The 64,288-nt window shown below is 44.5% G+C and overlaps 1 protein-coding gene across 2 annotated transcripts; it reads left to right on the plus strand.

Annotated features, from left to right (window-relative positions):
* The first annotated feature begins 11,541 nt into the window (after positions 1-11,541).
* Positions 11,542-59,374, plus strand: LOC110535851 (neurogenic locus notch homolog protein 1). 2 transcript variants are annotated; one of them, XM_021621178.2, is made up of 34 exons: positions 11,542-11,806; positions 16,130-16,211; positions 30,278-30,540; positions 30,775-31,113; positions 37,631-37,753; positions 38,082-38,315; positions 38,588-38,743; positions 39,425-39,610; positions 39,826-39,939; positions 41,794-41,907; positions 42,030-42,263; positions 42,419-42,529; positions 43,263-43,455; positions 43,636-43,781; positions 43,926-44,039; positions 44,888-45,007; positions 45,167-45,319; positions 45,595-45,823; positions 46,119-46,320; positions 46,586-46,739; positions 46,921-47,105; positions 47,535-47,667; positions 48,194-48,451; positions 49,017-49,129; positions 49,295-49,866; positions 50,122-50,553; positions 50,837-50,985; positions 52,048-52,261; positions 52,638-52,728; positions 53,153-53,318; positions 54,635-54,933; positions 55,073-55,220; positions 55,493-55,590; positions 56,444-59,374. In XM_021621178.2, the coding sequence occupies exons 1-34, from the start codon at positions 11,749-11,751 to the stop codon at positions 57,827-57,829; spliced, it is 7,569 nt and encodes a 2,522-aa protein (XP_021476853.2). In that variant the 5' UTR covers positions 11,542-11,748; the 3' UTR covers positions 57,830-59,374. The 2 variants fall into 2 exon arrangements, with proteins under 2 accessions (XP_021476853.2, XP_021476854.2); XM_021621179.2 differs by having other exon boundaries at positions 53,156-53,318.
* Positions 59,375-64,288: the final 4,914 nt, after the last annotated feature.

The raw sequence follows: 64,288 nt of genomic DNA on the forward strand, positions 1-64,288 counted from the left end.
GAACATGTCGGGAGTCGGGATGAAACAGACAGGCAGGTAGTGTTTATCAACTGGCATCATTTTTATGGATATGTACAAAGAAATGTCAATTGAAAAAAGGTAAAACTAAACGAAGTGCAGCTTGAATGCAGTCTTTCCTGCTTCAGTTTGAAGTGATTGTGTTAGCTGTGTTGTTGGCTAGCTCCTTTGAACAACAGTGTCCTAATGAGAGAGCACATTTTCTATGCAAGGCGAAATCGCGCCTCATTAGTTCATTGTTACGGATGTAACCAGATTTATGTCACTAGAAAACAGCTTAAACAAATGCAAATGCCACTACTGTTGTTATTCTGGCTGCACTGTTTGATGTGACTGTAAATTAGCTGTAGTTGGCTAACTAGCAACCAAGGGATAAAAACATTGCCAGCCAATACGGAAATGGAACATTTAGAATGAACAACTGAGTTGTGTCCACAGATTCAGCACAAAAAGACTGAACGTCTGGGTCGCGTCTCTGGCAACCGAACGGATAGAATGACCAGCCGGCTTGGGGAAGCAACCCTAGACTTGTGCCGGGACTATATCTTGTGGAAGGATGAAATAGTGTAAATAAATTAATCAAAATAACTTTTTAATGACAATTATTTGAATATGTTGGTAACCCATTCTATTTTATTGGTAACCCATTGTATAAAAGTGATAATATCCTCGAAGCCGGTGTTTGGATGATATATTGGCACAGTTTGCTGGCCTTCGACTTCGTCTCGGACCTAACAACACCCGTGCCAATATATCCTCCAAACACTGGCTTCTCGAGCATTATCACTTAATTGAGGTAACAAAGGGAATGGTGCTCTCACTTCCTGGGAACCATGGTCAGTGGGAGAGGCACTCTTCTGCTTATTAGTGTCCTTACTCTGACACATTTCTCGGATGAAAGAGAAATCAGCTTTCTCACTTAGCAGTGACTCCCTTTGATACCACACTCTACATGTTCATATTGTTCATGATGAAACAACCATATAGCAACATTAACCTCAACCTCAACCAAGCTTGTATTTCAGACATGAGCAACTGAATATATAAATTCATTAGCGTTGACATGGAGAAGTGCTGGGACCAAGAATGCAGTGTGAAGGGAGAGGAGTCTTATGAGAGCTTGGGGAGAGGGACAGAGGGTGACGATGGCTAGAAAAATGCAGGGGCATAATATGGGGCAGCAGGCATGGTGTGACAGGACAGCATCCAGGAGCCACAAAGGTTGATACAATCTTCCAGTAAACAAAAGAAGGAAGCTGTCCCATGTGACTGGCTCCCACTAACTTCCTTTATGTGATTGCGCAGCCCAAAACAGAACCAGAGCAGCTATAGGAGTCTGAACTCCCACGGTGCCACAGCACTGAGGTAGGTACTACTATTAACCCTTGGTGAGCCTGTTCATACAATACTGGGAAGTGGCTGCAGTGGCCAACATAAAAGTGATAAATGTGTGTTTACGCATCTCATGACCCGATATTAACCTAATTAGTTGTGATTAGGTGTTGGAGATTTTAGCCACCACTTTAACCACTTTAAGTGTCTTGCTCAGTGTCTGGCAGTCGATCCGGACTGGGTTGGCTAAATATAAATTGTTTAGAAATACTGGCTAGTCACCAGACAGCTCAAAAGGCTTTAGATGGATCATGGTGCCAAACACGTTTGTGAACCATTGCCTAATATCAGCAGTTGGTATACTCAATCAGTTGGTATATTCAACCCAAAATCACACTTCTTATTGTCACCCCCTCCCAATGCAATCTCCTCAGGAGAGCAGCAGCCCAGGCCAGCATTTCCTCCCATTTGACAGTATAACCTGTAATCCAACAATACTGTTTGTAAACCATATCCTGCAGCCATTCATAAGAACAATACTAGAGGGGTAGGATACATTAATCTATGGTTGATACACAAATAATGAGACTGCAATACAATGGTGTATTTTTTCCTGTTTTCAGGTAGGTTAAATATCCCCAGTTGAAGACTGCTTGTAGTATTGTCTCGGTGTGGGAGGTATTAGATGGGATGGACACTTTAAAAAATATCTATATATTTTATTTAACCTTTATTTAACCAGGTAAGCTAGTTGAGAGCAAGTTCTCATTTACAACTGCGACCTGGCCAAGATAAAGCAAAGCAGTGCGACACAAACAACAACACAGAGTTACACATGGAATAAACAATCGTACAGTCAATAACACAATAGAAAAAATATAGAATTATAAAAAAATTATAAAAAGAATGTCTCTGCCCTAACAATGGGATTTGTTGTACACAGTTGGGATAATGTATACTGTGCTAATGGAGATATTTTTTTAAAAAGGTAACAAAGAGCAATGTACAATACAGTTATATAACTTAGCAAACAAGGCATTTGTTTTATGCACATGGAGGACGCCCTTTTTATGTACCTTCGCTAATATAAAAAACCTCCAGGGGACCATGACACATCTTCCTGTGTTTTAAAAGTCATTCGACACATTAATGTTCTTGCAATGCCACATGAAACGTGTCTAGAACACTAAAATGGGCTATTCTGAGAACATGGTAACCACGTTCTGGGTTCGTTCTGTTTGACACTGAAGGAATGTTCTCCTGACTCGAACGCCAAAACCTGCTAACTAGGTTCTCAGGAGGTTTTTGCTGACATACATGTTCCTATAACTAAAGGAAAACTGGACACTCAAACATCAGGGGAACATTACGGGTAAAATCACAAAAACGTTTTCTCTCCCAAGAATTGTTTACTGGGAAGGTGCATTTTGGATTATCCCAGTGTTAGGGGTTGGGCATTTAACCTGTTCAGGTTGTTCATTCCAGGAGAGCTTAGGCAGGAGTGACATATTGTCCCAGGGCTCTCTTAACCTCAGCTGTGTGATGAATTATTGACACTGTCAAAGTTATTGGCGCTCTGCTTAGTTTGAAGGCAATCTGCCTTAGAAGCAGCTAGGTTCAGTGAATTGGCCACTTAGATTATTGTTTATTATTTTGAATGTTCATGTTCGTGTTCGTCCACTTCTTATATTCGATAGTTCCATATTCCAAAGTTTCAGCTTACCTTCTGCACCTGTAAATACCACAATTTATCACCTGATTCCATGTGACTTTTGATGCTTCACACCCCTTGACAAGACCACGTAGGGTCCACTATCCTATATGTGCTGATATAACTCCCAAATAAATCAATGTGATAGTAATCATGTTGATTATCTCCCTTATTCTCATTTCACTGTCCATGGCCTGTAACTCCCTGTTTTATTCTGATTTCACTGTCCATAGCCTGTAACTCCCTGTTTTATTATAAGCAAGATGATCAGATTTTCTCAGGTTGGATGATTTAGAAGCTCAGGTCCCTGGAGGTGGTATAAAAGTCATGTCATATGTTACATTGATTAGAATCCACAGATGACGCAATCTCAATCGCAATCCACACTGCCCTAGGCAACAACACATCTGCCACGCTGCTCCTTAACACTGGGGCCCCTCAGGGGTGTGAACTTACTCCCCTCCTGTATTCCCTGTTCACCCACGACTGCGTGGTCAAACACAACTCCAAAACCATCATTAAGTTTGCTGATGACATGACAGTGGTAGGCCTGATCACTGACAAAGATGAGGCGGCCTATAGGGAGGAGGTCAGAGAACTGGCAGTATGGTGCCAGGACAACAACCTCTCCCTCAATGTGAGACAAAGGAGCTGATCGTGGACTACAGGAAAAAGCGGTCCGAACCGGCCCCCATTAACATCGGGCTGTAGAGAAGCGGGTTGAGAGTTTCAAGTTTCTTGGTGTCCACATCACCAACAAACTATCATGTTCCAAACATATCAAGACAGTCGTGAAGATGCACGACAAAACCTTTTCCCCCTCAGGAGACTGAAAAGATTTGGCATGGGTCCCCAGATCCTCAAAAGGTTCTACAGCTGCACCATCGAGAGCATGGTATGGCAACTACTCGGCATCTGACCATAAGGCGCTACAGAGGGTAGTGCGAACGGCCCAGTACATCACTGGGGTCAAGCTTCCTGCCATCCAGGACCTATACAATAGGCGGTGTCAGAGCAAAGCCCATAAAATTGTCAAAGACTGCAGTCACCAAGTTATGGACTGTTTTCTCTGCTACCGCACAGCAAGCGGTGCCGGAGCGCCAAGTCTAGGATTAAAAGGCTCCTCAACAGCTTCTTACCCCCAAGCCTTAATACAGCTGAACAATTAATAAAATCGCCACCGGACAATTTACATTCACCGTTATTATCTATGCATAGTCATTTCACCCCCACCCACATACACAAATTACCTCAACTAACCTGTACCCCTGCACACTGACTCGGCACCAGTGCCTCCTGTATATAGCCTCGTTATTGTTATTCTTGTTGTGTTACTTCTTATTACTACTTTTTATTTTAGCCTACTTGGTAAATATTTTCTTCTTCTTGAACTGTGCTGTTGGTTAAGGGCTTGTAAGTAAGCATTTCACAGGTAAAGTCTACACTTGATGTATTCGGAGCATGTGATAAAAAAGTTTGATTTGATTTGATTAGATCCTATAGCCTTTTACAGGAGGTTGGTGTGCACTCAACATGGTAATTGCCAGGCTTGTCCCCAAGACAAAAGCAGGACAAAAAGTTGGTAGGGCTGTCATTAGGTGGGAACCGCCAAACCAAACAACTCCTGAAACAGCCTCATTGGATCCCTTGGAGCCCTTTGAGGTGTTCTGTGGGGAGTTGGGTGTTTGGGTTGGAAGGTTTTGCACTTTGTGTGGTGTAACCGAGGTGACAGAGTCTCCTGGCCCTCCCTGCCCCCACAGCCTAAATGTTTCCTCTTGGTGTGATAGGGCAGCTCAGTGACAAACAGGTGAGAGAAGTTGACACAACATGACTGGTGTGGATATCAGCGCCCATGGTCCCAAGAGGAAACTGATCAGTTGATCGTTCAAAGGATTCGATAGATCAGTTTCCTTTTAGAGTCATTTTACTGTCAATGGGAAATGTGACACATCACATCAAATCAAACTGTATTGGTTGTATGAACATATTTAGAAGATGTTACTGCGGGTGTAGCGAAATGCTTGTGTTCCATGCACAAGCATTGCTACACAGAAGGTGTTTCAACAAATAGTGTAAAATTAATACTCACACCTGTGTGTGTGTGTGTGTGTGTGTGTGTGTGTGTGTGTGTGTGTGTGTGTGTGTGTGTGTGTGTGTGTGTGTGTGTGTGTGTGTGTGTGTGTGTGCGTGCGTGTGTGTGTGTGTGTGTGTGATGGACGAAGATGAGGAGAGGAGAGTAGCAGGAGAGAAAGTTGTTTGTTTTTCACACTTCGGCAAACTTTGCTAGTTGCTCTGTTGTTCACACTTCACCACATTGCTATATAATCCAGTGGAGGGCCATGAGTCCACACTGGAACCAATGACATGTTCAGTAAATCACACGGGTAAATGCATTTGATTTCAGTCACGTTTTGACAGCAACCCTAATGATTTGAACAAAACCTTTGTTAATTGTAGAAATTCTCCGAAAATTACTTTTTGGACCTGCATGCCAAAACATTCAAGAGATACAGGTTCTCAAAGTTGACCCATATTGCATACCCCACTATACAACAATATATTTTTTTGTTTTGTTTATTGGTCATGTACACAGTTATATAGATGTTATCACAGGTGAAGTGAAATGCTTATGTTTCTAGCTCCAACGGTGCGGCAATATCTCGCAATACAACAACAATATACACATTAACCGACATTTTAAAAAATAACAAGAAATTAAGACATGAGACGTCCATGTCTTCATCACTGGAAAATATAATGGGTTGAGATGTATCATTTAAAAGCTTACAAACAGGGTTGTCAAACTATTTGATCATTCATGGGGATAAAGTTTTTTTTTAAACCTTTTTGTCGTCAATTATCTTAAAACTCCAATTTGTTTCATATTCGTATATGCTATAGCATAGATTCTATTTTACGTCCTCTAAGGTTTTAGTATTGGATAAGACACAGCATGTTCTTGAATTCAGGGTGGGTGTCATGTTCTGGCTGATAAATGTTCTAAAATGGGAATTACATTTAAATAAGCTAGAAGTGTTATGAAAAATCTTATTGAAGCGTTCAGTGAAAGTTTTAGGGGAGTCATTAAAAAACCTTCAAATAACCTACATTTTCCGTTCTCAGAACGTCAATATAACCTCCCAGGAGAGCATTCAGGGAACCATATTAAAACGTTCTCAGAACCTCACTGCAAACAAAAATGGTACGTTCCTTAAACAGGCAAAATTTTCACTTCCAATCTCAGAATGTTTAAAGTCAGGAAAATGGCTTCATTCACAGAACCAAATACAGGTACTGTTCTTCCAAGGAACCAAATGTGCCAGCTGGGGTAGGTCCATTCTATGAATTCTATTTTTATGATTGAAATTCCAGAGCATGTTGTGTCTCAACAGATTGTGGGCACAATACAAAATGACGTGTGAAATTGACACAACATATGTGAATATGAGTTTTTCGATCATCGACGTTAAAGGTTCTTTTTAGATTTTTTTTCATTTTTTTTTCAATAAATAATCAAATAGTTTGAAAACACTTTGTAACCTTTTAGATGATATCAAACCGTTTATATTTTCCAGTGATGAAGACATGGGTGTCTCATGGTATGGTGGGTTATGCAAAAAGGGGTCAACTTTAAGCACCTTTATCTCCTGAATGTTTTGGCATTCAGGCCCCAAAACTCACTTCTGACCACTTCTTCCATGGGCATGTGGAGGGGTGAGGAGAGATGGTTTTGGTTTTCAATAGGCAGAAACAATCACTGTATGTTTCTCTGCAGCTCAAAGTGCCGTATGGTCTGGGTGGGTTGGACGTACTGCACACTTCATCTCAACGACAGTAGATCTAGAGACATGGATCATATTGGACCAGTTTAGGATTGTTGAATTGGGATGGATGGCACTCTGGTTTTAGGAAAAGACACATTCATCTAAGTAACACGTAATGAGAGAGAGGGAGAAAGACTTGAAGCTTTTATAATGGAGGAATTCAAATAATAAAAAAATACAAACATTTATTTGATCTTTTATAAGAAAAGAATGCATGGATTATTGAGTCATTATTAGTTTTACACTTAAGACAAGACTGCAATTGTGCTGTAGACTTTGTGAACTTCGTCTCTTGTATAATAAATTCTAAACATTAGTTTACAGTACACTGGAGTAAGCGTACATTTGAGTTATTTTAAGTCTCGGTTCCAACAGTTTCTTTTTTCGAAGAGATTGTCAGTTGGATAGGCACTCTGCACGGTTTTGAATATCTTCGCTATCATACGAACATCTTTTTGTAAAAATAATGGCTCCTGTCTGGATTTGAGCTCATAAAGCTTGAAGTCAATCTAAAAACAACCCTGGTGGGATATACAATGGAATCAATGTGTATTTTTTACCATGTAAGTTACAGTACTATTCAACATTTAAAAATGGCCTTCTTGGTCCATGTGCTGAGATAAATGGGAAAATGGTGTATTCTTATTGATCTGTTGTTAATACAGTAGATGGCAACATAGGTCTCTCCAAACCAGCTCCTCTTTAAACGTTCAATTTCAAAAACAAATGAATTAATGTGTTATTTCATAGTTTTGATGTCTTCACTATTATTCTACAATGTAGAATATAGTAAAAATGTAGAAAAACCCTTGAAGGAGTAGATGTGTCCAAACTTTTGACTGGTATTGTACATCGGACATACACTACATGTCTAAAAGTATGTGGACACCTGCTCGTCGAACATCTCATTCCAATGGCAGTGAGCTTTACACCACACCAGCCGTCACTTGGCACTGTGTATGGTGATATTAGGCTTGTGTGCGGCTGCTCGGCCATGGAAACCCATTCCATGAAGCTCCCGACGAAGAGTTCTTGTGCTGATGTTGCTTCAAGTTGCAGTTTGGAACTCGATAGTGAGTGTTGCAACCTCAGACAGAGGTGCTTCAGCACTCGGTGGTACCATTCCTTAATTCCATTGAAGGGAAATCTTAACGCTACAGCGTACAATGACATTCTAAACAATTCTGTGCTTTGTGGCAACAGTTTGGGGAATGACAATGCCCCTGTGCACATGTATTTTTTATTTAACCAGGTAAGTCAGTATTGTCGGCCTACCCCGGCCAAACCCTCCCCTAACGACGCTAGGTCAATTGTGCATTGCCCTATGGGACTACCAACCCTGTTGGTTGTGATACAGCCCAGGATTGAACCTGAGTCTTTAGTGATGCCTATAGCACTGCGATGCAGTGCTTTAGACCGCTGCACCACTCATGATCCCAAAGCACAAAGCGAGGTCCATACAGAAATGGTTTGTTGAGATCGGAGGCTGTTATAGCAGCAAAGGGGGAATAAACCCCAAATTAATGATGTTCGACAAGTTGGTGTCCACCTTTGGTCATGTAGTGTATTTCTCAGCACCTCCAGGATGTATGATACCTACTAATGATTTAGTTACTTTTGACAGAAACAAGAGTAAGGAGATTGGTCGGTGAGGATGGGTGGGTGTAATACAGATGGGTGGTGTAATCCATGATTGTCAGGCAATCCAAAGTTTGCATGTTCGAGTCAGGTCGGGTGACAACTGTAACATTTTAGCTAACACTTCCCCTTATTCTAAACATAACCCAATTCACCTAACCTGCTACGTGAATTCACCTGCCCTTTGTCGTTTTACTTCTTCTAACTTTCTATGTAAATTATCCGCCAACGTAAATTCTCCCCATAATTCTCCTTTGTTATTATGGTGCAACAAGCAATCTGGTCTCAGAGAAATTTGTAGAATAATATACGTCCTCCAAGATGTTACCCAGCAGATCCGACACCTTAGGCTTGCTTAAAGCTGTACTACTGGGTCGGAGAGGATGTTTGCTTAAAGTAAGACACCACAGAGCCGCCGCGAGATAAGGCTCTGAAAACATACCTCAATCCAGGGATGAGAAGTGCTTTGTACTCCGAATTGTCCCCTTATCCCAACTGTTACACTGAGAAGATTGAATGACTGCTAAGCAAGACACTAAGCCTAAAGTGTTGTTTCTGCTGGCTACCAAGACGTATGATACATTTCATCATCCAATTCATATGCTATTGTACGACCGGGTAAAACGTACGATACTATACATTCTATAGTTTGGATAATATTCTATGTATGACCGCTTCCATTCATAATGTAACCTAGTGCCACAGATTTAATTACAGAATAAACTATTTGCCCTGAGACCACGTTGTTTAGATAAACCATGTCAATGTTTAGTCAAGCAGTGATTGCTCTGAGATTAACTCAGAAATAGTCAATCTCAACCTAAAACAAACTGAAACTAGTGTCTCTCCAAACAGTGATAAACTCAACTTGGAGTGCTAACATAGCCAACTTTTATATATATTTTTAATTGAACCTTTATTTAACGAGGCAAGTCAAGACAGGACAGGCACAAACAGGTAGAAAAACACAATTCATTTACAGGGAGTGATCATAATAGTGAGATTCTACACTGTACTGTACAGTAGCCTGTTTTCAGTGGCTTGAGTTGATAGTTGGCAAGAGAGTGGCTCTAGAAAGCTCAAGGTAGTGGTTTCAATCCCTGTAGGGATCACATATACTTCCAGATGGAATCCATACTTGGTGTAAATGCCACGTCTGTTTGAGATATTATAACAACAAAGAAGCTACTTCAAACAACAAACAGTGTTTCGTTCCCCCCTCGGACATCATTACACATGCGATAGAAAAGCAGAATATGGACTGCGATTTGTTTGGTTTTTTATGCTGCCGGTCACTCCTCTCCTCGGTTTCATCAACAAAACAAACCGTGGCACTGTTTCCCCATTTACGTATTTCAACTTTAAATAAAAAAATATGTGTACTCGCTGAACTGTAAATTGCTTTGGATAAAACCATTTTCTAAGTGGAATATTATGGTCCTGCATCTGTAATAGCCACTGGACTGGAGGCCATTGAAATGGCCCAGGTCAACACAATGAGAAGGAAGGCAACACAAATTCTGTTAAAACTCAGCCGTGGAATGTGACAGATTGGAGATAAAGCCATAACCGATTATATAATTTCCATTGCTTTTATCTATGTTTTCCTGTAAAAGTTAGAAAAACAGGTTGGTAATTGCTGTTTTTTTGTCACCATCGCCACCTCCTCAACCACTTTACCTTCTCTCCATCATATTCTCCCACAACCCTTCACTCCTTTACCATTCTCTCCTCTTCCAACCCTTCTCTCCATTCTCAGGCCCCAGGGCCGCAAAGTTGGCTTCAGTCTTCCTCATGCCACACTCCAGGTTGATGTTCTACCTGGAGGTCCTGTTGCGAATGCAGCTCCTTTAAACGTCATACAGAAATATGGATTCCCCACTGAACAAATTAAGCCCTGCAGGCATAAAAAAACACCAGTTGCAAATATTTCCCCTTCTTTTTGGTTATGATTAGTTCCAAATGAATTATTGCAACATTTTGAAATGAATGAATGTTGTTTGGGAATGGAAGTTTTTTGTACTGACGATCTGATTGTGATCTGACCCATTTAGGATACACATACAAGCCTATGAAACCAAAGTCACCAGAAAAAGACTAAAACATTCTCATTAAGGGCCTTCTTGATTTTTACCCATGATATTTAGGCATTGCAAAGCCCATATCCGTAACAAAGGATTTAAAAAAATATATATATATAATACTTTGCGTCAACGTGCCATTGGATGGAATACATTTGAAATCTGACCTGCTCTGTGTTTGCTGATTAAGCACAACCAAAATGTATTTATCTGTTTCAGGCCTACTGTCAGCGTTTACTTACCAGATATGGAGGATTAGATCTGTTATCATGGCTCACATGCTAGATAACATTTTAATCATGCATACCTCTGTGAAAAACAAACACATTTCCCACAACTTTGAGAGCAAAACAGAATGATTTTGTCTGTATGTTGAGTGTGTGAAAATGATAGTAACCAGAGAACACCTTCACTTGGGCTGCTGAAAGATAAGATCGCTTCTACATTTGTGTTTTAGTGATGTGAAAGTCACACTGTAAAATGAGCAATCAATCAAAGTGTGGGCCACCAACAAAAATATAAACAATGTAGGAATATGTCCTTAATTTGGTTATAAATTGGTTATGACATAAGACATACATAACACAAACTACATATTCTTCCAAACTAAGGGTTAACTGTTTAACCTGGTTTAATTGAGGATTCAATTCATAGATTTACTGGGAATTCTACATACTGTCGCTTTAAAGTATCTGTTTTGTCAGTGATTGCTAAATCTACCAACAGGAAACGCCTGGGACATATATATATATATATTTATTTTTTTTAATTAATTTTATTTTTTTATTTTTAAAAGGTGCTACTTTTATAGCTTTACAGGGTGTGCGTATTTTCCCACTGCTCCTCAGAACATTTATAGATTAAATAAAATAATGAATAGCTGTCGTGGGCGAAGTAGACCTAGTGGCGCGGAACCATAACGCCCCTATATGTGGTTACGGGAATTGAGTCATTTACAACTCCGAAGCTGGAGTGAAAACATCGCATGTACGAAGTTTAGAGACACGCCGCAAACGTTTACTTTTTTTGGGATCTATGAAATGATGAATTGGACGTTTTTTTAAACTGTCGAAGAGGAAAATTAACAGGATCTATGATAACTCCAATTGGAATTATACATCCATTTTAAATCAGAAAAGAAGGAATGCATCATTTCTTTGTGAAACTAACTTTCCTGTTGTCGCTTATTGCTCTAACACGAGGTAAGTGCAATAACAATAGTCAACCGTGTTTTGTTCGATAGTGAAATTGTACATTTATTACGTAGATGTTTTCCATGAGTTCACTCATAAAATCGTATTAGTGCACAGTAAATACTGATGTGCAGGGAAGAACAAATGGGAAGAAGTGACATTGATTGTAGAACGATGTCAGAATGTTGCACTTGTTGCATTCGAACTTCAAAGGCATCTTATTTTTGAGGGCAATACTTAAAATTGCGTTTTAAAATGTGACAGTTAAGAATATATTCCAGCATCAGTTTTCTTTCTTTGCAATATGCTCATGAGACCTGATTATTTATATATATATCAGCATTTACTGTGCACTAATTTATATATATATACACATATATATATATATATATATATATATATATATATATATATATATACACACACATATATATATATATCACAGCTGAAGTCGGAAGTTTACATACACCTTAGCCAAAAAGATTTAAACTCAGTTTTTCACAATTCCTGACATTTAATCCTAGTAAAAATTCCCTGTTTTAGGTCAGTTAGGATCACCACTTAATTTTAAGAATGTGAAATGTCAGAATAATAGTAGAGAAAATGATTACATACACTCAATTTGGATTTGGTAGCATTGACTTTAAATTGTTTAACTTGGGTCAAACGTTTTGGGTAGCCTTCTGCCCACACATTTTCTATAGGATTGAGATCAGGGCTTTGTGATGGCCACTCCAATACCTTGACTTTGTTGTCCTTAAGCCATTTTGCCACAACTTTGGAAGTATGCTTGGGGTCATTGTCCATTTGGAAGACCCCTTTGTGACCAAGCTTTAACATCTTGAGATGTTGCTTCAATATATCCACACAATTTTCCTGCCTCATGAAGCCATCTATTTTGTGAAGTGCACCAGTCCCTCCTGCAGCAAAGCACCCCCACAACATGATGCTCCCACTCCCGTGCTTCACAGTTGGGATGGTGTTCTTTGACTTGCAAACTTCCCCCTTTTTCCTCCAAACATAACGATGATCATTATGGCCAAACAGTTCTATTTTTGTTTCATCAGACCAGAGGACATTTCTCCAAAAAGTACAATCTTTGTCCCCATGTGCAGTTGCAAACTGTAGTCTGGCTTTTTTATGGCGGTTTTGGAGCAGTGGCTTCTTCCTTGCTGAGCAGCCTTTCAGGTTATGTCGATATAGAACTTGTTTTACTGTGGATATAGATACTTTTCTACCTGTTTCCTCCAGCATCTTCACAAGGTCCTTTGCTGTTGTTCTGAGATTGATCTGCACATTTCGCACCAAATTAATTAATCTCTGCACCAAATACATAATCTCTGTTTAAAAGCACAGTCAACTTAGTGTATGTAAACTTCTGACCAACTGGAATTGTGATACAGTGAATTATAAGTGAAATAATCTGTCTGTAAACAATTGTTGGAAAAATGACTTGTGTCATGCACAAAGTAGATGTCCCAACGGACTTGCAAAATCTATAGTTTGTCAAGGGTTTTTCTTCATATTTATTATTTTCTACATTGTAGAATAATAGTGAAGACATCAACACTAAACTATGAAAAAAATACATATGGAATCAAGTAGTAACCAAAAAAGTGTTAAACAAATCAAAATATATTTTATATTTGAGATTCTTCAAAGTAGCCACCCTTTGCCTTGATGACAGCTTTGCACACTCTTGGCCTTCTCTCAACCAGCTTCATGAGGTAGTCACCTGGAATGCGTTTCAATTGACAATTGTGCCTTGTTATAAGTTCATTTGTGGAATTTCTTTCCTTCGTAATGCGTTTGACCCAATCAGTTGTGTTGTGACAAGGTAGGGGTGGTCATATTATGGCAAGAACAGCTTAAATAAGCAAAGAGAAATGACAGTCCGTCATTACTTAGTTTAAGACATGAAGGTCAGTCAATCCTGAACATTTCGAGAACTTTGAAGTTTCTTCAAATGTATTCGCAAAAACCATCAAGTGCTATGATGAAACTGGCTCTCATGTGGACCGCCACAGGAAAAGAAGACCCAGAGTTACCTCTGCTGCAGGGAATACGTTCTTTAGAGTTAACTGCACCTCAGATTGCAGCCCAAATAAATAACAGACACATCTCAACATCAGCTGTTCAGGGACTGCATGAATCAGACCTTCATGGTTTAATTGGTTTAAAAAAAAAAAAACACTACTAAAGGACACCAATAATAAGAAGAGACTTGCTTGGGCTAAGAAACATGAGCAATGGACATTAGACCGGTGGAAATCTGTCCTTTGGTCTGATGAGTCCAAATGTAAGATTTTTGGTTCCAACCGCCATGTCTTTGTGAACGCAGAGTAGGTGAACGGATGATCTCCGCATGTGTGGTTCCCACCGTGAAGCATGGAGGAGGAGGTGTGAGGGTGCTTTTGCTGGTGCCACTGTCAGTGATTTATTTATAATTCAAGGCACACTTAACCAGCATGGCTACCACAGCATTTTGCATTGATTCGCCAACCCATCTGGTTTGTGCTTAGTGGGACTATAATTTGTTTTTCAACAGGACAATGACCCAACACACCTCCAGGTTGTGTAAGAGCTATTTGACCAAGAAGGAGAGTGATGGAGTGCTGCATCAGATGACCTGGCCTCCACAATCACCCGACTTCAACCCAATTGTGATGATTAGGGATGAGTTTGACCGCGGAGTGAAGGAAAAGCAGCCAAGAAGTGCTCAGCATATGTGGGAACTCATTCAAGACAGTTGGAAAAGCATTCCTCATGAAGCTGGTTGAGAGAATACCAAGAGCGTGCAAAGGTGCCATCAAGGCAATGGGCAGCAACTTTGAAGAATCTAAAATATATTTTGATTTGTTTAACACTTTTCTTTGGATACAACATGATTCCCTATGTGTTATTTCATGGTGTTGATGTCTTAATAAAGAAAAACCCATGAATAAGTAGGTGTGTCCAAACTTTTGACTGGTACTGTATATACATGTAAATATTTTTTACATAAAATAAGTGTTTGGGGTGAAGAACGAAAACATGTTACCAAGGTTATTATTATTTTTAAAATGTTGTTTATCAGTTATTTGAAGTGCAAAATTGTCCTCTTTAGTGGTCATTAGGACGTAAATGTGATAACATTTACATTACAGTCAATGGGTACAGTAGGTGAAAAACATAGTTGCAGAGGACATGTCCTGCTCTTATTTGACTATTATTTAACGTGACACAGTCCTGACTGCTCACTGAATTATTCCTGAGATGTTCACTTACTAGAAACAATTTAAATATCAAACTCACAAAAATTATAATTTATAATTACACACACTTTTTACATTTCCATAAAATGTGAAGCAGACATTATTTTTAGAACCAGGAAGATAAAGTTGGCAAGGATGTCCTCTCAAGGGGACAACAGGACTCAATAAAGTGGCTTGTATGGCCTCAGGTACGGACCAAGATCTGATATCCACTGGAGGACAAAAATTATGGATCTCAGGACGATATGTGACTTTGTGGGTGACCCCACCAAATTGACATAGAAATGTGAGTTATAGATCTAAGAAGCAGTAGATCTATGCTTACAGTTCTTAAGTTCCGTTTTTGCGTTTTACTTTCGGTTTTGTACACCAGCTTCAAACAGCTGGAAAAAAAAAATGGTTATTGAAAATATATTTCACAGCGCTTTAGATGGTACAATGATTTTCTACACTATACATTCTTGTCTTGTCACATAAACTGAAATTAGGCAAACAATTAGAATTTTTGCTACCAGGAAATGGTGGAGCGATTTCTGCATATTGCACCTTCACATTTATTTTGTATTTACAGATAGCCAGGCAGGACATTGTATTGTCATCATAGGATCCTGGATAACACTAACTGTTGTGCTCTCGGCTGACAGATGCGGCTTGCGCCATTCGCTCTGCGTTTGCAAGAAAGTTCACTGTTCAGCCTAGGAATATGAATATTCAAGCCTTAACCATTGAGGCAGGTTTGAGTCGAGTTACACAGAATCATTTTGCAGCGCTATGTTACTCCCCAAATATTGTACATTCTTTGGGACAGCTGCAAAGGAAGAATGTGCCTACCAGTGTGTCAAGTCCCATTCACCACAAACTGCACTTCAAGGTGGCAGTAGTCACACCTAGTCCTTACAATCGTCATCATGAAGGATATTTCTGTTGTTTAATACTCAAGCATTTGGATGTTATTTTGTTCACGTCTTGTTGCTTTTCCAAAACCATCCATTGATGACTGTATATCAAAATCTTCTCTTCAATTGTGAAAAGAATTAAGAGGTTGTGTGTGTGTTGTATTGACTCGTTCTGTTTGCAGGCCTAAGATGCTCTATGTCCACCGAGTCGTGTTTGAACCTGGGGAGGTGTGAGGCCACGGCTGACGGAAATGGAGAGTGCAAGTAAGTTTCAAATCCCTTTACACGAGGTAAATATGCACAGCAAACTCCTGCATAAAATACATATTATACATTCCAGAGAGCATTTAGTAAATGACATATCCAAGAACATGAAGTTGTTTAATTTGATCATGTTGAGTTGAGGCCTAGCTTGGGCCTCTGAAGGCATTTTCAGTTGCCTAAGAGAGTAGCACATGCCTATCCTTGGAAGACAATTACAACCTAGGCCTGGGCCAGCGAATGAATGAGATGTGTGGGTTTTGAAGAGGACTGCACCGGGGGGGTCGCTGTGTTTGTGTGTCTCGCAGCCTGCTCAGCCCAGCCCACTGCTACTGAATGCAGGCTCCCTCTCCCCTCTCTCCAGCAGAAGTCTCTGTTGGAGACACTCACTCTTAGTCCTAAATCTTGTTTCTCTTTTCTTTCACGGAGCGACAGCTGGGCTTTGCCAGAAGCTCGGCGGCCATTGTTCTCCAGTCAGATGAATTCTGTGTGACTAATCTGGGTGATGCTTCCCAGTGAGTTCTGGCTGCAGCCCCTGTCCTTCCCCCCGCTCCCCCTGCTCAAGGGTTTTGTCCCCCTGTTGATTGTTGAATGGGCTTTCTCTCTCTTGAGAGATTTTCATCTGAAGGACAGATGGAAGTAGAGGGTAATTAGACTGGATGGTTTCATAATTGTGAACAGATACATAAAGAGACTGTAAATTAGTAAACAAGTTGTAATGCATATCTGAGGTTGTTGTTGTTCTCCATTTTTAAAGTGAAATGAGCAGGTCAATACAAAGCGTTCAGTAGCTCTTCTACATCAACGACATGTAGAACTTCTATTGTCCCCTGACCCCTCTTACCCCTGTTGCACAAAGGCTACCTGAACATTGGCTCTGCTTCCAGCCTGTTATTTGAGTGCCAGTGTTGCCTTACTGAGCTGTAGTGGAGTGGGATGAAACTGGACTAGCGCAGAGGTTCAATCAGGGCAGGTCGGCTCTTGGCTCCTGCAGGCCCAGGCAGCCATTTTGGCTCTGGGCCACATCTTAATTGTGTCTGGCAGTGTTTCGCCCCCCTTGTTGCGCCACAAAGCCATCATTGTGCCTGCCACTGTCCTCAGACTCTCCTAATTAAACATGGAGATTGTGATTAGTGGCCTGCTAGACTGGAGCACCACATTTTTTGGAGAGAGCTGATATTTTTTTTTTTCTACTACGCCTTCCTTTTGTGTGTCTTTTACTATGCCTTCATTTTTTGTATTATCCCACGGTAACGAGAGTTAACAATCCCACAATGTGTCTGGAATGTACAGACAGAGGTCAGAGGTTGTGTTGTGTCTTCTCTAGTGTTCAATGCTGGAAATGTTTGTTTATGGGTATACAGTATGTTTGGACAAACTTTAAACAGTGCTTGTGATGTGAAAAATGATGACTAAAATGGGAACATTCAGCAGAGCAAGCTAAGTGCACCCTATCAGATTAATCCAATTCTAATACCGTGGCTTAATGTCAACAACGCTGCTAGTTTCTTTCCACAATCTTCCACTGAATGTTCATGGGTTTCTCAACAGGTAGGCTAAACTGGCTTGCTTTGTCTTTTCAAAATCAAAGAATTGTGTGGCAGGTCCTACTGAATTGTTGACAACATAAGTTAATGCCTGGAGGACTAACCACATCCAGGTGGGTTAATTGGCATGATCCCTTCAGTCTTTTCAGGTTATAAGTTAGGCCTAATGAAGACCCATGAACCCATAAGATACAGTAGACCCAAGGCCTCATATTGGAGGTTTGATGAGAGAAATACAGACTCAGTGAGCATTGCTACTGAGAGAGGCCGCCGTAGGCAGACCTAACTCTCAAGAGAAGACAGGCTATGTGCACACCGCCACAAAATGAGGTGGAAACTAGAGGTCGACCGATTATGATTTTTCAACGCCGATACCGATTAATCGGCTGATTTTTATTTATTTATTTGTAATAATGACAATTACAACAATACTGAATGAACACTTATTTTAACTTAATATAATACATCAATAAAATCAATTTAGCCTCAAATAAATAATGAAACATGTTCAATTTGGTTTAAATAATGCAAAAACAAAGTGTCGGAGAAGTGCAATATGTGCCATGTAAGAAAGCTAACGTTTAAGTTCCTTGCTCAGAACATGAGAACATATGAAAGCTGGTGGTTCCTTTTAACATGAGTCTTCAATATTCCCAGGTAAGAAGTTTTAGGTTGTAGTTATTATAGGAATTATAGGACTATTTCTCTGTATACGATTTGGATTTCATATACCTTTGACTATTGGATGTTCTTATAGGCACTCTAGTATTGCCAGTGTAACAGTATAGCTTCCGTCCCTCTCCTCGCCGCCACCTGGGCTTGAACCAGGAACACATCAACAATAGCCACCCTCGAAGCAGCGTTACCCATGCAGAGCAAGGGGAACAACTACTCCAAGTCTCAGAGCGAGTGACCTTTGAAACGCTATTAGCGCGCACCCCGCTAAATAGCTAGCCATTTCACATCGGTTACACCAGCCTAAACTTGAGAGTTGATAGGCTTGAAGTCATAAACTGCACAATGCTTGAAGCATTGCGAAGAGCTGCTGGCAAAACGCACGAAAGTGCTGTTTGAATGAATGCTTATAAGCCTGCTGGTGCCTACCATCGCTCAGTCAGACTGCTCTATCAAATCATAGACTTAATTAGAACATAACAACACACAGAAATACGAGCCTTTGGTCATTGATATGGTCGAATACGGAAAACAAAACATGTATTATTTCAGTAAAATAAGGAACCGTTCTGTATTTTATCAAACGGGTGGCATCCATAAGTCTAGATATTCCTGTTACATTGCACAACCTTCAATGTTATGTCATAATTACGTAAAACTCTGGCAAATTAGTTCGCAACGAGCCAGGCGGCCCAAACTGTTGCATATACCCTGACTCTGCGTGCAATGAACGCAAGAGAAGTGACACAATTTCACCTGGTTAATATTGCCTGCTAACCTGGATTTATTTTAGCTAAGTATGCAGGTTTAAAAAGATATACTTGTGTATTGATTTTAAGAAAGGCATTGATGTTTATGGTTAGGTACATGTTGGAGTAACGATAGTCCTTTTTCGCGAATGCGCACCACATCGATTATATGCAACCATGTGTAGTTAACTAGTGATTATGATTGATTGATTGATTTTGTTTTTTATAAGATAAGTTGAATGCTAGCTAGCAACTTTCCTTGGCTTCTTACTGCATTCGCGTAATAGGCAGGCTCCTCGTGGAGTGCACATGTAAGGCAGGTGGTTAGAGAGTTGGACTAGTTAACCGTAAGTTTGCAAGATTGACTCCCCAAGCTGACAAGATAAAAATCTGTCGTTCTGCCCCTGAACAAGGCAGTTAAGTTACTGTTCCTAGGCCGCCATTGAAAATAAGAATGTGTTCTTAACTGGCTTGCCTAGTTAAATAAAGGTGTAAAAAATATTTTTTGGGGGGGCGGGGGGGCCAAATCGGTGTCCAAAAATACAGATTTCCGATTGTTATGAAAACCAAGTGTATGACCATATTAGAGACACATATTTCCTTTAGATTACACAGACCCACAAAATATTCTAGAACACATCCAATTTTGATAAACTCCCATATCTATTGGGTGAAATAACACAGTGTGCCATCACAGCAGCAAGATTTGTGACCTGTTGCAACAAGAAAAGGGCAACGAGTGAAGAACAAACAACACTGTAAATACAGCCCATATTCATGTTTATTTTCCCTTTTGTACTTGAACTATTTGCACATTGTTACAACACTGTATATAGCCATATTAAGACATTTGAAATGTCTCTATTCCTTTGGAACTTTTGTGAGTGTAATGTTTACAGTTTAGTTTTGGATTGTTTATTTCACTTTTGTTTAATATCTATTTAACTTGCTTTGGCATAGAAAAATATGTTTCCCTTGCCAATAGCCAATAAATCCCTTTAGATTGAGAGAGAGAGAGAGAGAGAGAGAGAGAGAGAGAGAGAGAGAGAGAGAGAGAGAGAGAGAGAGAGAGAGAGAGAGAGAGAGAGAGAGAGAGAGAGAGAGAGAGAGAGAGAGAGAGAGAGAGAGAGAGAGAGAGAGAGAGAGAGAGAGAGAGAGAGAGAGAGAGAGAGAGAGAGAGAGAGAGAGAGAGAGAGAGAGAGAGAGAGAGAGAGAGAGAGAGAGAGAGGAAAAGAGCAGGTTGGTGAGGTCTGGTGGCGTCGGTCTGTGCGGCAGCCTGTCTGAATAATATAGGCTACGTTATATGTTTTGATGGTCTCCATGAAATTCCTTCCCTGAGCATACAGGAAGTGTATTTCCACGGCCATGTTCCCATTCCTGACAGGATCACGGCCTTCCTTCACCTCAATTAAAACAATGCCGCTCTGAAGTCAAGACAAGTGGTATTCCCAGGTAAAGTGCCATCCAATGCTTCAGTTTTATTTCCACTGAACAAAACTATAAACACAACATGTGAAGTGTTGGTCCCATGTTTCATGAGCTGAAATAAAAACAAGCTTAACAAGCTCATTTCTCTGGAACTTTTGTGCACATATACAACTCTGTTAGTGAGCATTTCTCATTTGCCAAGATCATCCATCTACCTGACAGTTGTGGCATATCAAGAAGCTGATTGACCAACATGATCATTACACAGGTGTGGGACAACATTCCACATGGGCACAATCAACAGCCTGATCAACTCTATGTGAAGGACATGTGTCGTGCTGCATGAGGCAAATGGTGGTCACACCAGATACTGACTGGTTTTCTGATCCACGCACCTACCTTTTTTTAAAGGTATCTGTGACCAACAGATGCATGGTTGCATGTAGTGGTTATATTTTTGTTCAGTGTAGTACTGTAGGTTGCCTACTTTACATTCCAAGCCATGAATACTGAGCTCCTCCCTCATATCTGGACTGGTGAATGAGAGCTACTGGGATCAGGGCAGGCCAGGGTAGTTTATCTGAAGGAGGCCTCTCATCTAGTAAGCTGACATGACAGTAACAGAAAGCAGTGCAGTGTAGGGCCAATAAGAACCCAAGAGAGAGAGATATGATCCACACTCTAGGATGGCTAGAATCAAGGGGCTTAGCTTCAGATCCTCAGCCAGGGAGATGAGAGATGCACTGTCTGGAGAGGGCTTCACATACTGTGCCTCAGTCGGCAGGAAAACAGAAGAGACTCCTCAAAATATCTGTCTTTTTTTGGACCGGCAATTGATACAGTGAGTCACGTGACCTCTTGTGCTTCAGAGGAGGGCTTAGTCCCCCACTGGAGAAGGGAGATTTGGAAGTGATGTGGTATGGATGAGACTGAGCCAGGGTATTTTGAGCAATATTGCTGTATGTCTGTCACTCATCAACCTGTCCTGTACTCAGGTTGTGTCCAAAATGGGGCCCTATTCCCTATGCAGTGCATACATTTTGCCTGATGAGAAGTCTTTGATGTGATGATGCATGCTGAGTTGAGGCCTCAGTATTTGGGGAGTCACACCTTAGCATAGATGGCCCCTGTGCTGCCTGTCTGCGAGCCTGCTTGCCTGGAGAAATAAGTCTTCTGCAGTAGCAGCCAGTCTCCCCTCCTTCAGAAAGACATAAATAGCCCAGTTAGCACCTGAGACGAAGGTTTCCATGACAGGTTCTAATCTGCAGGCACTGTATTCAAAGAGCTGGAACTGATATAACCTCGGATAATCATTCTCTCAAGTGTTTGTCCAAGCTTTAACGAATTCCCCTTTGGAAAGCTAGTTAGATGGCCTAGCTACGTGTGTGTTAAAACTCTCTGACTGAAGTGAAATAAGAAGCAGGCCCATTCATTCCCTGGCATGTGTGGTGTGGTAGTGACCGGTAGTCGGTAGTCCGGCTGGCCATTTGATTAATTGTTCAGCAGTCTTATGGCTTGGGGGTAGAAGCTGTTAAGGAGCCTTTTGGTCCTAGACTTGGCGCTACGATACCGCTTGCCGTGCAGTAACAGAGAGAACAGTCTGGAGTCTTTGACAGTTTTTTGGGCCTTCCTTCGACACCGCTTATTATAGAGGTCCTGGATGGCAGGAAGCTTGGCCCCAGTGATGTACTGGGCCGCACACACTACCCTCTGTAGCGCCTTACGGTCAGATGCCGAGCAGTTGCCATACCAGGCGGTGATGCAACCGGTCAGAATGCTCTCAATGGGGACAGCTGTAGAACTTTTTGGGGATCAGGGGATCCATGCAAAATCTTTTCAGTCTCCTGAGGGGGAAAAGGTGTTGTCGTGCCCTCTTCACAACTGTCTTGGTGTGTTTGGACCATGATAGTTCGTTGGTGATGTGGACACCAAAAGAACTTGAAACTCATGAATGAAAGCCAGCCCTTGTCCTGGCCAGTGATGCTTCAATGCAACCTCTGTTTGCTACGAGGCAGATGAATCCCTGCATTTTAGTCCACCACTCCACCCCCCCACTCCCATCCTTTCATTCAGACGCAGGAAACAGCCTCGAAGGACTGGGGGAAGAAAAGGTGCTGTATTGTATGTGATCATATCATCACACAGGGCCCTGGGCTTTCATGGGCCGCCGGGCCCGGGTCGGCTTCCCTTTGGCAAAAACCTCAGTGGAGCAAAGGAGGGGCTGAACTGAGCCGCTGACTGTTCTGTTCTGACTGATTGAAGCGACTTGACGTTGGGGAACTTCAACGCTGTGGATTAGAGATATTTGAGTCTGAGGGGTGACACGTAACAAAGAAAAATCACATACATTTTGATCACCGGCTAATATGACTGACAGCGAGGCCATCTGTGTGTGTGCGCGTGTGCAGCGAGGCAGGAGAGAAAACAACAATAGAGAAGCATTTCCTCATTTGATGAATTTGTGCCCGACCACCTGTCTGTCTGTGGATCATAACTGAACAGCTAAAAGGGACTTGCATCACCCACAAGGCAGCACACTCCATAATACCCATGATTACTTGTGGTTTTCGCATTCAACTCCAAACAGAAGACTGCCTCACAGCGGCAGGTGTTCTATGAACTTTCACACACACAAATTCACACAGGATACTCCTCACAAAGACAACACAAAACACAAGTTAATGGCTTTCTTCTGAATGGAGTGATAAGGAGGTCCTTTAAAAAACATTTTTAAATTGGTCTGAAATTAGGTCTAAACTAAAGCCAATATCATCTGTTTGAATCACCTCAACTTCATAAAATGTTCTCATAGGTAGACCTCAACCAAACACAACACTGAGCTCTGTACAGTAACTACTCCGTCAGGGTCTGCTTCCGTGTCACACACCTTCAGCCACATTTAATCACTTAAGAGGTTCCCAGTCTCGTAAAGCAGCAGGCTAGGCAGTAGCAACACCACCACCAGTCATTAGGAGAAGGCAGCATGAGTCAGAAATCCCCCAGGCAGCCTCCTTCCCTGTCCCTGTTCCTGTCTCGCCATATCTCCCCTGCACCTCCTATCTCCCTTCTGCCTCTGCCTGCATCCCCTGCCTCTCCTCCTGCCCCTTGTTCTGTGTTGTGTCCCTGGGGGATCGGTTCCTTTCCCATGGGCTCTGTCAGTAATAGGGCCAAATAAACAGGCCTCTAATGAACACTACCAGATGTGGGCTGGGAAGCTACGATTAGAGAGAGAGAGGGGGGCTGAGGCACAGGACCACAGCAAGCCCTGGGGGAGTGCTTTCAGACAGATCAGACTAAAGGATACTTAGCAGAGACACAGACACCAAACAGCCAGGAAATGAGAGAGGAGAAACACAAGGCAGGGGAAAAAAGTGTTCCTATAAGAGTTTGACTCCAGGCTGGAGGCAGTTTAGAGAGAGGTGGTCGGAGGCATGAAAAAAGAGAGATGGACTGTGAAAAAACAAAAACTGAATTAGCTCCAGGCCCAAAATGGTCAAGTTTGTCACTTTCTCGATTCGGTGTTGAGGTTCAATTCTCAAAATGTTCATGGTGTCGTGGTGAACATTTACTTGGAACAGTCAAGTGTTCTTTTTGTCTTATAGCGCAGACAGACCAACCTAAACATCCCCCGTCTGCAGTTAATCATCTGCTGAGTTTTGCGATTCAACATTCCCCGAATCGTCAGGAAATGAACAGAAAATGACGGCTGATGTTCAGTGGTCAGATGCGTTAGGACGGCCACTGTGCTAATTGCAGTTAGTCAGCACTGTGTGTTTGACCCTTTTAGAGAAACTACACTACAATACTGTAGGTAAATGGTGAACATAGGTAGGCTGCATGGCTGTCGTAGGCTGGTATTGAAGAGTGGAGCCTGTACGTCTCTGTGCGTGTGTGTGTGTGTGTGTCTATATATGCGTGTGTGTGTTCATGTGTACGCCTGCGTGCCGGTGTGTCTTCAAAGCACAGTGCCTTTCTGTGCATGGTGACCTCCGAGAGTGACAGATGGCAGATTGGCCCAACAGTGGAGAAACCCCCCAGAGTGGTGTCTGCTCCCGAGGTCAGGTGTCATGACAACATCTGCTCTTTGCCTGGGCTGATCCTCAGCCGCCCGCTGCACACTGCAGCACAGACGCACACAAACACACACATGAGCACACACACAGACCCTTTGCCACGGGCTACTGGTGGCCAGGAAGAAAAGCAATCTCAGCAGGACAGTGGAGGCTACTGGGGCAGGCAGGGAGGGACGACAGTCACAGGATAACAACAACAGTATCAGCCTGATTACAGAGGTTCCCCTGTTATACAACATCACTCCGGGCCTGCTGCACACCTGATATTTGAACAGCTTCTGATTCTTCTCCTCTTTTCAGCTGTTCTTTATTTAACCTTTCTAGCAGATAGTTTACCTGCTGCCAAGATTGGCGTACTCTGGATGACGTGGCCAGGAGTCTGTTGTAGCAGCTGCCTTTCACTGTTTGTTTTGAACGGTTCAAATTACAAGAGTAGTTGTGTGTCTTTTTGGTTTTTCCCTTTTATAGTCTGTGTGAGCCATTTAAGACGGTTAGCCGTGTGTGTCCTGTAAAACGGATTTTGTGCTGACGGCCTATTCGTCGACCTCTCGCCAAGTTAAAGAGCAAACGGTTAGCATTCTTGGCTAGCGCGTGCTGAGGTTGACTCTGTTCAAACGCCAGGGCCAGAGTGTGTTTGAGCAGCGGGGCCACGTGGACCGAGGCAGAGGAGTGGGTGCTTTATGTATTTGTCTTTGAGGCCCCAGTGTGAGACATTGGGCTGTTTGTGATGAACAGGCAGGTCTGGGCCTGGTTTAAAAAGCTGGTGTGAGTTTTTGCATAGCCCTGTAAAGTGAGGCTGCCAAGAGCCTCCATTGAGGACTGTGGTTCAGGGATAGGGACAGGAGACTGGGGGGGAAGGGAGGGGGGGGGGGGGTTAAGAGTAAACACCAACATTCCTTCCAAACCAGCAACCTCCTCTGTTCACTGGCTTACCACTAACTCTCCATCCCACCCCCTCCTCCAAAACCAGTTCAATTTCCTTGCTTTCAGACAGCTTTTGTTTGTCTCTCTCTGCATCGTTTAAGTATGCTTGGGTTGACCAGGGAAAAGTAACACCCAGGCCCAGACTTTGAGGTTTTTGGAGCCAAGGCCCAGTCGAGAGAGAGTCATAAATCCTAATATGGTAGCTTACAAAAGCAGACAACCCTATGGACGCCATGAAAAGAGAGAGTGGGGGAAAACAATTAGCGGGAACTAGAGCGAAAGAAGGTATATTGAGGAGGGGGGAGTAAAAGGACGGTCAGCCGTATGAAGGCTCCATAAGGAGGAAGTGAAAAGAAGACCGAATGAAGGACCAAAAAGAGAGAGAGAGAGGCCAGGGATGAGCCCGATGGAGAGAGAGAGAGGCCAGGGATGAGCCCGATGGAGAGAGAGAGAGGCCAGGGATGAGCCCGATGGAGAGAGAGAGAGGCCAGGGATGAGCCCAATGGAGAGAGAGAGAGGCCAGGGATGAGCTGGATGGAGAGAGAGAGAGAGAGAGAGGCCAGGGATGACCCCGATGGATGGAGAGAGAGCGAGAGAGGCCAGGGATGAGCCCGATGGAGAGAGAGAGAGGCCAGGGATGAGCCCGATGGAGAGAGAGAGAGGCCAGGGATGAGCCCGATGGAGAGAGAGAGAGAGAGGCCAGGGATGAGCCCGATGGAGAGAGAGAGCGGCCAGGGATGAGCCCGATGGAGAGAGAGAGAGGCCAGGGATGAGCCTGATGGAGAGAGAGAGAGAGGCCAGGGATGAGCCCGATGGAGAGAGAGAGAGGCCAGGGATGAGCCTGATGGAGAGAGAGAGAGAGCGAGGCCAGGGATGAGCCCGATGGAGAGAGAGAGAGGCCAGGGATGAGCCCGATAGAGAGAGAGGGCAGGGAGGAGCCCGATGGAGAGAGAGAGAGCGGCCAGAGATGAGCCCGATGGAGAGAGAGAGAGGCCAGGGATGAGCCCGATGGAGAGAGAGAGAGGCCAGGGATGAGCCTGATGGAGAGAGAGAGAGGCCAGGGATGAGCCCGATGGAGAGAGAGAGAGGCCAGGGATGAGCCTGATGGAGAGAGAGAGAGGCCAGGGATGAGCCTGATGGAGAGAGAGAGAGGCCAGGGATGGGCCCGATGGAGAGAGAGAGAGAGAGAGGCCAGGGATGAGCCCGATGGAGAGAGAGAGAGAGAGAGGCCAGGGATGAGCCCGGTGGAGAGAGAGAGAGAGAGAGAGGCCAGGGATGAGCCTGATGGAGAGAGAGAGAGAGAGAGGCCAGGGATGAGCCTGATGGAGAGAGAGAGTGAGAGGCCAGGGATGAGCCTGATGGAGAGAGAGAGAGAGAGGCCAGGGATGAGCCCGATGGAGAGAGAGAGAGGCCAGGGATGAGCCCGATGGAGAGAGAGAGAGGCCAGGGATGAGCCTTAAGGAGAGAGAGAGAGAGGTCAGGGATGAGCCCGATGGAGAGAGAGAGAGAGAGAGAGGCCAGGGATGAGCCCGATGGAGAAAGAGGAAAAACTTGTTTGTGGACAGAGAAGGAACAGAGAGGAGAAGGTTTACCAGCTGAATGAACACTCTCAGCTTGGAGGCTCCCGGCCTGGCCTGCCTGTGGTTAGATCTGAATGGGTAGGAGAAACAATGGAGCCACTCATCCAACCCCCTCCACTGCTGAAGGGGGGGGGGGGGGGGGAGCGCTGGCCAGGCAGCAGCTGCCGTCCCCTCATTTACATGCGCACCTGCTCCGTCGCTGCAGCCTTTTGGGAACGATGGCTCAGAGTGTGACGCATGCCCCGCCTCACGACCCCAGCACCAGGCTCCCGCTATGTCTGCTCTGTGTCCCTCTCTGGGAGACCTGGGTTGGCTTATAGACCCCCACTATTTCAGAACTGCATTGCTATGAATGCTAGCTGGCAGAATGCTTCTACATCTCTGTCATAATTAAAAAAGATAGCGAATGATCTGAACAATTGAAGGGCTTGTAGTGAAACTCTGGAGAACAAGGATGAACTGAACATGTGTTCTTCTCACCACAGGAAAATACATTTGATCATGTTTAGATTTAGAATAGTCCTCAAATAGCATATGGCAATGTTGGGATTTTGGTAAATGGCCTTTTCTCCTCCTTCTTACTCTATATCTCTCTAGAAAAAAACATCCTGACAAGCATGCTCCCTGTAACCCAAGATGGATGATTCTCTAGTATTTCCCAGTGATTGGAAACCAGAGGTAGCCTAGCCTAGCATTAAAGCAGCGTGACATGCCATCAGGCCCTTCATGTTTGTGTAGCTAGTGCCCAGCCTAGCATGTGATGTTTTCTTTCCCTGGCCACCCTAATCCCGTGAGAGAGAGACCCTGTCTAAACACACGTCTGTCCCCACAGGGGGGCCTCTGCTTGGCCCCGGGCCCCCAGCTCTGCTCACACAACCAACGGCCCCCTGGGAATGTTTGGGGAGGTGATTTAGTTAGCCCCCTTAGGGCCAATAGTAATAGACTTATAGACAACTATGTGATAGTATTTTGGAGTGACAGAACTTTTAACAGTATTTAAAGGTTGCTGAGACATTGTTACATTATGGAATCCCCCAGAATGAGACACAGTAGCTATAATCAACAACTATTAACGATGTAAATGAATACAATACTAGTGGCAACTGGAGAACGAAAACAACATCAGCCTCCAATGGAAAGGAATCAGCTTTTTGGGGGCTCTGTATTGTCTTTCATGTGAATTTCCTTTCGGCTTCAGACCAATCCCGATGTTTTTTGTGTTAAATGTTTCTTTATGTTTTGCCTTGGGGGAATTGACAATGAATTAGCGAACGTTTCACTAGGAGGATAACTGATACCAAAAGTGTCTGTGTGGCTCTAGAGTTTGCTATCTCTCTATATCCCTTGTCTCTGGCTGTCAGAGAGCGAGAGAGAGAAAGACTATACAGTAGAAGAATACAGGGCATTGAGGTGGAGGAACACTGCTTTGAACTCTCCATAATGTTAGCTCTGAGTTCAAAGACGGGCATAGACACGGCCTTGTCCTTTGAATGAATGAGCGCTGGAAAAAAAAGGAGTGGAGTGGAGCATATTTCTTGCTAAGAGCTGTTGATGTGGGCCATGGGGCTACCTTTGTCAAAAATGAGACCGGATTATGTACAAGAATTCAGTCAGCTCATCAGAGTTCAGCTCAATGTTGTTGTGTAGTGTTGATGAATGGAGTCAGTCTATCCACAATGACCAACAACCCTCACCATCCAAACATGTGGAAAACAGTACAGAAACCCCTTGGATGACACATGGGAGCATTTGGTAGCAGTGAGGTCCTAGACAGAGTGGTGGGTTATCTCTTTCCACGGACCCTGACCACCTCTCTCTGTGTGTGTGTGTGTGTGTGTGTGTGTGTGTGTGTGTGTGTGTGTGTGTGTGTGTGTGTGTGTGTGTGTGTGTGTGTGTGTGTGTGTGTGTGTGTGTGTGTGTGTGTGTGGCTCTTTGTTGGGAGTTGACCTTGTGTTGCCTCGGGGGACTCTCCAAGCCCTGTCATTGTAATAGTAAATGTGCGAATCCATTCCTGCCGACCCCCGCTCTCTTCCTCTCTCCTTCTCTCGTTCCCTCTCAATTCAATTCAATTTCGATTCGAAGGGCTTCATTGGCGTAGGAAAACTATGTTTACATTCCCAAAGCAAGTTAAATAGATAAGAAACAAAAGTCAAATAAACAATCAGAAAGGAACAGTAAACATTACACTCACAAAAGTTTGTAAAGAATAGACATTTCAAATTGTATATTATGGTTATGTACAGTGTTGTAACCAGTGTGCAAATAGTACAAAAGGGAAATAAATAAACATAAATATTGGTTGTGTTTACAATGGTGTTTGTTCTTCCCTGGTTGCCCGTTTTCTTGTGGCAACAGGTCACAAATCTTGCTGCTGTGATGGCACACTGTGGAATTTCACTTCTCTCATTATCTCTGGGAACCGTTTGCTGGGGGCCACTTTATGACTCTAAGAGGACCTGTGAGAAACATCACAGGGGTGGATGATGCCCCCTGTCCCACCCCCTTGCCCCCCATATCCTGCAGTCAGGGTTTTATGGCCTTAAACACATTGTCTGAAAGGACAACAGTGACAAGGAAAATGTGGTGTTTAGCTGCATAGTTTCTCATGGCTGCGTTGCCGTGTAGTTAAAACAGTGGGCAGGACAGAGAGAACTGAGCCCTCAGAGCGTCTTTCACTGAGAGCAGGGGCTAGTTAGTTACTTAGTTAGTGTCAGGCTGAGCCTGTTTCCCAGGCTGCTGAAGGTCTATATTGATGAGCACACAATGGGAACATCTCGGTGGCTTCCTCGCCTTGTTTGCACTGACCTCTGAAAACATCAGAGGTGGAAGTAAGAAAGTGGATGACAACTAGTAGATGTTTGCTTTCACTCTTGCTGTGTTCCCATATCGTCCGTCTATTAAAACAAGACAAGGACAGGTTGCATTGTACTGGCCACACACATGCTTGACTCATTAACTTAAAAAACAAACACATTTAGTGCAGTGTCTTTTGTCGCCAGTCCACACCTGTTGAATACAACTTTTCCTCAACCCTTAGTGCTTATTATTATTATCTTTCTGACTCAACCCGCCTCTCTCTCTCTCTCTTTCCAGATGTCGGGATGGATACGTGGGGAACAGGTGTCAGCATCAGGACCCCTGCACCTACTCTTCATGTAAAAATGGCGGCTCGTGTCGCATGGTGCCCCGTGGGAATTCAGTGGAATTCACGTGTTTCTGCCGGCCAGGCTTCACGGACCGCCTATGTCTGACGCCCATCGACAACGCCTGTCTCAGTTTACCCTGCCGGAACGGTGGCACTTGCGACCTGGTCAACCTCAAAGAGTACAAGTGTAGATGTCCTCCTGGCTGGTCTGGTAAACACGGTCATATTTACTACTCACACTATAGTCGGAATACTGGAGGGAAAAGCTGCACAGTCTAGTAGTAATAAATAACATTACTAACCGGTCTTATGTTCTTTCAAATATTCAAACTGACCATGGTTACAACTAATTGTAGCACATGAAAAGAAACAAGGTGCTGCTACGTATGTAAATAAAGATCAAAATCCTGATTTCATTTACAAGATGTGTGTCTGTCTCTTTCAGGTAAGCAGTGCCAGCAGGCAGACCCCTGTGCCTCTAACCCCTGTGCCAACGGCGGGCAGTGCACCCCCTTCGAGTCCCACTACATCTGCTCCTGCACCCCCTTCTTCTATGGCCAGACCTGCAAGCAGGACGTCAATGAGTGTGCCCAAAACCCCTCACCCTGCAAGAATGGAGGCGTGTGTGTGAACGAGGTGGGCACCTACCGCTGCCAGTGTCCCCAGGAGTATACGGGCAAGCACTGCGATACCCGCTACCTACCGTGCAACCCCTCCCCCTGCCACAACGGGGCCACCTGCGTCCAGAAGGGAGACACCACCTACGAATGCTCCTGTGTGCCAGGTACTGCTCTGTTAATGTTGTCCCATCTGATCCCCTATGGGCCCAAGCCTACATTTACTTCAGAAAGTATTTATACCCCTTTTCAAAATATTATTTTACAGCCTGAATTTAAAATGGATTAAATTGAGATTTTTGGTCACTGTCAAAGTGGATTTACGTTGAATTAAAAATGAAAAGCTGACGTTTTTTTGAGTCAATAAGTATTCAATCCCTTTGTTATGGCAAGCCTAAATACGTTCAAGTCACATAATAAGTTGCATGGACTCACTCTGTGTGCAATAATAGTATTTAACATGATTTTTGAATGGCTACCCCACACATTGAACCACAAAGACCAGGGAGGTTTTCCAATGCCTCACAAAGAAGGGCACCTATTGGTAGATGGGTACAAATAAAAAAACAGACATTGAATACCACTTTGAGCATGGTGAAGTTATTAATTACATTTTGGATGGTGTATCAATATACCCAGTCACTACAAAGATGCAGTTGTCCCTCCTAACACAGTTGCCGGAGAGGAAGGAAACCGCCTAGGGATTTCACCAATGGTGACTTTAAAACAGTTACAGAGTTGAATGGCTCTGATTGGAGAAAACTAAGGATGGATTGACAACATTGTAGTTACTCCACAGTACTAACCTAAACGACAGAGTTAAAAGAAGGAAGCCTGTACAGAATCAAAAATATACCAAAACAAGCATCCTGTTTGCAATAAAGCACTAAAGTAATGCTGCAAAACATGTGGCAAAACAATTTACTTTTTGTCCTGAATACAGTGTTATGTTTGGGGCAAATACAATACAACACATCCCTGAGTACCACTCTCCATACTTTCAAGCATAGTGGTGGCTGCATCATGTTATGTGTTTGCTTGTAATAGTTAAGGACTGGGGAGTTTTTCAGAATAAAAAAGAAACTGAATGGAGCACAGGCAAAATCCTAGAGAAAAACCTGGTTCAGTCTGCTTTCCACCAGATCCTGGGAGACGAATTCACCTTTCAGCAGGACAATAACCTAAAACACAAGACCAAATCTACACTGGAGTTGCTTACCAAGAAGACAGTGAATGTTCCTGAGTGGCCGAGTTATAGTTTTGACAAAATTCAAAAGGCACTCGCACATCTGAGCTATCTTTGTTGCAGGTGCATGGTAACAGTTAAATAAGATGAGAAAAAAGAAGATACCACACGCTGCTCTTGCTTGTATCACTGTTCTTTAATTAGCTTTACGTATCGACCTCAAGGCCTTCGTCAGAGCTTGAGGAAGGCCTTGAGGCCGATACGTAAAGATAATTAAAGAACAGTGATACTAGCAAGAGCAGTGTGTGGGTTTCTTCTTTTTCTCTCGACTTAAATCTACTTGAAAATCTATGGCAAGACCTGAAACTAGTTGTCTAGCGATGATCAACAACCAATTTGACAGCGCTTGAGGATGTTGAAAAGAATAATGGGCAGATGTTGCACAATCCAGATGTGGAAAGACTTACCCAGAAAGACTCACAGCTGTAATCGCTGCCTAAGGTGCTTCTACAAAGTATTGACTCAGGGGTGTGAATACTTGTGCAAATGAGATATTTCTGTATTTAATTTTCAACATGTTTTCACATAGTCATGATGGGGTATTGTGTGTAGATGGGTGAGAAAACAGATATATTTAATACATTTTGAATTCAGGTTGTAACACAACACAATTTGGAATAAGTCCAGGATACTTTCTGAAGGCACTGTACATTAAGTTTTAGTCATTAAGCTGAAGATTTTGTCCAGAATTATTAACAATTCGGCCATTAACAATCAGGCCATGTGTGATATTTTATATTTTAAGTTAGGATTTGACCCAGTATGAACTTTCAAGTTGTAGAATCCATTTCCACTTAGGGGCTGCTTAAGTGTTTTGTCCACCAGTCTATCCTCTTAAGTCAAACATCTAAAACAGCTGTGAAATGAACTAGCGGTACTGTTGTCTAGTGGCTGGTCAGGATGACTTGTGGAGGAAGCTGTGTGTAGTGGCTCCACAGTGCTCTCTGTGTGTGTGTGTGTGTGTGTGTGTGTGTGTGTGTGTGTGTGTGTGTGTGTGTGTGTGTGTGTGTGTGTGTGTGTGTGTGTGTGTGTGTGTGTGTGTGTGTGTGTGTGAGAGAGAGAGAGCGCTGTAGGGCGATATGGCCTAAAAATCATATCTTTATTTTATTTTTAAACTTACCATAGATTCACGATAAATGTTTTCTCTAAATAAGCTTTGTCAAGTGTTATTTTATCAAAATAGTTTAACCGTCTTTTTTGCTATAATCACCGATCTGGCTTTCAAGTCTGTCTATGAAAATGCCCTTTTTGTTACCAATTTAACCAGAACCAGAAGCTTAATGCACATTCACTAATAAGGACCAACTTCTTATAATGGATATTATAGAAGATGAACACAGGTCTCATAAACTCTCTCTCAAGTACAAGCCCACATGCTAGTGACTAGCCAGCTAATCTTTATATTTCAAGTTTAGCCAACTTGGATCTATTGGCAAAGGTAGAACAGTTAAATTGTTAGGAACACACCCTTCTGTCCATCTCCAGCTGTTTGAACAGCATGCTAGCCTGTCCACTTTGTTATGATGTTGAAATCAAGTGGCCTATCTTATTTCTCAGAATAGGAATGGGTTGCAAATTCCTTATGTAATTGTGTTTTAGGCTTATTGCACATTTATAAAACACAGACTAGACAGCTAGTGTAACAGTCCTTGGCTAAAATACTGCTAGCGGTACGTGGTACCGCAATGCCGCACGCAACAAACTGAGGATCCATTTTCCAGAATCCACGTTCATTGATTATCCTGTTTTAGTAGTGTCTGCTCTGCGCGCAGTTTGAAGAGTTGAAACACAAAAAGGTGTCGCCAGAAGGGTTAACGTCTCCTCTATTACAGTAAAATAATGTCTCAATGTGTTTCAGTGTCCAAATGTCCCATTCTGTTGTTGTGTTGAGTGGCAGGCGTAGGGGCTTGGTGTGCGTGTGTAAATAGGAAGGTGCACACAGCCTACAGTCATTGCACAGGGTACAGAAGGAGCGAAGGAGACAAGACCAAAAAGACAACAGGAGAGCAAGTGGACATAAACGCCCATAAAACATATTTCTTTTGCGATACAGGCATTCGGAATATCGCGCAAAAAAAAAAAATCTAATTGATTTGTTAAATCGCCCAGCCCTAGTGAGCTGTGTGTAGTGGCTCCACAGTGCATTATGTGTGTGTTGTGTGAACAGAGGGGAGCAGGATAGCATTGAGCCTTATCGTGAGGAAATGGCTGAATGATAACACCCTCGGAACAGAGCCTGCTAGTCCTGTAGACAGGTTTACCGCGACTGGGCGTCCTCTCCCTACTCCCCACAGGTCACCACTTCCACCCTGCCCTGCTCCTAAGCCAGGCTGAGCTAGACTTCCACTGAGCTCCCAGTAAGCACCACGTCACTTTCTTTGTGCCTCTAACACTGTTTTGGCCGTGAAACATGGCTCTCACCGAAACGCCACTGCCAAAGAGAAATAATTGTGAATCAAGAGAAGTACTAGAATTGTCAACAATCCAATGGTGCTCAGATTCTACCTACGTGGAATTGGCAGCATAACCTCCTAAATGTCCCTCTTCTTTTCTTATGCAGCCAGGGTGCCAGACAATACTGTGGTGGTGTGTTGTGTAATGCCAGAGCACGATGGTGTCTGTTATATGAAGGGAAGCTGTGGTCTGGCTGGCTGTTTGTTCTGACTGACACAGACCAAAGGAGGGTTGCCACCGCTGCCATTCATTCCCCTCTGAAAAAGGAGGCCGTTGACTGCTGCAACTGTAAAGGAGTTTCCCCTTGTTTTGAAAGGAACCAACCAGGCAATTTTGAAACAAAGCAATTTTGACAGGGCTGTGTGAGAGAGGGATGCAAAGGGACAAATATATTCAGATATACAATACGCTTCCTTGATATCAAATCAAATTGTATTTGTCACATGCGCCGAATACAACAGGTATTACCATACAACACCTTACCATGAAATACTTATTAACGAGTGTACTAACAGTGTTTTTTTTTTAAATACGAAAAATTTGCTAAATGAACTAAAGGAAAAATAATAACACAATATAATAGCACCGAGTCAATGTGCAGGGGTATGGGTTAGTCGAGGTAATTTAGATACAGTGGCAAGAAAAAGTAGGTGAACCCTTTGGAATGACCTGGATTTCTGCATAAATTGGTCATAGCATTTGATCTGATCTTCATCTAGGTCACAACAATAGACAAACACGGTCTGCTTAAACTAATATCACACGGACAATTCAACATTTTCATGTCTTTATTGACACAATGTGTAAACATTCACAGTGCAGAGTGGAAAAAGTATGTGAACCCTTGGATTTAATAACTAGTTGACCCTCCTTTGGCAGCAATAACCTCAACCAAATGTTTTCTGTAGTTGCGGATCAGACCTGCACAATTTTGGACTATTCCTCTTTACAAAACTGTTTCAGTTCAGTAATATTCTTGGGATGTCTGGTGTGAACTGCTCTCTTGAGGTCATGCCACAGCATCCCAATCGGATTGAGGTCATGCCACAGCATCCCAATCGGATTGAGGTCATGCCACAGCATCTCATTCGGATTGAGGTCATGCCACAGCATCTCATTCGGGTTGAGGTCAGGCCACAGCATCTCATTCGGGTTGAGGTCAGGCCACTCCAGAAGGCGTATTTTTTTTCTGTTGAAGCCATTCTGTTGTTGATTTACTTCTGTGTTTTGGGTCGTTGTCCTGTTGCATCACCCAATTTCTGTTGAGCTTCAGTTGGCGGACAGATAGCCTAACATTCTCTTGCAAAATGTCTTGATAAACTTGGGAATTTCCGTTGATGATAGCAAGCTGTCCAGGCCCTGAGGCAGCAAAGCAGCCCCAAACCATGATGCTCCCTCCCTCCACCATAGTTTACAGTTGGGATGAGGTTTTGATGTTGGTGTGCTGTGCCTTTTTATCTCCACACATAGTATTGTGAGTTCCTTCCAAACAACTCAACTTTAGTTTCATCTGTCTACATAATATTTTGACAGTAGTGCTGTGTAACATCCAGGTGCACTTTTGCAAACTTCAGATGTGCAGCAATGTTTTTTTTGGACAACAGTGGCTTCTTCCATGGTGTCCTCCCATGAACACCATTCTGGTTTAGTGTTTTATGTATTGTAGACTCATCAACAGACATGTTAGCATGTTCCAGAGATTTCTGTAAGTCTTCAGCTGACACTTTAAGATTCTTCTTAACCTCATTGAGCATTCTGCTCTGTGCTCTTGCAGTCATCTTTGCAGGACGGCCACTCCTAGGGAGAGTAGCAACAGCGCTGAACTTTCTCCATTTATAGACAGTTTGTCTTACCGTGGACTGATGAACATCAAACCTTTTAGAGATACTTTTGTAACCCTTTCCAGCATTATGCAAGTCAACAATTCTTAATCTTAGGTCTTCTGAGATCTCTTTTGGTCGAGGCATGGTTCACATCAGGCAATGCTTCTTGTGAAGAGCAAACTCAAATTTTGTGAGTGTTTTTTATGGGGCAGGGCAGCTCTAACCAACATCTCCAATCTCGTCTCATTGATTGAACACCAGGTTAGCTGACTCCTGACTCCAATGAGCTTTTGGAGAAGTCATTAGCCTAGGGGTTCACATACTTTTTCCAACCTACACTGTGAATGTTTAAATGATGTATTCAATATACACAAGAAAAATACAATAATTTGTGTGTCATTAGTTTAAGCACACTGTGTTTGTCTATTGTTGTGACTTAGATGAAGATCACATCAAATTTGATGACCAATTTATGCGGAAATCCAGGCAATTCCAAAGGAATGTGTGTGTGTGTGGCGTCAATATGCGTGTGTCCGTGTGTGTGTGTCTTTGTGTGTGTGTGTGGTAAGAGTCCAGTGAGTGTACATCGAGCAAAAAATAAGAATAAAATAAGGGGGTCAATTTAAATAGTCCGGTTAGCCATTTGATTAACTGTTCAGCAGTCTTATGGCTTGGGGGTAGAAGCTGTTAAAGAACCCTTTGGTCCCAGACTTGGTGCTCCGGGTACCGCTTGACGTGCGGTAGCAGAGAGAACGGTCTATGACTTGGGTAGCTGGAGTCTTTGACAATTTTTAGGGCTTTCCTGGCCCCAGTGATGTTCTGGGCTGTACATACTACCCTCTGTAGTGCCTTGCTAGGCCGAGCAGTTTCCGTACCGAGCGGTGATGCAACCAGTCAAGATGCTCTCAATGGTGCACCTATAGAACGTTTTGAGGATCTGAGGGCCCATGCCAAATCTTTTCACCCTCATGAGAGGAGTTGTTGGGTCCTCTTCGTGACTGTGTTGGTATGTTTGGACCATGATAGGTTCTTAGTGATGAGGACACCAAGGAACTTGAAGCCAAGGAAATGTAACATGACCCCTCCTGTTGAGATGGGACTTATTTAAAAACTACAGTGTGTAATATGTGTGTACTTAACATCATGTCCTGTGCTCTCTAGGCTTCTCAGGTCAGAACTGTGACACCAACATTGATGACTGTCCAAGACACGAGTGTCAGAATGGAGGAACCTGTGTGGACGGAGTTAACACCTATAACTGCCAATGCAAACCTGAATTCACAGGTAACTATACAGACCCCCCCCCCCCCCCCCCCCCCCCCCCCCCCCTAATTTTTACACTCACGGTAAGAGTTTGTCATAAATACAGATCTAGGATCAGATTACTAACCCTCAATCCTAACCAAGACCATTGGGCTAATAAAAACATATCTGACCTTGCATCAGTGATTATGGTGTAACTTTTACCCTACTCCGATCTCTATAATGGAAGCCTCCTTTCTTTTGACTCTTATGACTAGTACTCATCTTTGTCTCTCTTTGACTCTTTTGACTTGTGTGTGTGCACTGTGGCTTGTTGATAAGTGCATTTACCCCATGTTCTCCCCTGTAGGCCAGTTCTGTACAGAGGACGTTGACGAGTGCCAACTGATGCCCAACGCGTGCCAGAACGGTGGAACGTGCCACAACATCTACGGTGCCTACCAGTGTGTGTGTGTCAACGGGTGGACGGGCGATGACTGTGGGGAGAATATTGACGACTGCGCCAATGCCGCCTGCTATCAGGGGGCCGTCTGCCACGACCGTGTGGCGTCCTTCTTCTGCGAGTGTCCCCATGGTCGCACAGGTGAGCCGATGGACTTTGGTCTTCTTCATTTCTCATATATTTTCCATTTATCTGACCCTGAGCTTTGCACACTTGTATATCTACAACTTAATGCAAAATCTCTTGTGGTCACTAGTGATACTGAATAGGTAGCGTTTCCTCGTCCAGTGCCGACAGCACAGATAGTCACTACATGGTTGAAAAGCAACAGCTACATAAATAACTTTTAACGAAGTAAATAACGGCAACGACTAAACCAATCAGCGTCTCCCGTTGTTCTTGTGCCGTGCCAGGTCTGCTGTGTCACCTGGATGACGCCTGTATCAGTAACCCCTGTCAGAAAGGCTCCAACTGTGACACCAACCCCGTCAACGGCAAGGCCATCTGCACCTGTCCCCTGGGCTACTTTGGCGCCGCCTGTGACCAGGATGTTGACGAGTGCTCGCTGGGTAAGTAGACTCAGGCCAGTGACGGATGCTTTTCCTAAACAGCTTCCATCTCAAGGCCATCAGACTGTTAAACAGCCATCACTAACGCAGAGAGGCTGCTGCCTACACACTGACTCAAATCACTGGCCATGTTAATACATGGATCTGTAGTCACTTAAAAAAAAATGCTACTTTAATAATGTTTACGTATATCTTACATCACTCATCTCATATGTATATACTGTATCTTATACCATCTATTTACATTTGTGTGTATTAGGTAGTTGTTGTGAAACTGTTAGATTACTTGTTAGATATTGATGAACGGTCGGAACTAGAAGCACAAGCATTTCGCTACACTCGCATTAACATCTGCTAACCGTGTGTATGTGACCAATAAAATGTGATTTGATCTGAACACACATTAGATCACTACAGGAATAGGTTTGGTTAGTTTGAACTGGAAATGTGAATCACTCAACACCAGAGAGGGCAGAGACACAGACAGGTAGCAACCACCACAGAGCAAAATCAAATCAAATCAAATTTTATTTGTCACATACACATGGTTAGCAGATGTTAATGCGAGTGTAGCGAAATGCTTGTGCTTCTAGTTCCGACAATGCAGCACGAAGGAGCACGCCCTGCAATGTGTTTGTTAAGGTACACTCCATGTCTCTCTCTCTCTCGCTCTGTGTCTAGGTGGTAACCCCTGTGAGCACGGAGGGAAGTGCCTGAACACCAAGGGATCGTTCCAGTGTAAGTGTCAGCCCGGTTTCTCTGGGGCTCGCTGTGAACACGACATCAACGAGTGCCTCTCCAACCCCTGCCAGAACGAAGCCACCTGCCTCGACCAGATAGGAGGCTTCCACTGCATCTGTATGCCAGGTAACACACACACACACACACACACACACACACACACACACAGTTAATTACCAACATCAGTATAAGTTCTTCTTGCTAGCAAGTTTAAAGACACCTTTTTAATCAAAAGGGTGACCACACTCTAAACATAATAGCTGTAAAGTCAGGAAATTTGGCAATGTTACTGTACACTGACTAACTAACCAGGCCTTGTTTCCCTTGCTAATTGGTTAAAGGCTATGAGGGACTGTTCTGCCAGATCAATACGGACGAGTGCGCCAACAACCCCTGCCTAAACAATGGGAAGTGTATCGACAAGATCAACACCTTCCACTGCCAGTGCCCCACAGGTGAGCCCCGGTGCGTCGTAGCGGGAGGAGGGGGGTCGATCACCCCCCCTCCCCCGGACAGGACGGGCGCGGGAGGCAGACTCTAATCCTTGCCTCAGGCAGGCTTTACCAGGCCAGCTCCCGACGAGGAGGAAAATCCATGAGGAAGTTGACACTTTGAACAAGTTTTTACTCTCAACTCTGATGAGTGTGCAGTTCAACTTGGTTTGGATGTAGCTAGCTACAAGAACGTTAATTGAGAACTAAGGAAAGAAGGAATAAGAATAGCAGCTGAAATAGTGTTGTGTTTCCGCGTATTGAATTTCTGTATAGTTGGAGAAGCTGTTGTGAGCTTTCAGTTTTGTGTGTAGTAAAGTTTTGAATTTAGATAATTTTATGAGGTATTTCTCCAGAGGTTCCAGTGGGGTTAGACTATGTGACAAGAGACATTGAGGGTTTTGTGAGCAGAGGAATGCTCTGGTGGATAAACGTGAGGTCAACCGACACAGAGGAAAGTTTCTCACCCTCTAAAATGCGTTTTTGTTTTCATTCTTTCACCAGAGCTACTGGGCTGGAAGTATTTCTGGAACAAAATAGTGCAGTTCTCAGTCGGTTCGGATCAAAGACCGTTCAGAGAGAAAGGCAGGAGGCTCCTTGTGTTGAGAAAGTGCAGTTAGGAAGCTGAGGAATTAATTGTAGGGAGGTACAGCAGAGAACACAAGAGCTTAGCTTCTGAAAAGCCCCCCCATGTATATGGGACAGGGCAGGAGAGAGGCTTGAATGAGACTGTGGTGAAAGTGGAAGGGGTAGGAGGCGGTGTTGGGGTACTGGAGGGGACTGAGACACATAGACGGTTATGCTCTAAGGAGGGGAGAGAGGGGAATTGCCTTCTTGAGATGTAAATTTGTTCCTGTGTAAGCCCAGGCTGGGGTAGGGTAGGGTCCTCTCCTTTCATTTCTGTACACACCATCTCCATGGAAACCCCACTGGGGCGGTTTGAAATGTCTGATTCCAGGAGCCTGGGATAAATCTCCTCTCTGGGATGTGTGTGAGGTAACGTTAGCATGGGCAGTCTAAAGCGAAAGGGACTCTGTGTTGTGAATGGGAAAATCCACTGGGAGCAGAGCAAACAGCTAGACATGTAGCCACTTCCTATCTGGGTTAGTGACCACTGGGATGTCTGGCTGGCTGCTTGGCTTAGACCCCCCCTGTGTTCCAATAGGAGGGGGGGGGGGGGGGGTCTCTTAATCTCTTTATCAAACAGAATCCATCTTCTTTCCGCTCAGAATGTAAATGTGCTCCAGCAACAGAAGTTGGAAGAGGAAACAAACTAAAACAGATTAGAATAACTAGAGAAAAATGGGAGCCTGCTGGTTGATTTTTTTGAATGACGATGGATTTGAATAGCTGAGTTCAGAGGTCAAGCTGGCCCTTTTGGGCGCGGCGGGCGGGGAGAGGGGCAAGACGGGAGAATGCACATTGTGATGGAAAAGTTTTGGGGGACAAAAGAGGCAACCGGCTCGGCTTCGCGTTGCATTGAGCAGACAGTCCCCCCTTTGTCTCTCACCCCTGGTCATGAGGCCTTGGAAGTTTTTCGCCCCTTCTTTTTATACCCCCTTTTCCCAGATGCAGTTTTTTTGGGGGAGAAGTGGTGAAAGGGAGTAGAAATAAAAGAAAACAGAAAGCTTGTAGTACGGCGGAGATGTTGATTAATATGCAGCCACCTCTGTCGTTGAGGGCTCTCATAATGTATGTTCCAGGGCAAGAGTGGGAATAGTTTGGGCTTGGTGAGATCACTCCACTCCCCCCACACACACACACACACACACACGTACGTGCACACAAACTCACCCCCAGCCCTTCTTGTTTTTCTAGGCTTTGCTGGGAATCTCTGCCAGATAGACATTGACGAGTGCGCCAGCACGCCTTGCAAGAATGGCGCCAAGTGCACCGACGGCCCCAACAAGTACACCTGTGATTGCACTGAAGGTATACAAAGCAGCAACAAAGCAACCAACTAAGCAATCTACCAACACTGATTGAATATTTTATGCATCCTGAATCAAATGGGGAGAAATGAGACAGTGACCAACTTCTTCTCTTTCCACCAGGTTACACGGGGCAACACTGTGAGACTGACATCAATGAGTGTTTCTCAGCCCCCTGTCACTATGGTACCTGTAAAGACGGCCTGGCCTCCTTCACCTGTTACTGTCGCCCTGGTTACATGGGCCGGTTGTGCGAGACCAACATTAATGAGTGTCTGAGTCAGCCCTGTCGGAACGGAGGCATCTGCCAGGACCGCGAGAACTCCTATATCTGCACCTGCCCCAAGGGCACCACAGGTCAGACACACACACACACACACACACACACACACACACTAAAATACTTCTCCTCTTAACTCAAAATTGGCCTTCACAATAAAATCATCCAGATGTACTTTCATCTGTGAAAATGTAATTATAGAAACTTTGATGCTAATTTCTTTGCCCCTTAGGTATAAACTGTGAAGTCAACCTGGACGACTGCAAGAGCAAGCCATGTGACTACGGGACATGCCTCGACAAGATCAACGGCTACGAGTGTGCCTGCGAGCCCGGCTACAGCGGTAAGTAGACTGTGACAACCCAGGTGGAGACTTGAAGGGGGTACTCCTACCGCCGTGCGTGTTTTCGTCTCCTATTCAGACCTCAGGCGAGGGGAGGACAACAAGGGCGTAGGGGGCAGCATGAAGGGATGGAAGAGAGGGAGGGGTAACAGATGGTGAGCGAACGCACTCCTTTTGAGGCCTTCCGTGGCGGTGTCACTTTCCAGCCCCTCCCTGTCCCCAACCTGCTGCCTAGACACACAAGCTGGCCTCTCTCGCCAGGCCCCGAAAGGACCAACACCCACCGGGGGATTTCACAGGAGAAAAGATCCCCTGAAAGATTCCTGAAAGTTGATCTTTTAAAAGGGGCAGAAGTTGGTCTATGCTGAATGGCTGCAGAGCTTCAATTGGCCGACAAAAGCAGACTTAAAAACCCCATGTTTCTCGAGATGGATGCATTTACTTTGGGGACATAGAGCCCATTGTGTGGTCCATTGTCTGGTGTAGTATGGGTTGTGCCTTGTGTTTTACTTCAAAATGATATCTTCATAAAAATCTAACCAAAGTCCAAACTCCAAAGACAACAAAATAATATTATGTTAGGTCTAACCATAAAGCATTATTCATTTGTATCATTTTTGTTAAACCAATTTCATGCGCTTGTAAACCATAAACGTTCCTAGTGGTATAAAGTTGAGATGCTACCATACGAGGGGTCGGAGAAGTAAACATGTTCATGGGTTCTACTTCACAGGGACCATGTGCAACATCAACATTGATGAGTGTGACCTCAACCCGTGTCACAATGGTGGCACCTGCATCGATGGCATCAACAGCTTCACCTGTTTGTGCCCGGAGGGTTACCATGACACCACCTGCTTCTTCCAGGTCAACGAGTGCCTTAGCAACCCCTGTATCCATGGCCACTGTCAAGACAAGGTCAACGGGTGAGTCTGCCTCTTTCATCTGTCTCCATGGCTCCTCCTCTGAAGGAAATGACATAGTTGTGTTTAATTTACATCTAGAAATCTTCCCTACATGTATGGTATGGAACTATGAATATACAGTATCAAAGTGAAAGATAATGTATGTTTCTCTAATACTGAGCTTTTCCATCTTATCCTTAGTTACAACTGTCTGTGTGACAATGGCTGGAGTGGCAAGAACTGTGACATCAACAACAACGAGTGTGAGTCCAACCCCTGCATGAACGGAGGCACCTGCAAGGATATGACCAGCGGATACGTCTGCTCATGTAGAGTGGGCTTCACTGGTGAGTTAGTGTGTGTGTGTCTTTGTGTGTGTGGTCGTCTAGATCGCACTCCCACCATCAATACATTGTACTGTTTTTATCTATTTGACCCTGACTCAAACTCCAACTCATGTGCTACATATCTTCTTGACCTTTCGATTCCAGGTCCAAGTTGTCAGACGAACATCAACGAATGTGCCTCCAATCCCTGTCTGAACCAAGGGACCTGCATCGATGATGTCGCTGGCTACAAGTGCAACTGTCTACTCCCATACACCGGTATGAACATATTTGTCTATTGTGAAATATTTGTCTGAGTGTCTGTCTGTCTAAGTGTGCTGTTTTCTATTCCCTTGCTGTGGGGCGCTACGTTGTTGCTTCTCTACGGCATTGGACATACAGGAAAAACATGCTCTGGAAAGACCAAGCTGTCGATGAAAGTTCAGCAGCAATCCTTCCTCTTGGCTAAAAGACTCCAGCGTCTGGTGTGTTGACGTTGGCCCGCCATGACAACTTCGCAAGTGTCCCTGATAACAGCACAATATTTTTCAGCAGTCCTCACGTCCTTTCCTTTCCTCCCTTCTTGTATTATTTGAAAAAACAGATAATGATGGACTGCCTTTGGGCACATTTGTTATTTATTCCCCGTCTTTTTGGAAAAATTCACACAGCGTTGGGACCTGAAATAATAGGGGTTGGGAACGAACGACCCGGCTGCTTGACACATTTCCTGTTTGCAGACTTCCTGTCTCACAGAACAGCAAATGCCTTGACAATAGCAGGAAACGTCAGCCTGCTTCCTGTCCGCGCCGGGTACCGTGAAAACAGAAAGGGAATTGTCTCCGCAGGCCCAAACAGCTCTGCTCTCGAACACTCACAGAGCTTTACACTGTGGGCAAGAAGCCTCCTGATGTCCTCCTGAATGAAGTGTTTAAATGTCCAATGAAAGCATTATCTACGTAGGGCGGTCTATCCAGACACCCACTACTTCTTGTCATGATACTCTGGTTCCGACAAACAATAGTATTAGACATGATAATAATATGAGAATTTTAATATTGAGCATAGTTAATGTCCATTATCTAAAAGTTTGTGTGTGTGTGTGTGTGTGTGTGTGTGTGTAATAGGTGAGAACTGTGAGACCCTGCTGGCACCCTGCAGCACCAAACCCTGCAAGAACGCAGGTGTGTGTCAGGAGTCTGAGGACTACGAGAACTTCTCCTGTGTGTGTCCAGAGGGCTGGCAAGGTGTGGGAGCAATATCTTAAAAGTAGATTGTGTCATTCTTATGCATTTATATACATATATGAAAATAGACAAAATATCTTTAAAAAAAATGGGCAAACGATCTCAGTGATGTATGTGTAGTAAGCCTCGCCCCTCCCTCCTCTTCCCTACCCTCTATAGGCCAGACCTGTGAGGTGGACATTAACGAGTGTGTGAAGAACCCCTGTCTCAATGGGGCCACCTGCGAGAACACCAAAGGCAACTACCGCTGTGGCTGCAAGGCCGGCTATGCTGGCCGCAACTGCGAGACCAACATTGACGACTGCAAGCCCAGTAAGTCTCCTTTCCTCTCATCTTCATGACTTCCTCATGAAAACAGGTGGATATGAGACAGTGGCCATGTCTCAATACTCTAAAGTTGTTCCCTCTCCTTGGCTCTTTTATTTATGACTGATAAGTTAAAAACTACATATCTCTATAACATCTGCCTTGTGATCAGTGGGGGGAGAAAAAAAAATACAAGAAAGGAAGCTAATCGAGACTATTGAGCCGCAGCCAGTGTGCTAAGCTATCAGCTAACTTTTCTCCCTCCTTGCTCTCGTCCTTAGACCCCTGCAGCAATGGAGGTTTCTGCCGGGACGAAGTGGACAACTTTGTGTGCACCTGCCTGCCTGGTTTCCGTGGCACTAAGTGTGAGGAGGACATCAATGAGTGCGACAGTAACCCATGTAAGAATGGAGCCAACTGTACAGACTGTGTCAACAGCTACACCTGCACCTGTCCCTCTGGCTTCAGTGGGATACACTGTGAGAACAACACACCTGACTGCACTGAGAGGTGAAGAGAGCTCGGACTCCTATTTCTTTCTGTCTTATCTTCGTCACATGGCCTGTTGCGTCTCTGTCACAAACGATGAATATCACTTTGACCTACCTCTTTTTTTTCTCCTGTCCACTTCTGCCCCCTGTGGCGGAAAGTTTAATAACACTAAATGACTCTCCTGTTATAACCCAAGAAGTTCACACTTACTAAGCCACTTTACTAATTTGGCCGAATAAAAACATTCAACCCGGCTTTCACGTGATACGCCTGGTATTGCTTGATTGATGTTTTGACGGTCTTTTATCCCCAGCTCTTGTTTCAACGGTGGCACGTGTCTGGACGGCATCAACACTTACACCTGCCTGTGCCCACCTGGCTTCACTGGCAGCTACTGCCAACACGACATCAACGAGTGTGACTCCAGGCCCTGCCTGAACGGAGGCACCTGCCAGGACAGCTATGGCACCTACAAGTGTACTTGTCCCCAGGGCTACATTGGACTCAACTGCCAGGTACAGTGTAGGCCCAGTAAAAATTTGACTTCATACTGGCTGTAGGCAATATACCATGTTGCTATTGTCAAATAAAATGTGCTTTTAGGAATCAAATACTTGGCTGAACAGAGGTGGTATGAATACGTTTAAGTTAACGCGCACTACAAACGTCAGCTATAATGATGTCTGTAGCTGTGAAACAACCGTGCACATTTCCAGTCACTTCCACCTGTCTACTCACCTAGTGACTAACTGTGTCTATGGTGTGTCTGTTTCTCCGCAGAATCTGGTACGCTGGTGTGACTCGTCTCCCTGTAAGAACGGGGGCACCTGTTGGCAGACTGGCACCACTTACAGCTGTGAGTGCCAGACCGGCTGGACAGGGCTCTACTGCGATGTGCCAAGCGTCTCCTGCGAGGTGGCTGCCAAACAAAGAGGTAACACTGGGAGTGTGAAGGAGGGTGTGTGTATGTGTGTGTTGTGTGTGCGTGTGCGTGAACGCCTGCATGTATGAGGTTGGATGTGTTGTTGTTGTTGTTGTTGTTGTGTTAGTATCAATCTCACACCTGTAACATGAACACTTGGCTATTCTCCCTCTCTCTGCCCTCCCGCCTCCAGGTGTGGAGGTAGTTGCTCTGTGTCGTAACTCAGGCCAGTGTCTGGACGCGGGGAACACCCACTACTGCCACTGCCAGGCGGGTTACACAGGCAGCTACTGTGAGGAGCAGGTGGATGAGTGCACCCCCAACCCCTGTCAGAACGGAGCCACCTGCACTGACTTCCTAGGAGGGTACTCCTGCAAGGTAGGCTGCTCACTAGGAACACAGCACTCTCCACTTATTTCTCCGGCCCTGGGTGAAACGCATAACAAATGTGACCTAATGGTGAACCGATACCTACCTGAACAGGGATTCTACGCCTCCAGAAATGTTTATTTTAAAGTGTTTCCTGGTCTGAAACATTGTCAGATATTCTCACTTTTTGAAATGATCGTCACGTTTTTGGGTCGTGTAAATAAGTGTGTTGGTGTCCTTTCTAAGTGATTCTCCCTATTAAACCTAGACTGGTGAAGGCTGTTTATTAACAGACCAACACACTGCTCATTTGTGGAGATCTCTGAGGAAGGAGAATTTGCTGACCTGTGTGGAAAACTGGCAAAAAACAGCCAGGTAAACAGAAACGGCCTTGTTTCATGTCAGTCGTTTGGTTTGGCTTTTTCTCTCCTCTCTCAGTGCGTGGCAGGATACGTCGGGACGAATTGCTCCAACGAGATCAATGAGTGTTTCTCCCAGCCGTGCCAGAACGGGGGCACCTGCATTGACCTGATCAATACCTACAAATGCTCCTGTCCCAGGGGAACCCAAGGTCAGAGCCCCGCCACCCACCTCCACACACACCATCTCCCTCCTTCTTCCCTACATCCTCTCCTCTGGTCTCTTCTCCCTCTTTCTCTATCCCTCTCTCCTCTCCTCTGCTTTTCTCTGTACTCCCACTCTCTCTTACTCTCTATCCCTCACTCCTCTGGTCTCCTCTGTTCCTCTCCGTACTCCCACTCTTTGTCTCTCTCTCTCTCTACCTACCTCTCTCAAATCCACCACACTTCATTAATTAGGGCTTAACAGTGTCCAGCACATGTCTGAAACTCTCCTCCCCGTCAAATGCAGGATTGATTTATCTCTTGGACATAAAGGGTGTGTTTCTTGTTGGTCAGCTGAAGTACTGTTGAAATGAATGTTGCCCCCCAAAAAGTGTGGTTACATAGGGAGCAAACAAGAGAAAACACCACAAAACTGTACATTCAAATGTGTATTGCCCCATTGCAGGTCGTAGGATTTAGGTTGTGTTTAGGCTGACTGTTCCTCCCCTCTTCCTCCTGACCTCCACCTCTCAGGCGTTCACTGTGAGATCAACATAGACGACTGCAACCCCTTCACAGACCAAGTCACCAACGAGCCCAAGTGCTTCAACAAGGGGAAGTGTGTTGACAGGGTGGGAGGTTACCACTGTATCTGTCCCGCCGGTTACGTAGGGGAGCGCTGTGAGGGGGACGTCAACGAGTGCCTGTCCAACCCATGTGACCCCCGCGGGACACACAACTGCGTCCAGCTCACCAACAACTACCGCTGCGATTGCCGTACTGGATACACAGGTAACATTTAACGTGCAGGAGGGTGATGTGATGGACCAGGCTGGAGAGTGACTGCAGCGCAGGGTTGGGTTTAGTTTCATGTTAATTACAGTTATTTCATGGGGTTGAGTATGGGAAAGCAAAGACTAGTCTTTTTTCGAGACGAATCACCTTGGACTTGCATGAGAAATGTCAACAACAAAAAAATGACCTTATCATTTGTTCTGTAGTATATAGTCCCAAATGATAAGTGTTTACCCCATATGGCAGGACTCTCTAACGCTGTTCATGGAGAGCTACCTTCCTGTTGGTTTTCGCTCCAACCCTACTCTAGCAGACCTGATTCCAATAATTAACTGGTTGATAAGCTGAACTGCCTTAGTTACACCTGGGGTTGGAGTGAAAACCTACAGGAGGGTAACTCTCCAGGAACAAGGTTGGAGTGAAAACCTACAGGAGGGTAACTCTCCAGGAACAGGGTCGGAGACTCCTGCTCCATGGCATCAAACGTTAACCTGTGATTGGCTTATTGATAAAGGAACGTTTCATGTCCTTGATGTGACCATCTCTCTCTGTGACCCTACAGGAGAGCATTGTGACACGGTGTTTGACGGCTGTAAGGGCAAACCCTGTCGTAACGGAGGGACATGTGCCGTAGCCAGCAACACTCCTCACGGCTTCATCTGCAAGTGTCCACCTGTAAGTTCCCGCACAACCACGGCTGCGGCCATAGTTCTGCCAAAGACACCGTATAAGAGACATCCAGCAGATGTGTTGCACCGTTTTCATTCATTCAACATGCTGTAATGTGTTTAATAAATAGTATTACTACATTGACACGTTTCCTCTCCTTCCCCTCTACAGGGCTACACTGGCTCCACCTGTGAGTACGATGCCCACTCCTGTGGCAATCTTCACTGTCGTAACGGTGGCACCTGCGTCTCTGGGCACAAGAACCCAAAGTGTCTCTGTACCTCCTCGTTCACAGGGCCAGAGTGTGAATACCCCACAGACAACCCTTGTAACACCAACCTTTGCTACAACGGGGGAACCTGTGAGTACAGCTCAGAGGCTCCGTACTACCACTGCGTCTGCCCCACCAACTTCAACGGCCTGCTATGTCACATCCTGGACTACAGCTTCCTGGGCGGGTTCGGCCGTGACATCACCCCCCCGCCGGAGGTGGAGGTGAGCTGTGAGATCCCCCAGTGTGAGGAAACGAAGGGGAACAAGTTCTGTGATATGTTGTGTAACAACCACGCGTGTGGCTGGGACGGGGGCGACTGCTCGCTCAACTTCAACGACCCGTGGAAGAACTGCACGTCGTCCCTGCAGTGCTGGCGCTACTTCAACGACGGGAAGTGTGACGAGCAGTGCAACAACGCTGGCTGTCTCTACGACGGCTTTGACTGTCAGAACCTGGAGGGCCAGTGCAAGTGAGTGAGACGCTTGCCATCAGGGGCTGAATACAATACTCAATAAGGGGAGGCCAATCCACCTTGAGACCTACTGGCTATGCAGGGTTCTGCTCCAGACCTACTATAACTCACCCGATTCAGCTAATGCTGTAGATAATGCATCAAGTCTGAGTAGCAGTTCAAGGCCTGAACAACAGTCTGAGCTTTCTTTTGAAATAATACGATCCCATTAAAAGCCATACTGAATAATACTATTTCCTCTTGTCCCTCCAGTCCTCTGTACGACCAGTACTGTAAAGACCACTATGCGGACGGCCACTGTGACCAGGGCTGCAACAATGCAGAGTGTGAGTGGGACGGTCTGGACTGTGCCAACAACATGCCAGAGAAGCTGGCGGTGGGCCGCCTGGTCATCGTGGTCCACATCATGCCCGACCAGCTCCGGAACAACTCGCTTGGCTTCCTGCGCGAGCTGAGCCGCGTGATCCACACCAATGTGGTGTTCCAGCAGGACGCTAAGGGACAGACCATGATCTACCCGTACTACGGCAGTGAGCAGGAGCTGAAGAAACACAACACGAAGCGCTCGGTGGGCTGGACAGAGATCCCTGACACCGTTCTCAGCTCCATGAAGAACAGCATGTATACTATAGCCAATGGAAGCAGCCGCAGACGCAGGGAGCTGGACCCCATGCAGATCAAAGGGTGAGACAAATGTTCGGGAACAATCGTCATTTGGAATCTGGATTTCAATGGAATTTTGCATGCGAACCTCCCATTTACGTGGAAGTCGAGCTAGTTTCTGTGTGAACTGCCCTTCCACGTATTTGGTAGCGATGTGTTGTATAATCCTCCATTGGAAAACTGGTGTCTGTCGTTTGAAGAACTGCTGCTAGTTCCCTGAACAGGAACCACTGAGCTGTCTTTTCGTCTCTCTGAGGTTTTTAGATCAGGTCTAACGTGTGTCACATGACTCTGTCCTCCACAGCTCCATAGTGTACCTGGAGATTGACAACCGCCAGTGCGTCCAGCAGTCCACGGAGTGCTTCCAGAGTGCCACTGACGTAGCAGCCTTCCTAGGGGCCCTGGCCTCCAGTGGGAACCTCAACGTTCCCTACATCATAGAGGCGGTTCACAGTGAGTTTCTATCTCCTGCCATTCTAACAGTCACCAGGCCAAGAGTAATGCTGAAACAGCCGGGGACTGTACCCCCCCCACACACACACACACACACACAGACACACGGACAGACAGACAGACAGACACCGCACACACACGGTGAAGGTTTTCTCCCCTAGGTCTTAACCCTACAACACCACACTGTGATGATGGGGTGTTCTTTGATTGTGTATTTGATATTCAACAATGAAACAAATGTACTTTTGAATCACATGTACTAAACAATCAATGCAGCAGTCTGTGTTTAAATCCAATGGCTTCAGGCTCCAAAATGGTTAATTGCCGTAAATCAACTCATCCACCCCCCTACCCCATCCACATACCATTCTAGCACACACACACACACACACACACACACACACACACACACACACACACACACACACACACACACACACACACACACACACTTTTCATCCCACAGTGTGAGGCTGCTGCAACCTTCACCTCGCTGAATGTAATACCAGGACTTAATGCATCTCTAAGGGTTTGGGTTGGGAGAGTTTATCATTTCAAAATCGTTAGTGGAAAAAAGCGAAGGGGAAAAATTGATCGGGAGTGTGCTAGAAGTTGGGAGTCTTTGTTATCTTGAAAATCCTAATAAATCCTTCGTCTTTACAGCTTAAAGCGCGTGCAGTAATTTGAAGTTCATTAATCCCTCCCTTTTTTTCCCCTTAAAGAAGAAATGGTAGAGTTGTCTCCTGGCACCCTGGGCTGAGAGGGGAGAGGAGGTGGTTTTTTTTGTATATTTTATTTTATCTCTAGCTCTATTTGATGAGAAGTGGTTAGCAATTCTGATGATTACAGAATAGGACCAACCTTGTTTTACAAACGGCGCTCCTCCTTCCCGTTATAGCTCTGGCCATGGACAACTAGGACCAGGCTCCAGGAGGGGGTTTCACTAGACTAGAGGAGCTGGACTAGCAGTCCTGCGACCAACCCAACGCCTGCCTGCCTGCCTATCTGGGTTCTCAGGCTCCGCTGCTGTCCGCCTTACCATGTTGTCCCTTTCCCCTCCAGGTGAGGTTGACCCCCAGCTTCCGTCGGAGCTCTATCCCATCTACGTGGTCCTAGCCGGACTGGCTCTCCTGGCCTTCGCAGGCGTGGGGATGGTCGCCTCACGGAAGCGTCGTCGCGAGCACGGCCAATTGTGGTTGCCGGAGGGCTTCAAGACCAGTGAGCCCAACAAGAAGAAGAGGAGGGAGCCCGTCGGGGAGGATTCGGTGGGATTGAAGTAAGTTTCCCGGGTTTCCATGCGGCACCACATTGTTTTCCCACCATGGGTCACAGTTTGTTTTTTCGTGGATTTGGTCGTAGCAGGGTGTGGAGCGGTAACGAGAGTTTTTGGGGCTGAGGGGTGTAGTTGGCGATTAGAAAGAGGGGGGAACGGTTCGGATCATTAATGATAATGTTGCAGCAGGTTTAGGTAACGGGCGCATTAATTGACTTGTCTGGGCGATAGTGGTGGGACGAGACAGGATGGAGGGGCTCAATCAATGCTTTTGTTTCGGTGTTGGTGCGCTGCCACTGAGGAAGAGGGCTCAGCTGGGATAGTTGGCTAGCTCACGTGCTGCATCCGGATTTTCAATGGGATTTCTGTCTGACCACAGGCCACTGAAAAATTCCTTGGACATATCACTGATGGACAACAACCAGAATGAATGGGGAGAAGAGGAGCCTTCAGACGCCAAGCGCTTTAGGGTAAGGAGTCTAAGGACACCACATACTGGCATTGGGACCTACTGTTGGAGGGAAAGACAGGAATAAGAGTAGAACATGGACTTCATAAGAAATACCTAAAGAAATATATGAAGAGTATATCTTCAGGATTTTCTCTTCTTCATCACTGATAATAGCCTTCAAATATCACTTGATTCCAGTTTAGTTTCAAGATGTATACATTTACATAGGCTATTGAATTGAATTTGCTTTAATTTAATATTAAGATATTGAAAATGTAGAGTCTCCTTTGTGTTGGTTTTTGGTTTTATTGTCCAGAATGTCAGCATTTGAATATATAAAAGTCGGTTAATTAAACCTTAGTTTTCAACTAGGTTTGAGATGAAAGGCTTTGGATGCGGTGTGAGCTAACTGATTGTCCGTCCACCCCTGGGTCTGGTTCCAGCAGTTTGAGGAGCAGGCGATGCTGGACCTGGACGACCAGACGGACCACCGCCAGTGGACCCAGCAGCACCTGGACGCGGCTGATCTCCGTATCCCCTCCATCGCCCCCACACCTCCTCAGGGGGAGATTGAGAACGACTGCATGGACGTCAACGTACGGGGACCAGGTGTGTTTACAGCCACTCGTTTCATCGTTAGGGAAATTAAGACAGATTTTAGCTGTGAATTTGACTGATTTTGGGGAGAATTTTTTTTTTTTATACCTCAATGTCTACTGACAAGGATTGAGTTGATTATTACATTTCATGAAATTGTATTATTTTTGGTGAATATAGAATGTATGTATTTAATTCGGTGTGTATCAGGTGTGTAGGACTTGTTGTATTTTGCCCCAGCTACTTTTATATTTACGGTGCAGAGGTCATGTACAAAGTATTTTTTGGGGGTCACATTTCAGTTGTCAGTACTGGTGTAGAGTTAGAAAAGGAGAGATGAGAGGTCTTCGTAATTATGTCATCAGAAGTGTCAGGAAAAATGTGGATACAAATATTGAAGAAAAAAAAAGTATTTAAATATGATCATTCTAATCATTTGTATTACTCCCAAAATATGTATTCCTATTCAATTGAATTATATTACCTTAACATCTTGCTTTGTATAGACGTCAAACTAAACTTATGGTCATATTTTAAGGTATTTTTCTGCCTCAGTTATTAGTTGATTGATTTACACCTCTGACTGAGTGAGCAATGGCAAGATTCTGTGTGTGTGTGTGTAGGAGTAGCTAAAGCCCTGTGTCCTCAGGGGTAAGGGGATCCAGATCAAAGCATGCGGCTAGAAGCCCTGAGCCCAGGGGAAAACTCCCTTCCTGCTTACATTCATCATCGGACCACTAATAGGCCTATCTCTTCATATGCTTTATTAATAAAACCAATAACGGGCCAAAATACAAGAACACCCTTTTATTAAGTGTCAAGCCCCCTGAAGAGTATTTTAAGAAAATCAGCAGTAACATGCTCCTCGAACTAAAGCACAGCACACACACGTTTTCTCTCCCTAACCGATCAATGAGCCCGAATTGAATCTGTGAGATCTGGGGCTCGCTATTCTTTTGAAGAGGAGAAAACCATCCAGGTCGACTGGCTGAGCCTCCCCTCAGAGATGATAATGCTCAGTTTTCCAGCTGTCTAGGTTTCACATAGCCTGGCCCGTTTCCCCAAGCTCCCCAACGTCGGGCTTGATCAGAATCCGTTATCGAAAAGAGTGGTGATGATACACACAGGCAAACGCATCAAATCCACATTCGATTTGTTTGTTGCTTTGTTTTGATCTTCCTTGTGCTTTGAAGTACTGACTCTTACCGTTTGTACCAGGAACTGGGCTCCGTCTCATGCTGACCCTGCACTAGTGCACTGACTGCCAATGCTGAGGTATAGTCAACTCCCCTGGTCCTAAAGTATGGTCTCTCCCTCCCTCTGCCCAGATGGCTTCACCCCCCTGATGATCGCCTCCTGCAGTGGTGGAGGTCTGGAAACCGGCAACAGCGAGGAGGAGGAAGACGCCTCTGCCAACGTGATCAATGATTTCATCTACCAGGGTGCCAAACTCCACAGTCAGACGGACCGCACGGGGGAGACCGCCCTCCATCTCGCTGCCCGCTACGCCCGCTCCGACGCTGCCAAGCGTCTGCTGGAGGCCAGTGCAGATGCCAACATCCAGGACAACATGGGCAAGACCCCGCTACATGCTGCCGTGGCTGCCGACGCTCAGGGCGTCTTCCAGGTTAGGGTCAAATGCAGACTCATTTGTGGTTTTGAGTAGCAAAGAGATCTACTGTATTGGATTGGCAATGTGACCTTTCTTCCTTAGCATCTCTACAGATAATCTCATACAAGGTTAACCAGCTCGTGTCTTCCTGTAGATTTTGATCAGGAATCGTGCCACAGACCTGGATGCCCGCATGCACGATGGCACCACCCCTCTGATCCTGGCAGCCCGCCTGGCAGTGGAGGGCATGGTGGAGGAGCTCATCAACTGCCACGCTGACGTCAACGCTATCGATGACTTCGGTAGGGCTCTTATGTCACTGTTGTGTCTCTATCGGCTCCTTGGCCTCATCGTACTTTTTCAACCAGAGCTATAGTGGAGCACTTTCGATCCATCAAACATTACATTTGTCATTAGAAATGGGCAGAATCAAATAAAATAAAAAATATTTTACAAAATGTTGAAATAATGTGGGGTTTGGAAAGAAATGATAGTCCGGTTTCTTTAGGTCAGTGTAGACAGGCATGGCTTGATGTGAACTGAACGTTTGTCTCTCCCGCTCTCTTTCACAAAGGCAAATCTGCTCTGCACTGGGCAGCAGCGGTGAACAACGTGGAAGCAGCTATCGTACTACTGAAGAACGGCGCCAACAAGGACATGCAGAACAACAAGGTAAGGCATCTCTTCCGCCTGATAAGACACCATAGAAGAAGCTGCCTCCATAAGCTACATACCTTTTTATTGAACCTTTATTCATGCAGGTTATTCTCAGTAGCTAGGTTCCCATCCAATTGCGTGATGACGTAGTGCACACAAATGTACACTACTTTTTCATCGACCGAATAAAAATCGGAAGTTCAGTGTGTTTCCATCGCATTTTCAACTCTACCGATAGTTCTGTCACAAAAACTGTTGCGTTAAATAGCAAGTGTGCCTCATCTGGTTTTGACACATGCGCTCTTAGTCAACAGCTCCCAGATACAGTGTGGGTAGGCCAGTCTACATGATGACATTATTATGGATTAGAGCGAGAATATTTGTATTTGTCAAACGGCAGTCAAGCATCAATAATCATGTCACTAAAATAAGATCCTCGATATTTATTGGAAAGGAGCATCAAGTTCATCACCGTGCACGTTCACCACCCTGTGAAGTTCATCAGAACTTATTTCATCTGTAGCCGAATAAACTGCAGGCTTTCCCGGGTCATAGTGGGAGGACCATAAACCATATCATCCCGTGACTCCGAGTTTACCATATGATGGTTATTATGGCGTTTCCACCGCCATTTCTCGCATAATTACTTTTAACGACAAAAAACCATGTCGAACGAATAAATTATCTGTCAGCGTTTATCAAATTGTACCGAAACTTCCATCACAGCTGTCGTGATTTCTTAAAAATATGGTGACTTTACTCGCATAAAAACTAAGGAAATAAACATGGTTACTGAGAAATTTTGCAAGAGAGAGCTGTCTGTCTGTGGCCCACTGTAAACATGTTTCTCCCTGTGTGTCTTCCTCAGGAGGAGACCCCGCTGTTCCTTGCTGCCCGGGAAGGAAGCTACGAGACGGCCAAGGTTCTGCTGGAGCACTTTGCTAACCGCGAGATAACTGATCACATGGACCGGCTGCCCCGAGACATTGCGCAAGAGAGGATGCACCACGACATTGTCCGTCTCATGGATGAGTACAACCTGGTCCGCAGTGCACCCGTGCATAGCCATGGCCATGGAGGCTCCATGGGCACGACCTTGTCCCCCCCCCTCTGCTCCCCCAATGGCTACCTGGGCAGCATGAAGGTCCAGGGCAAGAAGGCCCGCAAGCCCAGCGCCAAGGGCATCGGCTGCAAGGACGGCAAGGACATGAAGAACAAGAAGAAAGTCTCCCAGGATGGGAAGGGAGGGAGTGTGCTGGATAGCTCAGCTGTTCTGTCCCCGGTGGACTCCCTGGAGTCTCCACACGGTTATATCTCTGACGTGGCGTCTCCTCCCATGATGACGTCCCCCTTCCAGCAGTCCCCGTCCATGTCGCTCAACCACCTCCAGGGGATGTCCGACCCCCACATGGGGGTCAACCACATGGGCATGCCCAACAAGCAGGAGCTGGCACACATGCAGTTCGACCCACTCCCGCCCCGTCTCACCCACCTTCCTGTGTCAGGCTCCAACGGCTCGGGGGGCATGAATGGCCAGTGTGATTGGCTCTCCAGGATGCACGCCAGCATGGGCCAGCCCAGCCAGTTCAATCCCATGAGGGTTGGTCCTGTCGGTGGGCAGGGCGGTCTGCACCAGGGGGGCGGGCAGCAAGGCATGATGACCTCTCTCCACAACGGGCTCCCCACCACCAGCCTGTCCCAGATGATGAGCTACCAGGGCCTGCAGAACACCCGGCTGGCCTCACAGCCCCACCTTCTGCAGCAGGCCCAGCAGCAGATGCAGATGCAGCACCAACAGAACCTGCAGCAGCAGCTCCAGCAGCAGCAGCAACAGAGCATCCAGCTGCAGCACCAGAACTCTAACACTGGCACTAGTGGCCATTCCATCAGCCAGAACTTCATCAGCAGCGAGCTGAGTGGCTCAGAGCTCCAGCAGGGCACAGGGAACCAGGGCTCCATGCCTATCCACACCATCCTACCCCAGGAGACCCAGATCATGAGCCAGAACCTGCCCAGCACCCAGTACCTCACCCCTCCCTCCCAGCACAGCTACTCCGGCCCCATGGACAACACCCCGAACCACCAGCTACAGGTCCCGGACCACCCCTTTCTAACCCCCTCCCCTGGGTCTCCCGACCAATGGTCTAGCTCCTCCCCGCATTCTAACATGTCCGACTGGTCAGAGGGCATCTCGAGTCCACCAACCAGCAGCATGCAGTCTCAGATCGGACATATCCCTGACCAGTTCAAGTAGAGAGTTATGACAAGATGGACTGATTTTGATATTTTTGTATGAAAAGGCACTCTTGAGAAAACAGAACAAAAAGACAGAGCTACGAACTGATTTGACCGAAAGGATCTTTTTAAATGCTTTTATACTAACAGTAAGAATTGCCTGTGTTTTATTCATTCTGTTTTTATTTATTAATGTCTTATTTATACGTTTGTTTTCATGTGCTTACAGAAATGTTGGATCCAAGGTGTCAGGCCATAGTCAGGGGAAAGTGAAACTTATAGGCATACTGTAGATTTGTTTATTTTCTTTATGTAGTGCTTATGTCTGCAGTATACCAAGTTATTCCGACGTACACTGGGTATTTATTTTTGTAGAAATTTTGCCTTTTTAATTTTCATATTATCTTTCATCAAAATGTTGTTTATAGTTGAATTTAAAAAAAAAGATGGTATAATCTTGTAAAAACAAACCGTGATTTAAGTCATTCTATAGAGCACATTCTTAAATCCAGTGTTATTTCAATGTGTTTCAGTTTTGTTAAATACTCTAGCGAATTCAAGAACTGCATTTATTTGTCGACATTCATAAAAGTCAGGCTTATTTTTCCCATCTGTGGTCAGGGATGCTGTATGTATGAATATTATATATACTACATTAGCTGGTTTCCATGTTAACATTTCAAACAGGTCATCTGACCGAAACCAAGAATCAGCTAAATTAGGTGCTAAGCCTCTTGATTTGATTGTTTGTATGTGTGTGGAGCGTGTATGTGTTGGGGTTAGGGAGTAGGGTGGGGTAATGTACAGCACAACCCAAGCTTTGAGATGGGCAGTTAATAGACTGAGCTCGAGTCTCTGTAAGTCTGTGTCCCTTGTTACTTTTAGTTGTTCAAGAAATGGCCGGGTTGTCCAAATGTTTCAGATGTTATTCTGAGGGAACATTTGCAAATTAACTTACCTATCGCCTTCCAACTGTTTGAGCCTGTGGCCGCGTGTTTCAATGTAAATATGAATATGCATTTCCCTTATAAGCAGGATTTTGTTTCAAAAATCTTAAGCATGCCATTCGGATAAGAGGTTTCACAATGATCCACAGTAATTAAAAAATATATATACATACAGAGCATATATTTTACTCAGTATCACTGAGGAAAAGAGGTCTAAAAGATGTATGCAAACAAACATAAATATAGATATTCTAAGCCCTTACAGATAAAGAATAACAGAAATATTGAGGACTTATGAAATGATTATTTATTGACTGTTTCTGTGATACAAAATAATTCACAGATGACTATTTGGACGAATGTTGGATGAATTTTTACTCTGTGTAAAAAGGAAGACTGAAGTGTCCTGTTTCTATTGTGTGTCCTTCCCTGATAATTTGTGAGACACTCTGAATGGTATACGTTCCCAATTTTATTCATTCAAATCCTAGGCTGTAGTATCTGCAATAAAATGTTACCTTCCTGCAAAGTTGTAATTTGCATAAAAAGTATTTTTCTTCCTCTGACTGACTTTAAAAAATAAAATAAAATAAATACAAAAAAATCGTATGATAAAAGACATCATTGCGTCTTTGATCTTTGCGTTCGGAAAATCAATTGACTGGAGGTACTAAATCCTCCTTGTAAAGGATACCAAGTCTTTCAGTTCATCTCAATATAATAGAAACGTTGGTCTACTAAACCCAGCCTGCTGTAGTTTACCGATATGGACTCGGCAACCATGCAAGCACAATCAAACTCGATTGATAATACTGATACAGAGAAAGTGACAGTGACGGTGAGCGAGAGTGCGTGTGCCTCTCCAAATTGATACTTAATGAGCACCTATGAGCAGCGGTACCTACTCACAGGTGAGCAATCAGCATCCATCAATTGACAATTCGCACACTTTGTACTGGCCTATCTTATTCTGTCCAACCTACATGCCCACTTTTGACTATTGTCATGCTCTATGTCCTTCTAGATGAGTACCGGAACAGAAGCTTTGGACACATCTTCCTCTACACTGGCAACGAGGGAGACATTTGGGACCATTCTGCACTAACTATAATTTTTATTCAGACATTTGGAACATCAAAAATAAATAATCACAACATTTAAAACTATATAAATATAAAAAATATATACAAAAATAAGACTCAATATAAAAAATAAAAAATAAAAAACAAATAGAAACAAATTAATGTTGATTTGGCACTCGAGCATCAATACATTACCCATCCCCGAACACTGTCAACCAAGAGTCAAGACTACATTACCCATCCCCGAACACTGTCAACCAAGAGTCAAGACTACATTACCCATCCCCCAACACTGTCAACCAAGAGTCAAGACTACATTACCCATCCCCCAACACTGTCAACCAAGAGTCAAGACTACATTACCCATCCCCCAACACTGTCAACCAAGAATCAAGACTACATTACCCATCCCCCAACACTGTCAACCAAGAGTCAAGACTACATTACCCATCCCCCAACACTGTCAACCAAGAATCAAGACTACATTACCCATCCCCGAACACTGTCAACCAAGAGTCAAGACTACATTACCCATCCCCAACACTGTCAACCAAGAGTCAAGACTACATTACCCATCCCCCAACACTGTCAACCAAGAGTCAAGACTACATTACCCATCCCCCAACACTGTCAACCAAGAGTCAAGACTACATTACCCATCCCCCAACACTGTCAACCAAGAGTCAAGACTACATTACCCATCCCCCAACACTGTCAACCAAGAATCAAGACTACATTACCCATCCCCGAACACTTTCAACCAAGAGTCAAGACTACATTACCCATCCCCCAACACTGTCAACCAAGAGTCAAGACTACATTACCCATCCCCCAACACTGTCAACCAAGAGTCAAGACTACATTACCCATCCCCCAACACTGTCAACCAAGAGTCAAGACTACATTACCCATCCCCCAACACTGTCAACCAAGAATCAAGACTACATTACCCATCCCCCAACACTGTCAACCAAGAGTCAAGACTACATTACCCATCCCCGAACACTGTCAACCAAGAGTCAAGACTACATTACCCATCCCCCAACACTGTCAACCAAGAATCAAGACTACATTACCCATCCCCGAACACTGTCAACCAAGAGTCAAGACTACATTACCCATCCCCCAACACTGTCAACCAAGAGTCAAGACTACATTACCCATCCCCGAACACTGTCAACCAAGAGTCAAGACTACATTACCCATCCCCCAATACTGTCAACCAAGAGTCAAGACTACATTACCCATCCCCAAACACTGTCAACCAAGAGTCAAGACTACATTACCCATCCCCCAACACTGTCAACCAAGAGTCAAGACTACATTACCCATCCCCGAACACTGTCAACCAAGAGTCAAGACTACATTACCCATCCCCGAACACTGTCAACCAAGAGTCAAGACTACATTACCCATCCCCCAACACTGTCAACCAAGAGTCAAGACTACATTACTCATCCCCCAACACTGTCAACCAAGAATCAAGACTACATTACCCATCCCCCAACACTGTCAACCAAGAATCAAGACTACATTACCCATCCCCAACACTGTCAACCAAGAGTCAAGACTACATTACCCATCCCCCAACACTGTCAACCAAGAATCAAGACTACATTACCCATCCCCTAACACTGTCAACCAAGAGTCAAGACTACATTACCCATCCCCAACACTGTCAACCAAGAGTCAAGACTACATTACCCATCCCCCAACACTGTCAACCAAGAGTCAAGACTACATTACCCATCCCCCAACACTGTCAACCAAGAGTCAAGACTACATTACCCATCCCCCAACACTGTCAACCAAGAGTCAAGACTACATTACCCATCCCCTAACACTGTCAACCAAGAGTCAAGACTACATTACCCATCCCCAACACTGTCAACCAAGAGTCAAGACTAAACCAATTCAACTTGGTGGTGTGCAGCCTGGTTTTATATTATTCATAACAATTTTGCACAAACCAGAATAAAATGTCTGTGACACTTACGTTGGAGTCATTAAAACTTGTTTTTCAACCACTCCATACATTTCTTGTTAACAAATTATAGTTTTGGCAAGTCGGTTAGGACATCTACTTTGTGCATGACACAAGTCATTTTTCCAACAATTGTTTATTGACAGATTATTTCACTTAAAATTCACTATATCACAATTCCAGTGGGTCAGAAGTTTACATACACTAAGTTGACTGTGCCTTTAAACAGCTTGAAAAATTCCAAAAAATGATGTCATGGCTTTAGAACCTTCTGATGGGCTAATTGACATCATTTAAGCCAATTGGAGGTGTACCTGTGGATGTATTTCAAGGCCTACCTTCAAACTCAGTGCCTCTTTGCTTGACATCATGGGAAAATCAAAAGAAATCAGCCAAGAGCTCAGAAAAACAATTGTAGACCTCCACAAGTCTGGTTCATCCTTGGGAGCAATTTCCAAATGCCTGACGGTACCACATTCATCTGTACAAACAATAGTACGCAAGTATAAACACCATGGGACCATGCAGCCGTCATACCGCTCAGGAAGGGGACACGTTCTGACTCCTAGAGATGAACGTACTTGGGTGCGAAAAGTGCAAATCAATCCCAGAACAACAGCAATGGACCTTGTGAAGATGCTGGAGGAAACAGGTACAAAAGTATCTACAATAAAACGAGTCCTATATCGACATAACCTGAAAGGCCGCTCAGCAAGGAAGAAGCCACTGCTTCAAAACCGCCATAAAAAGGCAGACTACGGTTTGCAACTGCATATGGGGACAAAGATTGTACTTTTTGGAGAAATGTCCTCTGGTCTGATGAAACAACAATAGAACTGTTTGGCCATAATGACCATCGTTATGTTTGGAGGAAAAAGGGGGAGGTTTGCATGCCGAAGAACACCATCCCAACTGTGAAGCATGGGGGTGGCAGCATCATGTTGTGGGGGTCCTTTGCTGCAGGAGGGACTGGTGCACTTCACAAAATAGATGGCATCATGAGGAGGAAAATTATGTGGATATACTGAAGCAACATCTCAAGACATCAGTCAGGAAGTTATAGCTTGGTCGCAAATGGGTCTTCCAAATGGACAATGACCCCAAGCATACTTCCAAAGTTGTGGCAAAATGGCCAAAAAGGACAACAAATGGCCAAAAAGGACAACAAATTCAAGGTATTGGAGTGGCCATCACAAAGCCCTGACCTCAATCCTATAGAAAAGTTGTGGACAGAACTGAAAAAGCGTGTGCGAGCAAGGAGGCCTACAAACCTGACTCAGTTACAGCAGCTCTGTCAGGAGGAATGTGCCAAAATTCACCCAACTTATTGTGGGTAGCTTGTGGAACGCTACCCGAAACGTTTGACCCAAGTTAAACAATTTAAAGGCAATACTACCAAATACTAATTGAGTGTATGTAAACTTCTGACCCACTGGGAATGTGATGAAAGAAATAAAAGCTGAAATAAATCATTCTCTCTACTATTATTCTGACATTTCACCCTTCTTAAAATAACATGGTGATCCTAACTGACCTAAGACAGGGGATTTTTTACTAGCATTAAGTGTCAAAACTGAGTTTAAATGTATTTGGCTAAGGTGTATGTAAACTTCCGATTTCAACTGTATTCACAGTATTATGAATGAATTGTGGTTTATTTGGTAGTATTTTGTAGTGTGACTGATTTTACCAATTGCATTAGTACTGTACAAATTTAGAGGTGTGCTATTTGATAGATTCCCCCGCTCGCCCTACCTCGGGCTTCCAGTAGGGAGACCTGAGGTCCACCTACCCCAGCCCCCCTCCCCATCTCGTACCATATTATGGTCCATAGACCAAGTCCATATTATGGCGAGAACAGCTCAAATAAGCAAAGAGAAATGACAGTCCATCATTAGAGTATGAAGGTCAGTCAATCTGGAACATTTCAAGAACTTTGAAAGCGCAGTCGCAAAAACCATCAAGCGCTATGAGGAAACTGGCTCTCATGAGGACCGCCACAGGAAAGGAAGACCCAGAGTTATCTCTGCTGCAGAGGATAAGTTCATTAGAGTTAACTGCACCTCAGATTGCAGCCCAAATACGTGGAAATGATCTTATCTCTATGCCAAGTCTCGACCTGACGTGAGTGATTTTCCTGCTGGTTATGTATGGCTATTCTTTTTTTCCCTTGCAGTTTAAGGTCAGACCATTTCTTTTTCACATCAGCTACAGTTCTGTCTTGCTGCCCCACCTGGTTCACTGCAGCGGCGACACACTCCCAAGCTACCTTTTTTGGCTTTCTTTGTCAACCCACTATTTAGTTCACTGAATAATACATGTTGCCTGTCTTCAATCTCCTCTACCATCGCCGTGGTCTCGTCTTCCAAAACGTTTGCTGTTCTCTTTTGGTCCATGGCTATTCCTGACTAAATCCTCATTTGTGCTAGCATTCTGTAAGGGGAAATCACTGACTGTAAGGCACA

The sequence above is a fragment of the Oncorhynchus mykiss genome, chromosome 11, assembly GCF_013265735.2.
Source record: "Oncorhynchus mykiss isolate Arlee chromosome 11, USDA_OmykA_1.1, whole genome shotgun sequence".
In the NCBI taxonomy this organism is placed as follows: Eukaryota; Metazoa; Chordata; class Actinopteri; order Salmoniformes; family Salmonidae; genus Oncorhynchus; species Oncorhynchus mykiss.

What these genes read in the sequence shown, in the direction of transcription:
- LOC110535851 (XM_021621178.2), top strand. Translation starts at nt 11,749, where the DNA reads ATGCATCATTTCTTTGTGAAACTAACTTTCCTGTTGTCGCTTATTGCT. An exon ending in GTGTCCCCATGGTCGCACAG is followed by an intron (nt 38,316 to 38,587) that starts GTGAGCCGATGG and finishes GTGCCGTGCCAG; the next exon opens with GTCTGCTGTGTCACCTGGAT. An exon ending in CATTGACGACTGCAAGCCCA is followed by an intron (nt 45,320 to 45,594) that starts GTAAGTCTCCTT and finishes TCTCGTCCTTAG; the next exon opens with ACCCCTGCAGCAATGGAGGT.